Source organism: Pristiophorus japonicus, chromosome 9 (assembly GCF_044704955.1).
Source record: "Pristiophorus japonicus isolate sPriJap1 chromosome 9, sPriJap1.hap1, whole genome shotgun sequence".
Classification (NCBI taxonomy): Eukaryota; Metazoa; Chordata; class Chondrichthyes; family Pristiophoridae; genus Pristiophorus; species Pristiophorus japonicus.
The window spans coordinates 196,954,143-197,026,231 of NC_091985.1; the positions used below are offsets into that span (position 1 = coordinate 196,954,143).

At 49.6% G+C, this 72,089-nt stretch overlaps 1 protein-coding gene and 1 non-coding gene across 2 annotated transcripts; one reads left to right on the forward strand and one right to left on the reverse strand.

Annotated features, from left to right (window-relative positions):
• Positions 1–14,418: 14,418 nt before the first annotated feature.
• Positions 14,419–40,196, reverse strand: LOC139274038 (NACHT, LRR and PYD domains-containing protein 6-like). Its single transcript, XM_070891092.1, has 11 exons — positions 38,714–40,196; positions 36,597–36,763; positions 33,055–33,226; positions 32,902–32,967; positions 31,172–31,222; positions 27,004–28,759; positions 20,847–20,933; positions 19,975–20,145; positions 19,720–19,890; positions 18,682–18,849; positions 14,419–14,491 (listed from the first exon to the last, which is right to left on the reverse strand). The coding sequence occupies exons 1-11, from the start codon at positions 40,194–40,196 to the stop codon at positions 14,437–14,439; spliced, it is 4,347 nt and encodes a 1,448-aa protein (XP_070747193.1). The 3' UTR covers positions 14,419–14,436.
• On the forward strand, positions 37,754–37,950 carry LOC139274374 (U2 spliceosomal RNA). The gene has a single exon (XR_011595454.1). It is a non-coding gene; the product is annotated as a U2 spliceosomal RNA (small nuclear RNA).
• Positions 40,197–72,089: the final 31,893 nt, after the last annotated feature.

Consider the following 72,089-nt stretch of genomic DNA (forward strand, 5'->3'; position numbering starts at 1 on the left):
CAGGATTTGGCCGACAAACGCAGGGCTCATCTCCTGACGGTTTGTGGATCCAGGACGTACTCCTTGATGAAGGACCTTCTAGTGCCAGAGAAGCCAATGGACAAGACTTTTGAAGAGCTTAGTAAGTTGATCGGGAACACTTTAAACCAGCGAGCAGCATGCACATAGCGAGACACCGGTTTTACATGCAGCGGCGTCGAGAAGGGCAAAGCGTTCCAGACTTCGTGGCAGATCTCCGGGGCCTGGTGAGCCTATGTAAGTTCCCAGATGCATGCAGAGCGGAGATGCTGCGAGACTTTTTTATTGAGGGCATCGGGCATGCTGGGGTTTTCAGGAAACTGATTGAGACCAAAAACTTGACCCTGGAAATGGCGGCTTTGATGGCCCAGACATTTATCTCAGGGGAGGAAGAGACCAGAATGATATTTGACAAAAATTTTGGTTTAACTGCAGCAAATGAACTGGGAGTCAACATTGTTAACGCGGCACACAGTTCTCCAGGTAGACAGGGGCAATCGGACATGCCCGAGCATGTAGTCGAACCCAAAGGGGGAATTCAACAGAGAGAATGGCTAGCTGAATGGCGATTCATGTCATCGCAAGGGACAATGCGGCCGGTAATGGGGCCATCAACACCTGTCAATGGTGCGCTTAAGGACAGTTACAGAGACAGTCAGAGACGATTGACTGGAAATTGACCTTTTGTTTCCAACAACGGCTCATGTTGGAGGTGTGGAGGCAAACACACAGCCAGAGCTTGCAGGTATCAGCAATATACCTGCAGAAACTGCAACGTCAGTGGTCACTTGGCGCGTATGTTCAGGAAGCCTGCAGCCAGGTTGATGTACGAGGAGGACGGGGACGATGTAAGCCCTACGAGGCCAAATGGACACTGGGGGAAATCGCTGGAAGCTGAAGTTCAGCGAGTTCATGTGGAGCACATATACAGTTCTACACCAGGACGCCACCGATAATGATGAAAGTGCTCCTCAATGGCATCCCAGTATCAATGGAGCTAGACATGAAGGTCAGCCAGTCCCTGACGAGTATCAAACAGTTCGACAAGTTGTGGGCATCCAAGGCCAAGAGGCCAAAATTATTGCCAATTGACGCACAGCTACGGACGTATACAAAGGAGATCATTCCGGTGCTAGGCAGCGCCATGGTAGTCGTGACACACAAAGATTCAGAGAACAGGTTGCCACTCTGGATTGTCCCGGGGGACGGTCCCGCACTGCTGGGGAGGAGTTGGCTGGCTGTCATGAACTGGAAATGGGGCGATGTCAATGCAATTTCTTCTGTGGAGCGAATATCATGCTCACAGGTCCTGGACAAATTTGACTCACTATTTCAACCCGGCATTGGCACTTTCATGGGGACCAACGTAGTGATTCACATAAACCTGGACGCGAGGCCAGTACACCACAAGGCCAGAGCGGTGCCATACGTGATGCGGGAAAAGATAGAAAGCGAATTGGACCGCCTGCTGAGGGAAGGCATCATCTCGCCAGTCGAATTCAGTGACTGGGCGAGCCCGATTGTGCTGGTGCTCAAGGCGGATGGGTCGGTCAGGATATGTGGTGATTACAAAGCCACCATCAATCGGGTGTCACTCCAAGACCAGCAACCACTCCCGAGAGCGGAGGACCTCTTTGCGACGCTATCCGGTGGCAAACTTTTTTCAAATTTGGACCTGACCTCAGCTTAGATGACCCAGGAGCTGGCGAGTGAGTCAAAGAAGCTGACCACCATCACGACACACAGATGTCCATTTGGGATTCGCTCGGCCGCCACGATCTTTCAACGAAATATGGAAAGCCTCCTCAAGTTGTTTCCAAGGACAGTGGTTTTTCAAGACGACATCCTCATCACGGGTTGTGATACTGAAGAACACCTCCACAACCTGGAGGAGGTGCTACGCAGACTGGACTGGGTAGGTCTGCAACTGAAAAAGGCGAAGTGTGTCTTCCTAGCTCCAGAGGTAGAATTCCTGGAGATGAGGGTAGCAGCAGACGGGATCAGCCCTACTGCGTCCAAGACGGAAACGATCCAGAGAGCACCCAGACCCCGTAACACGACGGAACTGTGTTCGTTCCTGGGGCTCCTGAACTATTTTGGTAACTTTCTTCCCAAATTGAGCACGCTGTTAGAGCTGCTACACGTGTTCCTACGCAAAGGTCACGAATGGGTCTATGGGAACAGCCAGGAAAGGGCTTTTGATAGAGGACAAAATTTGTTATGTTCCAACAATCTGTTAACGCTATATGACCCAGTAAGAAACTTGTGTTAACATGCGACGCGTCATCCTATGGGGTCGGGTGTGTGTTGCAGCATGTCAATGCCAAGGGTCAGTTACAGCCTGTAGCTTATGCCTCCAGAAGTCTGTCCCAGGCAGAACGGGGCTACGGGATGGTAGAAAAGGAAGCGCTTGCATGTGTATATGCTGTAAAAAAAATGCACCAATACCTATTTGGCAGGAAATTTGAGCTGGAGACAGATCACAAACCCCTAACGTCCCTTTTGGCCGACAACAAGGCCATAAATGCAAATGCATCGGCCAGCATACAGAGGTGGGCACTCACGTTAGCCGCCTATGACTATACAATTCAGCACAAACCGGGTACTGATAACTGCGCCGATGCACTCAGCAGGCTCCCACTAGCCACCACCGAGGGGGCAACCGAGCATGCTGCTGAGATGGTCATTGCTGTTGAAGCTTTCGAAAGCGAAGGCTCACCCGTGACAGCCTGTCAGATTAAAGTCTGGACAAATAGAGACCCGCTATTGTCTTTCGTCAAGAAATGTGTCCTGAATGGGGACTGGGCAGCCTCGTACGGGGCATGCCCTGAGGAATTCAAACCATTTCACAGGCGCAAGAGTGAACTCTCGATTCAGGCCGATTGCCTACTATGGGGAAACCGATCAGTCATGCCCCAGATGGGCAGAGAGATGTTCATCAGAGAACTCCACAATGAGCACCCGGGCATTGTCATGATGAAGGCAATTGCCAGGTCACATGTTTGGTGGCCAGGGATGGATGCAGACCTGGAACTTTGTGTTCGCAGGTGCAACATGTGTGCCCAGCTGGGCAATGCGCCCAGGGAAGCCCCCCTTAGCCCCTGGTCCTGGCCCGCCAAGCCATGGTCACGCATCCATGTGGACTACGCAGATCCTTTCATGGGAAAAATGTTTTTGGTTGTAGTAAACGCTTACTCCAAATGGATCGAGTGTGACATTCTCAATTCAAGCACATCCTCTGCCAAGGTAGAAAGTCTACGGGCAATGTTCGCTGGCCATGATCTACCGGACGTCTTGGTCAGCGACAATGGCCCGTGCTTTACAAGCATTGAATTCCATGACTTCATGGCAGGAAATGGTATCAACCATGTCAGAACGGCACCGTTCAAGCCGGCCTCAAACGGCCAGGCGGAACGAACAGTGCAGATAACCAAACAGGGGATGCTCAGAATCCAAGTGTGTTCCCTACAAAACCACTTATCACGCCTCCTGTTGGCCAATAGATCCCGACCACACTCGCTCACAGGGGTCCCACCCGCAGAGCTGCTAATGAAAAGGACGCTCAAAACCAGGTTATCCCTTATACACCCCACCATGAAAGAAACTGTTGAGAGCAGGCGTCAGTCACAATGTGACTACCATGATGGGAATGCGAGGGCGCGATGTATTGATGTCAATGACCCTGTCTTTGTCCTCAACTACGCTGCAGGGCCCAAATGGCTTGCAGGCACTGTGATTGCCAAAGAGGGGAATAGGATTCTGGTAGTTAAACTTACCAATGGACAAATCTGCCGCAATTGCCTTCATCATGACAATGCCCGGGTGCTCATTGTGGATTTCTCTGATGAACACCTCTCTGCCCATCTGGGGCATGACTTCGCGGTTTCCACACAGTAGGCAATCGGCCTGAATCGAGAGTTCATCCTTGCGCCTGTGAAATGGTTTAAATTCCTCAGGGCATGCCCTGTACGTGGCTGCCCAGTCCCCATTCAGGACACATTTCTTGACTAGAGACAATAGCGGGTCTCTATTTGTCCAGACTTTAATCTGACGGGCTGTCACGGGTGAGCCTTCACTTTCAAAAGCTTCAACAGCAATGACCATATCAGCAGCATGCTCAGTTGCCCCCTTGGTGGTGGCTGCTGAGTGCATCGGCGCAGTTTTCAGTACCCGGCTTGTGCCGAATTGTATAGTCATAGGTGGATCAAACAAAAAGGAGGTTCAGCCATCCCATAGAAGAAGCAGAGGAACACAATGTAGAGTTCACTCCTCCATAGGTGACCGAACACCGGAACCAAGCGGAGGAGAGCCCAGTCACTGTGGGCAGTCTGGACAGGCCTGAGGCACCGCAAACAGCAGACACTCAGGCCAGCGCCCAACAACCGGAGCCCTAACTCAGGCGCTCTACAAGGGAGCGTAAACCATCAGAGAGACTTAACCTGTGATCCCAATAAGACTTTAGCGGGGGAGATGATGTCATGTATTCAATTGTCATTGTAACCCATGTCTTAACTGACCTAAGTTGTACACCGTGAGAACATTGACCACTGGGTGATGAACTTGTGGGGGACACTCCTAACCTGGAATTTCAGGTAGAAAAGGGAAAGCTCTACCCACCTTCATCACTTCAGTGCTGGAATAAAGGTTACTGGTCACAGAGTGACCTTCTCTCAAGTATGGGCCTCCTGTGCATTTATACTGTATAGTAATGACGTATTACATTGCTAAACAGAACTTGCATTATACATGGCACTACATAGGTGTTTGCAGATTATGGTGCTCTATGTAGACAAAGGTTTACAAGTACAGCCCGAGGGGAGTTTTATACTGATTCCAGCCCCTGGGTTTACGGTGGCAGAAGGGCTTTAAACTGTGGCCCTTCCCCACCGTGCCTTTGCGGCGACTGCACCAATTTTAAGTGCGTCCCTCCCTCAGCACGTAATCCTGGATCTTGGATTGCGCCAGTCTGCAACACGCAGACGTGGACATCTCCTTGCTCTGGAAGACCAGCAAGTTTCGGCAAGACCAAAGTGCGTCTTTGACCGAGTTGCTGGCCCTCCAGCAGCAGGTAATGTCTGTCTCGGTGTGTGTCCCTGGGAACAGCCCGTAGAGCACAGAGTCCTGTGTTACGGAGCTGCTCGGGATGAACCTCGACAGCAACCACTGCATCTCCTTCCAGACCTGCCTTGCAAAGGGGCAATCTTGAAGAAGATGGATGACAGTCTCATCCGTATTGTGTTCCTAACACAGATGAGACTGCACACAGGGAGGTTAAAGTAACAGTGACCTCAGTCTTTAATAAGACACTCCAGAATGTGGAACAGGCCTTAGGCTAATATACAGTGCTCCCAAGGGATGCAGCGATTCCTTGGGACTTCAGGGGATGCGCTCCCTGGTGGCGGAACATGGGAATGCATGCTTTACAGATATACAACATCACTCCCCACCCAAAGTCAAAGTGAAAACTATTTACAAGGTGAGGCAGTCAGGAGCCGTTCTTTCCCTGGTGGACCGCCTCGGTACAAATGTCTGTTCTGGTGTGTTGGCTGTGCCCTTGCTGGGCTGGCATGTTGTTGGCCCTGCAGGGCTGCTGGGTGAGCCTGGCCTTGCTGGGCTGTTGGGCGTGATGGGTTCGATTTCCTGGTCCGGCGTAATGTCATTGATCCTTTGTGAATTGTGGGCTTGAAAAAGGTGGTGTCTTGTTCAGTGCAGTCTGTGAATCGCAGCCTCGTTTGGTCCGGGTGCTTACTGCAAATTTGTCCATTGTCGAATTTGACGGCAAACACCCTACTCCCTTCTTTAGCTATCACTGTGCCCGCGATCCACTTGGGACCATGTCCATAGTTTAGCACATACACAGGGTCATTCAGATCAATTTCCCGTGACACAGTGGCGCGACCATCGTTTACATTTTGTTGCTGCTGCCTGCTCTCTACCTGATCATGCAGGTTGGGGTGAACCAGCGAGAGTCTGGTTTTAAGTGTCCTTTTCACGAGTAGCTCAGCCGGGGGCACCCCTATGAGTGAGTGGGGTCTCGTGCGGTAGCTGAGCAGTACTCGGGACAGGCGGGTTTGGAGTGAGCCTTCTGGGACTCGTTTAAGGCTCTGTTTGATGGTTTGTACTGCCCGCTCTGCCTGCCCATTGGAGGCTGGTTTAATCGGGGCCAAGGTGACATGTTTCATCCCATTGCGGGTCATGAATTCTTTAAATTCGGCACTGGTGAAACATGGCCCGTTGTCACTGACCAGTATGCCAGGCAGGCCATGGGTGGCAAACACGGCCCTCAGGCTTTCAATGGTGATGGTGGCAGTGCTTCCCGACATTATTTCACATTCAATCCATTTTGAAAAAGCATCCACCACCACCACCAGGAACATTTTACCGAGAAACGGGCCCGCATAGTCGACATGGATCCTCAACCATGGCCTGGAGGGCCAGGACCACAAACTTACCGCTGGAATGGCTTGATTGGCTCTTGCGTTTCAACGGGGATGCTGGCCCAGCTCCCACGCAGTACACAGTTTTTTACTCGGGACAGCAGAGGATTTTGGCTGGTCCAAGTCCTAATCTGGTGGGCTGTGACAGGTGATGTATCATTTTCAAATGCTTCCATGACCATCAACAAATCTGCGGGCTGCGCCACCATCAACAAGTTTGCAGGCTGCACCATTTCCACCCCCGTGGTGGGCAATGATAGCCGACTGAGAGCATCCGCACAGTTCTCGGTGCCTGGCCTGTGGCGGATGGTATAGTTTTTAGCTGATAGCGCGAGTGCCCACCTTTGTATGCAGGCTGAGGCATTAGTATTTATCCCCTTGTTTTCAGCGAACAGAGATGTGAGGGGCTTGTGATCGATTTCCAGCCCAAATTTGAGGCCAAACATGACATGTATGTAATCTTTATGTAACAACACTGCATACTGTATACACCTAAGAAATGCACACCTTGACCACAGGTGGTGAACTTGTGGGAGACACTCCTCACCTGGTCACCCAGGTATATAAAGGGAGGTCCCACACAGGGTCATCACTTCTTGGTCCTGTGAATAAAGGTTCAGGTCATGGAGTGACCTTGTCCATAGAATGTGCCTCGTGTGGATTTGTGGTATTGTGTAAGGACTTTACATTGGTGACGAGAAATGGGAATTAACGACCCACGAGAATGGCCACCGGCAGCACAGATGAATGGTACTGTGTTGGTGAGGACTGGGACGATTTCATTGAGAGGCTCCAGCAGAGTTTTGTCATGAAGGACTGGCTGGGAGACGCAGCGGCTGACAAGCGAAGGGCCCATCTGCTGACCAGCTGTGGACCTAAGACTTACGCGTTCATGAAAGACTTGCTAGCACCCGAGAAGCCGGCAGACAAAACCTTCAAAGAGCTCAGCAAACTAATCGGTGAGCACCTCAAACCGGCCAGCAGCGTACACATGGCCCGACACCGATTCTATACCCACCGACGTCAGGAAGGACAGAGCATACCGGATTTTGTTGCGGACCTCCGATGCTTGGTCAGCCTCTGTAAGTTCACAGACGCCTGCAGGGGGGAGATGCTAAGGGATTTCTTTATTGAGGGCATCGGTCATGCTGGAATTTTCAGAAAGCTAATTGAGACCAAGGACTTGACCTTGGAAGCGGCGGCGTTGATGGCTCAGACTTTTATGGCGGGGGAGGAGGAAACCAAGATAATATACACGCGCAATTCTGCCTCCCTGGATCAGGGAGTCAATATCATAAACGTGACACAGAGCCCCGCAGGCAGGCAAGGGCAGTTCGAGACACCCCAGGCAGCAATAGACCCAAGGGTAAGTCTCCAACAGAGACAATGGCAGGCTGAATGGACATTTACACCCCCCAGTGGACAATGCGGCCTGGGATAAGGCCACTGACACCCACTAACAGGGTGCTCAAGAGCAGTCAAAGGGACAATCAGCGAGGAATGCCTTGCAACAGCTCTTTTGTTCACAACAATGGGAATCTCAGTTCATGCTGGAGGTGTGGGGGCAGACATGCTGCCAGGACTTGCAGGTTTCAACAGTTCGTCTGTAGAAATTGCAACCTCAGTGGCCATTTAGCCAGAATGTGCAGAAAGCCTGTAACCAGGCTAATACACGAGGTGGATGAACCAGATGAGGGGTCTGCAAGGCAGGATGACGCTTGGGGCAAATCAATGGACGCTGAAGTTCAGTGGGTTCATGTGGCAAACATTCACAGCTCATATACCAAAACGCCACCTATGATGATGAAAGTCCTGTTAAACAGCATCCCTGTACACATGAGCTGGACACGGGGGCCAGCCAGTCACTCATGAGTGTTCAACAATTCGAAAAGCTGTGGCCACTCAAAGCCAGCAGACCCAAACTAGAATGCATTGAGATGCAATTACGGACGTACACCAAAGAAATCATTCCGGTGCTAGGCAGTGCAATGTTGGCGGTCACACACAATGGATCGGTGAACCGGCTGCCGCTCTGGATTGTCCCGGGCAATGGTCCCACACTGTTGGGAAGGAGCTGATTAGCTGAGATGAACTGGAAATGGGGGGATGTGCACGCCGTGTCATCTGTGGAGCGAAGTTCATGCTCACAGGTCCTACAGCAATTTGAGTCAATATTTCAACATTCAAAGGTACCAAAGTAGTGATATGCATCACCCCGGACGCCAGACCAGTGCACCACAAAGCCAGAGCTGTGCCGTATGTGATGCGGGAGAAAATTGAGAGCGAGTTGGACCGGTTGCTGAGAGAGGGCATCATCTCGCCCGTTGAATTCAGCGACTGGGCAAGCCCCACCGGTCCCATCCTAAAAGCGGATGGCTCGGTCAGGATCTGTGGCGACTACAAGGCCACTATCAACCGGGTGTCCCTACAAGACCAATAACCACTCCCGAGAGCGGAGGACCTTTTTGCCACACTGGCAGGCGGCAAGCTGTTCACCAAGTTGGACCTCACTTCAGCCTATATGACCCAAGAACTGGCCGACAAATCTAAACTACTGACCACCAACATCACACGCACAAGGGACTGTTTGTTTACAACAGGTGTCCGTTTGGCATTCGATCAGCGGCCGCGATTTTTTAAAGAAACATGGAAAGCCTGCTCAAATCCATTCCCGGAACAATCGTATTTCAGGAAGACATCCTCATCACCGATCGTGACACCGAGGAACACCTCCACAACCTGGAGGAGGTGCTATGCCGACTGGATCGTGTAGGCCTGTGACTCAAGAAGTCTAAGTGTGTGTTTTTTGACTCCCGAGGTCGAGTTCCTGGGCAGGAGGGTTGCTGCAGATGGGATTCGGCCCACCGAATCCAAAACGGAGGCGATTCGACGAGCACCCAGGCCCTGCAACACATCGGAGTTGCGTTCATTTCTGGGATTCTTGAACTATTGCGGGAATTTCTGCCAAACTTAAGCACGTTGTTGGAGCCGCTACACATGCTCCTGTGTAAGGGTTGTGATTGGTTTTGGGGGGACTGTCAGGAACGGGCTTTCAATCGGGCGCGAAACCTACTTTGTTCAAATAAATTGTTGACCCTGTACAACCTCTGTAAGAAATTGGTTCTGACATGTGATGCATCATCCTATGGGGTTGGGTGCGTGTTGCAGCAGGGTAACGCTGAGGGCCAACTACAACCTGTGGCTTATGCCTCCAGGTCTCGCTCTCAATCTGAACAGGAATATGGGATGGTTGAGAAGGAAGCACTCGCATATGTCTATGGGGTGAAAAAGATGCATCGGTACATTTTTGGCAGGAGGTTCGAATTAGAAACGGACCACAAGCCGTTAACATCCCTGTTGTCAGACAGCCAGGCTGTCAATGCCAATGCGTCAGCTCGCATTCAGCGATGGGCTCTCACGCTGGCTGCGTATGACTATACCATCCGGCACCGGCCAGGCACCGAAAATTGCGCTGACGCGCTCAGCAGGTTTTCACTGGCCACCACTGAGGGGGCAGCAGAGTAAAGCGCTGAGATGGTCATGGCTGTCGATGCCTTTGACAGCGCAGGCTCCCCCATCACAGCCCGCCAGATCAAAATCTGGACCAACAGAGATCCCCTCCTATCCCCGATTAAGAAATGTGTCCTGACTGGAGATTGGGCGCCTGCACACGGAGCATGCCCAGAGGAGGTCAGACCTTTTCACAGACGGATGGATGAGCTCTCCATCCAAGCCGACTGCCTACTATGGGGCAGCCGGGTAGTCATGCCCCAGAGGGGCAGGGAAGCATTCATCAGGGAACTCCACAGCGAGCACCCAGGCATCGTGCTGATGAAGGCCATTGCCCGGTCACATGTGTGGTGGCCGGGAATTGATTCAGACCTGGAACACTGTGTTCGCAGGTGCATGATGTGTGCCCAGCTGGGTAATGTCCCCAGGGAGGCCCCGCTCAGCCCGTGGCCCTGGCCCACAAGGCCATGGTCACATATTCACATAGACTACGCTGGTCCGTTCATGGGAAAAATGTTCCTCATTGTGGTTGATGCGTACTCGAAATGGATCGAGTGCATCATTTTGAATTCGTGCATGACATCCACCACTGTGGAGAGTCTGCGCGCGGTCTTTGCGACCCACGGCTTGCCAGACATCCTTGTTGGCGATAATGGCCCATGTTTCACAAGCTACGAATTCCGGGAGTTCATGTCGGGTAATGGCATTAACCATGGCCGGACAGCACCGTTCAAGCCGGCCTCCAATGGCCAGGCGGAACATGCGGTCCAAATCATAAAGCAAGGCATGCTCCGGATTCAAGGACGCTCCCTTCAATGCCGTCTATTGCGCCTCCTGCTGGCCTATAGGTGCCGATCGCACTCGCTCACGGGGGTCCCGCCCACGGAGCTACTCATGAAATGAACACTTAAAACTCGGCTGTCCCTCATTCATCCAGTCCTGTCCGACATTGTTGAGGACAAACGCCAGTCCCAAAACGAGTACCATGACCGAAATTCAAGGGGGAGATGTATAGAAATTGATGACCCCGTATTTGTTCTCAATCACGCTTTGGGACCCAAATGGCTTGAGGGTACTGTAATAGACAAAGAGGGGAATAGTGTCATAGTGGTTAAACTTAACAATGGGCAGATATGCCGCAAGCATCCGGACCAAGTTAAAAAAAGGTTCAGCATGGGCACTGAGGAACCTGAGGAAGATCATGAGATGGTATTCACACCACGGCCAGTGAACGAGCAACAAGAACATTCAGCAGCATGCACAGTCCCTGCGGCCAGCCCGGACAGGCCGGAATCACCACAGGGGACAGACACACATACCAAGGCTCAACAACCAGAGCCCCAACTGCGGCGCTCCACGAGAAAGTGCAGACCACCCGAGAGACTTAACCTATGACCCCAATAAATTGATGAGGGGGAGATGATGTCATGTATGTAACCTCTATGTAACAACACTGCAATACTGTATATACGTAAGAAATGTACACCTTGACCACAGGGGCTGAACTTGTGAGAGACACTCCTCACCTGGTCATCCAGGTATATAAAGGGAGGTCCCACGCAGGGTCACCACTTCTTGGTCCTGTGAATAAAGGTTCAGGTCATGGAGTGACCTTATCCATAGAATGTGCCTTGTGTGGATTTGTGGTATTGTGTAAGGACTTTACAAAACAGGTACTAATGCATTTTCTTTACCTCGAACACACACGCTAATGCCTCTTTTCAATCATGCTGTAGGTCCCCTCGGCCTTAGACAAGCTCCTGGAAGCATAGGCGACAGGTTGCAACTTCCCCGCAATGTTAGCTTGTTGTAATACACACCCGACTCTGTACGACGATGCGTCACATGCTAGCACAAGTCTTTTACACGGGTTATACAATACAAGCAGCTTGTTGGAGCATAAAATATTTCTGGCTTTCTCAAAAGCAATGACTTGTTTTTTTTCCCCATACCCAGTTCTCACCTTTGCGCAATAACACATGAATGGGCTCTAAAAGGGTGCTTAACCCCGGTAAGAAGTTACCAAAATAGTTGAGGAGTCCCAGGAACGACCGCAGCTCCGTGATATTCTGTGGCCAGGGCGCATTCCTGATAGCCTCTGTCTTGGCGTCTGTGGGCTGAATGCCGTCCGCCGCGATCTTTCTCCCTAAAAACGCCACTTCTGTTGCCATGAAAACGCATTTCGACCTCTTCAGCCGCAGCCCTATGCGATCCAGTCGCTGGAGGACCTCCTCCAGGTTTTGTAGGTGCTCGGCGGTGTCCCGACCCATGACCAATATGTCGTCCTGAAAGACCAGCGTGTGTGGTACCGACTTGAGTAGGCTCTCCATGTTTCTCTGGAAGATCGCTGCAGCCGACCGAATTCCAAATGGGCATTTGTTGTAGATGAACAGTTCCTTGTGCGTGTTGATGCAGGTGAGGCCCTTTGAAGACTGCACCAGCTCCTGCGGCATGTAGGCCGAAGTCAGTTCGAGCTTGGTGAACGTCTTGCCTCCTGCCAGCATCGCAAATAGGTCGTCTTCCTTAGTAGCGGGTATTGATCCTGTAGCGAGAAACGATTAATAGTTACTTTATAATTGCCGCAAATCCTGACCGTGCCATCACTTTTGATTATTGGAACAATCGGGCTGGCCCACTCGCTGAATTCCACTGGGGAGATGATGCCCTCGCATTGCAGCCTGTCCAGCTCGATTTCCACTCTCCCCCTCATCATGTAAGGTACCGCTCGCGCCTTGTGGTGAATGGGTCATGGCTCTGGGACCAAGTGGATCCGTACCTTCGCCCTGGAAAAGTTTCCAATGGCTGGCTCAAAAAGAGAAGGAAATTTGTTAAGAACCCAGGTACATGAGGACTCATCGACATGTGATAACGCTCGGATGTCATCCCAGTTCCAGTGGATTTTGTCCAGCCAGCTCCTTCAAAGCAGTTTGGGGCCATCGCCCGGGACAATCCAGAATGGCAGTTCATGCACCGTGCCCTCGTAGGTGACCTTGACCATGGCGCTGCCCAGGACAGTGATAAGCTCTTTGGTGTACGTTCTCAGTTTCGTGTGGATGGGGCTCAGGGCTGGTCTGAATGCCTTGTTGCACCACAGTCTCTCCAACATCTTTTTACTCATGATGGTTTGGCTAGCGCCAGTGTCCAGTTCCATGGCTATGGGTAAGCCATTCAATTTTACGTTCTACATTATAGGTGGACATTTTGTCGAAAATGTATGCACCCCGTGTACTTCAGCATCTGCCTCCTCTCTCTGAGGCTCGAAATTGCTTTGATCCAACCTGGACCGATGTTCCTCTGCCACGTGGTGGTTAGCAGGTTTTGTAGAGCTTGCAGCTCGTTTGCAAGCTCATTGGAGGTGTCCCTTTGTTCCACACCTCTTGCAAACATAGCATTTGAAGCGGCATGAATTGGCTGAATGGAAGCCTCCACAACGCCAACAAGGTGTGAATTGCCTTGCATTCATCCTTTGTTGGGGACTCTGAGTCATCTGGGTCACCTGATGCCTGCTGGCAGTTGCAGACTCGTGGGTTCTGCCCTGTACTTCAAACACAGTTCCAGTTAATTTATGAACATTGCTAGCAGCTTGTGTGCTGAGAGATTTGTTTGGTGTCATCACTGGTGGACATAAACGCTTGTGCTATCACAATGGCCTTACTGAGGGTTGGTGTCTCGACAGTTGATAGAGAATTCAAACAGGCTGCATTCAGGTCGGCTGTGAAAATTCACCGACCCCAAGTCAAAGCTGCTATGTGCATGTTGCATTAAGTCATCAATCAACTTGACATTTTAGGACCTTGGGTAGCGAGCCAATTAAAAGGTTAACAGACTATCAATTGAGACAATAAGGTCAAAGAAGGCAAGTTCTTTTCTGTAAATTGAACCAGGTATCAGTACAGCCATTTTGGCCATGTGGTCTCAGAAGGACAAAGGCCTGGCTTAAAGCCAGAAGCTTGTTGCTGCTGCCAGAATAAAATTACATTAAAACTACAACCGGAGTTCGTATTTCATTGGAAATTAAGAGATCTAACAACAGTCAAAAGTTTTCGTAGGCCAATACCCAGTCCAAAAAAGTCTCTGAGCATTTGCTCCAGGTAGCCTTCAAACTCATATTGTCTTGCAAGTCACCTTAGCTTGGCGACGTAGCTCGCCACTTCCTGACCTTCAGATCACTGGCACGTGTAGAACCGATACCGCGCCATCAGTATGCTCTCCCTTGGGTTAAGATGCTCCTGAACCAGTGTACACAGCTCCTCATACGACTTATTTGTGGGTTTCACCGGAGACAGAAGATTCTTCATGAGGCTGTAGGTCGGTGCCCTGCAGACTATGAGGAGGACCGCTCTCCTTTTTGCTGCACTTCCTTCTCCGTCCAGTTTGTTGGCTGCAAAGTACTGGTCTAGCCGTTCGACATAGGCTTCCCAGTCCTCACCCTCTGAGAACTTCTCCAGGATTCCCACAGTTTGCTGCATCTTTACGTTGGATTCGTATTCTCGTCGTCAGTTATTGTGTTCCGAACACAGATGAGGCTGCACACAGGAAAGTTAAAGTAACAGTGACCTCAGTCTTTAATAATACACTCCAGAGTGAGGAACAGGCCTTAGGGGCCAGCTTATATACAGTGCTCCCAAGGGATGCTGGGATCCCTTGGGACGTCAGGGGATGAGCTCCCTGGTGGCGGAACATGGGAGTGCATGCTTTACAGATACACAACAGTCCGCACCATAGCCAACTCGGGGGCAGAGTGCCGTGTCTCTGAGACCCCGGCTGCGCATGAAGGATCTAACGGGTAGGGCCCTCCTCACCGCCAACCAAGCTACGTCTTGGTGCTTGTCTGAAAGCTCTGGCGATGAGACGTTCTGCCAGACGAGTTTGACAGTCCGCTCGGGGAACCACCCGGCAGGGTCCACCCTCTCCTTCTTTCGTAGGGCACCCAGGACCTTACGTGCCGACTACTGCTTTATGGCCTTGTGGTCAAAGGGGTTTTTTCTGAAAAACTTTTCCACGAAGGGCAGGCATGGTGCAACTGGTGGGGATGTTTCGTGGCAGCGTGGCCAGACCCATCCTTCGCAACACCGGGGACAGGTAGAACCTCAGCACGTAGTGACACTTGGTGTTTGCGTACCGGGGGTCTGTGCACAGCTTGATGTAGCCGCAGACAAAGGTGGCCATCAGGATGAGGGCCATGTTCGGAACATCCTTTCCTCCACTGTCCAGAGATTTGTACATCGTGTCTCTGTGGACACGGTCCATTTTGGACCTCCAGACAAAGTGGAAGACGGCCCGGGTGACTGCCGCGGCACAGGAGCGAGAGATGGGCCAGACCTGTGCCACATACAACAACACCGAGAGCACCTCACTCCTGATGACCAGGTTCTTTCCTGCCATGGAGAGGGAGCGCAGCTTCCACCATCCCAGTTTATGTTTCACTTTGGCGATACGCTCTTCCCAGTTTTTGGCGCACGCCCCGTCCGCTCCGAACCATATTCCCAACACCTTCAGGTAATCTGGTTTAATGGTGAAGGGAATAAAGGATCGGTCGGCCCAGTTGCCAAAGAACATGGCTTCGCTTTTGCTGCGATTGACCTTCGCTCCCGAGGCCAGTTCAAACTGGTCGCAGATTGTGAGCAATCTGCGGACCGACTGCGGATCCGAGTAAAAGACAGTGACGTCGTCCATGTACAGGGAGGTCTTGACCTGAGCGCCTCCGCTGCCTGGGATCGTCACCCCTCTAATGCTTGCATCCTTCCTGATGGACTCGGTAAAGGGCTCGATACAGCACACAAACAAGACAGAGGAGAGGGGACAGCCTTGCCTGACTCCAGACCTGATCGGAAAGCTTTCAGTTTCCTACCCGTTGATTAGAACTGTGCTACTGATGTCTCTGTAGAGCAGTTGGATCCAATTGCGGATACCCGCCCCAAACCCCATCTTGGAGAGCACGTCCATCAGGTACGTGTGCGATATCCTGTCAAAGGCCTTCTCCTGGTCCAAGCTGATTAAACAGGTGTCCACCCTCCTGTCCCGCACGTAGCCGATCGTATCCCTAAGTAGCGCCAGGCTATCAGAGATCTTCCTGCCGGGGACAGCGCAGGTCTGGTCCGGGTCGATCACCAGCTCCAGAACAGACTTGACCCTGTTTGCGATGACCTTTGACAGGATCTTGTAGTCGACTTTTTCCCCTTTATCCAACCTGTTCGTTACATCCTCAAAGAATTCTAGTAAATTTGTCAAACGTGACTTCCCCTTCATAAACCCATGCTGACTCTGCCTGACCGAATTTTGCTTTTCCAAATGTCCTGCTACTGCTTCTTTAATAATGGACTCCAACATCTTCCCAACCACAGATGTTAGGCTAACTGGTCTATAGTTTCCTGCTTTTTGTCTGCCTCCTTTTTTAAAGAGGGGCGCCACATTTGCAGTTTTCCAATCTGCTGGGACCTCCCCAGAATCCAGGGAATTTTGGAAAATTACAACCAATGCATCCACAATCCCTGCCGCTACTTCTCTTAAGACCCTAGGATGTAAGGCATCAGGTCCAGGGGATTTATCTGCCTTTAATTCCATTATCTTACAGAGTACCACCTCCTTAGTGATTGTGATTGTGTTAAGTTCTTCCCCCCCCCTATAGCCCCTTGACTATCCACTGTTGGAATATTGTTAGTGTCCTTCACCATAAAGACTGATACAAAATATTTGTTCAGAGTTACTGAAAATCTCCATGTTCCCCATTACTAATTCCCCGGTCTCGTCCTCGAAGGGACCAACATTTACTCGAGCCACTCTTTTCCTTTTCCTATACCTATAGAAACTCTTGCTATCTGTTTTTCTATTTCATGCTAGTTTACTTTCATAGTCCATCTTCCCTTTCTTAATCATTTTTTTTGTCATTCTTTGTTGGCTTTTAAACGCTTCCCAATCTTCTGTCCTCCCACTAGATTTGGCCACTTTGTATGCCCTTGTTTTTAATCGGATACCATCCTTTATTTCTTTAGTTAGCCATGGTTGGCTATCTTTTCTCTTCTGCCCTTTCCTCCTCACTGGAATACATTTTTCTTGAGAGTTGTGAAATATCTCCTTAAATGTACACCACTGTTCATCAACCGTCCTACACTTTAATCTATTTTCCCAGTCCACTTTAGCCAACTGTGACCTCATACCTTCACAGTCTCCTTTATTTAAGCTTAGTACGCTGGTTAGAGATCCAACTTTCTCACCCTCCATCTGAATTTGAAATTCAATCATGTTATGGTCACTCATTCCAAGGCGACTCATGTCCCAGTTTCTTTAGCTCTCTGAGAGAAGACATTTCTCCTCATCTCAGTTTTAAACGGGCGGCCCCTTATTCTAAGATTATGCCCCCTAGTTCTAGTCTCCCCTATCAGTGGAAACATCCTCTCCTCATCCACCTTGTCAAGCACCCTCATAATCTTATACGTTTCGATAAGATCACCTCTCATTCTTCTGAATTCCAATGAGTAGAGGCCCAACCTACTCAACCTTTCCTCATAACTCAACCCCCTCATCTCCGGAATCAACCTAGTGAACCTTCTCTGAACTGCCTCCAAAGCAAGTATATCCTTTCGTAAATATGGAAACCAAAACTGCACGCAGTATTCCAGGTGTGGCCTCACCAATACCCTGTATAACTGTAGCAAGACTTCCCTGCTTTTATACTCCATCCCCTTTGCAATAAAGGCCAAGATTCCATTGGCCTTCCTGATCACTTGCTGTACCTGCATACTATCCGTTTGTGTTTCATGAATAAGCACACCCAGGTCCTGCTGTACTGCAGCACTTTGCAATCTTTCTCCATTTAAATAATAACTTGCTCTTTGATTTTTTTTTCTGCCCAAGTGCGTGACCTCACACTTTCCAACATTATACTCCATCTGACAAATTTTTTCCCACTCACTTAGCCTGTCTGTGTCCTTTTGCAATTTTTTGTGTCCTCCTCACACATTGCTTTTCCGCCCATCTTTGTTTCGTCAGCAAACTTGGCTACGTTACACTCGGTCCCTTCTTCCAAGTCGTTAATATGGATTGTAAATAGTTGGGGTCCCAGCACTGATCCCTGCAGCACCCCACTAGTTACTGGTTGCCAACCAGAGAATGAACCGTTTATCCCGACTCTCTGTTTTCTGTCAGTTAGCCAATCCCCTATCCATTCTAATATGTTACCCCCCAATCATGTGACTGTGGAGCTCCTAATCAGACCCTGGATCACATCGATGAGCACTGTCCTCGGGGGAAACTAACAGGCAGCCGACAAGATCTCCACGCTGTTACACCAGAAGCTTTAGCCTGGATATCTGACGTAGACATTGACATTTGATTTGCTTTGTTACAACCACATGAAAGACGAGGTGAAGGACTGAAGGAGTGCTGCACTGTCAGGTGCCAACCTTTGGCTGGAGTATTAGGGCAATGACTGATCTGCCTGTTCAGGCGGATGCTGAAGATCCTATGGCACTAGCGGAAAAAGAGCAGGGAGTTCTCCCAGTGTCCTGCACCGAACTCAAGATAAACAGGTGGATTGATCCCACTGCTGTGTGTGGGATCTTGCTGTGCGCTTTGTGGCGTTTCTCAGTGATCTAATGAACTGCTGTAAAGCTGCGGGTTTTGTACATCAGTGGGTCAGTGGGGAGGGAGAGGAAGCAATACATTAATCACAGCTGCCAGCAAAGTCAGCCCCCCCCGTGAACACAGATACACTCACCTGATCTCCCCGAGGCAAGTGTGGCTAGCGACCAGGTAGTGAAGAGCACGGATGGACCGGTCTGTGAGCATGTTGTTGGACAGGTTGAGCTTCGCCAGTGAGGTGTTTGCAATGGGAGTCACAGTGAGTTCCTCTGTGCCGGTGTCTGTGATCCCGTTACCCTCCAGTCTGTATGGATCAGAAATAATCAACAACAACAACTACTTCTATTTATATAGCGCCTTTAACGTAGTGAAATGTCCCAAGGTGCTTCACAGGAGTATTATGCGATAAAAATTTGACACCGAGCCGCATAAGTAGAAATTAGCGCAGGTGACCAAAGCTTGGGCAAAGAGGTATATTTTATGGAGCAACTTGAAGGAGGAAAGAGAGGCGGAGAAGTTTAGGCAGGGAGTTCCAGAGCTTGGGGCCCAGGCTACAGAAGGAACGGCCACCGATGGTTGAGTGATTAAAATCAGGGATGCTCAGGAGGACAGAATTATCGGAGCGCAGACATCTCGGAGGGGTTGTGGGGCTGGAGTAGATTACAGAGATAGGGAGGGTCAAGACCACGGAGGGATTTATAAACAAGGATGAGAATTTTGAAATCGAGGCATTGCTTAACCGGGAGCCAGTGTAGGTCAGCGAGCACAGGGGGTGATGGGTGAGCGGGACTCGGTGCGAGTTAGGACACGGGCTGCCGAGTTTTGGCTCACCTCTAGTTTACGTCGGGTAGAATGTGGGAGGCCGGCCAGGAGTGCGTTGGAGCAATCCAGTCTCGAGGTAACAAGGGCATGGATGAGGGTTTCAGCAGCGGATGAGCCGAGGCAGAGGCAGAGACGGGCGATGTTACAGCGGTGGGAATCGGCGGTTTTAGTTATAGCGCGGTTATGTGGTCAGGTAAAGTAATCAGGTAAATAACAGACGAGCGAGCTGTATAAACAGGCAACATAGACAGATGGTGGCAGAGAGAGAGAATGTCAGTGAGATGGAATCAGAATGAAACACACTTGCAGTATGAAATCTCCCACTCACACTCACACACACAATGTTACTCACTCCAGTGTATGGATAGGGCAGTCCTGCTGACTCAGTGTTGCAGTCAACAGTTTGAATCCCAGCTCTCCGAGCTTGTTATTATTCAGCTTTAAGCACGTCAGTGACCGGTTGTGACTGAGAATGGAAGTGAGTTGGTCAACGACTCTACCTCGAATCAGATTATCACAGAGCCTGGTGAGGAGAAAGGCCAGTGTTAACCATCACTGTACAAGAACATTTTTCGACACAGCGGAATACAAAGGCACTTTAACTTACTCCAGGGTCTGTATTTTACAGTGTGGGCTGTTCAGTGCCACACACAGGTCTTTCACTCCAGTGTCTCCCAGAGTATTCTTACTCAGGTAGAGCTGTGTCAGTGACGAGTTGCCCTCGAGACCCTTCGCAAGATGCTGGCCATCTGTGTGGGAGATCCCATTGGAACACAGGCTGGGGAAAACAGAGTGAAGTGGGGAGCACGTTAAAATTGGAACCGTAACTTCATCTGTACCCAGCATGCAGCAACACCTCTGGACACACACACACACACACACACACACACACACAGACACACACACACACACAGACACAGACACACACACACACAGACACAGACACACACACACACAGACACAGACACAGACACACACACAGACACAGACACAGACACACACACACAGAGACACAGATACAGACATAGACACAAACACACAGAGACACAGATACAGACATAGACAAAAACACACACACACAGACACACACACACACACAGACACAGACACACACACACAGAGACACAGATACAGACATAGACACAAACACACACACACACACAGACACAGACACAGACACACACACACAGAGACACAGATACAGACATAGACAAAAACACACACACACACACACACACAGACACAGATACAGGCATAGACAAAGACACACACAGACACACACACACGCACGCACACACAGACACACACACACACACACACACACACACACACACAGACACACACACACACACAGACACACACGCACACACAGACACACACCCAGTCATAGACACACACAGACACTGACACAGATATACACACACACAGACACACACACACACACACACACACAGACAATATACACATTATATCACTTACTCCAGGGTCTGTATTTTACAGTCTGCCCTCCTCAGTATAGCTGACAGCAGTTTCACTCCTTTGTCGGTGAGATTGTTACCCCTCAGTCTAAATACAAACATACAGAGACTCAGAGAGCAGCACTGGGTGGTGCCATTATAGTTGGGGTTTAGCTCCATAGATCTACAATTAATTTCTATTGTATTTAAACAACAAATATTAAGATACAAAAGATAGGATGGCGTAAGATCTATTCATGACACAGTTGTAACTGTAAACGTACATTAGTGCAGGCGCAGAGAGAGCAACAGACAGGTGTAAAAGGAAGGAACTGTTCTGGTGATTAATGATCAAAGAGCAAAGTCCTGGGGACAATTTGCTGCAGATTTCCCAGCCAGAAGCATCTTTACTGTTTGACATTATGATTTATCCCGCTGCCCTTTTTGTGAACAGGGTGTAACATTTGCGATCCTCCCGTCCTCCAGCACCACTCCCACATCTAAAGAGGGTTGGAAGCTTGTGGCCAAAGTCTCTACAATTGGTACCTTTACTTCCCTTAGCAACCGAAGATGCATCCCATTTGGACTGGGAAACTTTTCTGCTTTCTCTTTATCTGTTTTTACCCTTGCCAATTCCTCTACTGTCTCCTCCTTTACTGTGACATTAGCAGCATCCTCTGCTTCAGAGAAGTTGGGTGCAAAGTACTCATTTAGTACCTCAGCCATGTCCTGTGTCTCCAATAGAAGATTCCTTTTTGATCCCTAATCAGCCCCACCCTTCCTTTGACAAACTTTTTACTGTTTATATCTTCATAAAATACTTTTGAGTTCCCTTCTATGGTACCCGCTAATCTATCAGGGCTGGGACAGTTAGGTGAGGAGACATTCCTTCATAAGAACATAAGGAATAGGAGCAGGAGTAGGCCATACGGCCCCTCGAGAATGCTCCGCCATTTAACACGATCACGGCTGATCTGATCATGGACTCAGTTCCACTTCACCGCCCACTCCCCATAACCCCTTACTCCCTTAGCGGTTAAGAAACTGTCTATCTCTGTCTTAAATATATTCAATGTCCCAGCTTCCTCAGCTCTCTGTGGCAGTGAATTCCACAGATTTACAACCCTGTGAGAGAAGAAATTCCTCCCCATTTCAGTTTTAAATGGGTGGCCCCTTATTCTAAGATCATGTCCCCCAGTTCTAGTCTCCCCCATCAGTGGAAACATCCTCTCTGCATCCACCTTGTCAAGACCCCTCATAATCTTATACGTTTCGATAAGATCACCTCTCATTCTTCTGAATTCCAATGAGTAGGGGCCCAACCTACTCAACCTTTCCTCATAAGTCACCCGCCTTGTCATGTATTCAACCAGCATTGTAACCCATGTATAAACTGACCTAAGTTGTACACCGTGAGAACAATGACCACGAGGTGGGAGACACTCCTAACCTGGACCTTCAGGTATAAAAGGGGAAGCTCCACCCACCTTCATCACTTGAGTGCTAAGGAATAAAGGACAGGTCACAGACTGACCTTCTCTCAAGCATGGGACTCATATGCATTTATACTGTGTAGTAAGGACGTATCAATGGCGATAAGAAACTGGGATTTAAACCAGGCGAGCCTGGCCACTAGCAGAACAGACGAGAGGTACTGTGTTAAGGAATGGTTGGGATAGAGATTCAACATTGTTAAAGCAGCACACAGTTCTCCAGGCAGACAAGGGCAGTCGGGCATGCCTCAACATGCAGTCGAACCCAGAGGGGGAGTTCGACAGAGACAATGGCAAGCTGAACAGCGATTCACGCCATTGCAAGGGACAAAGCGGCCAGTAATGGGGCCATCAACACCTGTTAATGGTGCACTCAAGGACAATAACAGGGGCAGTCAGGGACGATCGACTGGCAAGGGATCTTTTGTTTCAAACCACAACTCATGCTGGAGGCGTTGAGGCACACACTCAGCCGGAGTTTGCAGAGATGAGCAAAATACCTGCAGAAATTGCAGAAATGGACACTGGGGGAAATCGCTGGAAGCTGAAGTTCAGCGAGTTCATGTGGAGCTCACATAAACCCGGACGCCAGACCAGTACACCACAAGGCCAGAGCGGTGCCGTACGTGATGCGGGAAAAGATAGAAGGCGAATTGGACCGCCTGTTGAGGGAAGGCATCATCTCGCCAGTCGAATTCAGTGACTGGGCGAGCCCGATTATGCCGGTGCTCAAGGCGGATGGGTCGGTCAGGATATGTGGTGATTACAAGGCCACCATCAATTGGGTGTCACTCCAAGACCAGTACCCGCTACCGAGAGCGGAGGACCTCTTTGCGACGCTATCCGGTGGCAAACTTTTTTCAAAATTGGACCTGACAGCTTACATGACCCAGGAGCTGGCGAGTGAGTCGAAGAAGTTGACCACCATCACGACACACAAGGGGTTGTTTGAGTACAACAGATGACCATTCTGGATTTGCTCAGCCGCCACGATCTTCCAACGAAATATGGAAAGCCTCCTCAATTCGATTTCAGGGACGGTGGTTTTTCAGGACGACATCCTCATTACGGGTTACGATACTGAAGAACACCTCCACAACCTGGAGGAGGTGCTACGCAGACTGGACCGGGTAGGTCTGCGACTGAAAAAGGCAAAGTGCGTCTTCCTAGCCCCAGAGGTAGAATTCCTGGGGATGAGGGTTGCAGCAGACGGGATCAGCCCTACTGCATCTAAGACGGAAGCGATCCAGAGAGCACCCAGACCCCGTAACACGACGGAGCTGCGTTCGTTCCTGGGGCTCCTGAACTATTTTGGTAACTTCCTTCCCAAATTGAGCACGCTGTTAGAGCTGCTACACGTGCTCCTATGCAAAGGTCGCGAATGGGTCTGGGGGGACAGCCAGGAAAGGGCTTTTAATAGAGCACGCAATTTGTTATGTTCCAACAATCTGTTAACGTTATATGACCCATGTCAGAAACTTGTGTTAACGTGCAATGCGTCGTCCTATGGTGTCGGGTGTGTGTTGCAGCATGTCAATGCCAAGGGTCAGTTACAGCCGGTAGCTTATGCCTCCAGGAGTCTGTCCCAGGCAGAAAGGGGCTACGGGATGGTAGAAAAGGAGGCGCTCGCATGTGTATATGCGGTAAAGAAAATGCACCAGTACCTGTTTGGCAGGAAATTTGAGCTGGAGACAGATCACAAACCCCTAACGTCCCTTTTGGCCGACAACAAGGCCATGAATGCAAACACATCGGCCCGCATACAGAGGTGGGCACTCACGTTAGTTGCCTATGACTACACAATTCGGCACAGACCGGGCACCGAAAACTGCGCCGATGCACTCAGCAGGCTCCCACTAGCCACCACTGATGGGGCTACCGAGCATGGTGCTGAGATGGTCATGGCTGTTGAAGCTTTCGGAAGCGAAGGCTCACCCGTGACAGCCCGTCAGATTAAAGTCTGGACAAATCGAGACCCGCTATTTTCTCTAGTCAAGAAATGTGTCCTGAATGGGGACTGGGCAGCCACATACAGGGCATGGCCTGAGAAATTTAAACCATTTCACAGGCGCAAGGATGAACTCTCGATTCAGGCCGATTGCGTACTGTGGGGAAACTGCGTAGTCATGCCCCAGATGGGCAGAGAGGTGTTCATCAGAGAACTCCACAATGGGCACCTGGGCATTGTCACGATGAAGGCAATTGCCAGGTCACACGTTTGGTGGCCAGGGATAGACGCAGATCTGGAACTTTGTGTTCGCAGGTGCAACACGTGTGCCCAGCTGGGCCATGCGCCCAGGGAAGCCCCCCTTAGCCCCTGGCCATGGCCCGCCAAGCCTTGGCCACGCATCCATGTGGACTACGCAGGTCCTTTCATGGGGAAAATGTTTTTGGTTGTAGTAGACGCCTACTCCAAATGGATCGAGTGTGACATTTTAAATTCAAGCACATCCTCTGCCACGGTAGAAAGTTTACGGGCAATGTTCGCCGCCCACGGTCTACCGGATATTTTGGTCAGCGACAATGGCCCGTGCTTCACAGCACTGAATTCCAGGACTTCATGGCAGGCAATGGAATTAACCATGTTAGAACGGCACCGTTCAAGCCGGCCTCAAACGGCCAGGCAGAACGAGCAGTGCAGATACTCAAACAGGGGATGCTCAGATTCCAAGGGAGTTCCCTACAAACCCGCTTATCACGCCTCCTGTTGGCCTATAGATCCAGACCACACTCGCTCACAGGGCCACCCGCAGAGCTACTAATGAAAAGGACGCTCAAAACCCGATTATCCCTTATACACCCCATCATGAAAGAATTGTCGAGAGCAGGCGCCAGTCACAATTTCACTACCATGACAGGAATGCGAGGGCGCGATGTATTGATGTAAATGATCCTGTTTTTGTCCTCAACTACGCTGCAGGGCCCAAATGGCTCGCAGGCACTGTGGTTGCCAAAGAGGGAAATAGGATTCTGGTAGTTAAACTTACCAATGGACAAATCTGCCGCAAACATGTGGATCAAACAAAAAGGAGGTTCAACAACCCCATAGAAGAAGCAGAGGAAGAACACGATATAGAATTCACTCCACCACAGGTGACTGAACAACGGAACCAAAGGGAGGAGAGCCCAGTCACTGTGGGCAGTCCGGACAGGCCTGAGGCACTGCAAACAGCAGACACTCAGGCCAGCGCCCAACAACCGGAGCCCCAACTCAGGCGCTCTACAAGAGAACGTAAACCACCAGAGAGACTCAACCTGTGATCCCAATAAGACTTTGGGGGGGGGGAGGTGATGTCATGTATTCAACCAGCATTGTAACCCATGTATAAACTGACCTAAGTTGTACACCGTGAGAACACTGACCACTAGGTGGGAGACACTCCTAACCTGGACCTTCAGGTATAAAAGGGGAAGCTCCACCCACCTTCATCACTCGAGTGCTAAGGAATAAAGGACAGGTCACAAACTGACCTTCTCTCAAGCATGGGCCTCGTGTGCAAATATACTGTATAGTAAGGACGTACCACCCCTCATCTCCGGAATCAATCTCGTGAACCTTCTCTGAACTGTCTCCAAAGCAAGTATATCCTTTCGTAAATATGGAAACCACAACTGTACGCAGTATTCCACTTGGAGCGTCGTGAATCTTTGGAATCTTTGGAAGAGTTGGGACTCTTTATATTAGAACAGCGTGGACTCAGGGGGCGACACAATTGATGTTTAGAAGATAATGAAGGGAATAGACAGTGTCCCAGCTGACCGTTTATTTCAATTAAACAGGTTAGGCAGGGCCAGTGGCACAAATGTAAGTTGTATAAGACCAGATCTAGGTTAGATGTCAGGAGCTGGTTCTTTCCCCAGAGAATAGTAAACCTCTGGAACAAGCCACCGTTTCATGTGGTGGATGTAGACTTACTGAATTCCTTCAGGCGAAAGCTGGATTTGTTTCTGTCTGCGGCGGAGATTAACACTTACAGAAGGGTAGGTACTGCAGGGAATTTAATGGCCAGAGTGATCTCCTGGACTAAGTTCGATCGCCTAGATGGGTCGGAGAGGAATTTCCCAGATTTGTTTTCCCAAATTGATCTGGGTTTTTTTTTGTCTCTCCCATGAGATCAGATGGGTTTGGGGTGGGGGCTGGAGTGGACATGCTGTGATACACGGTGGGGTATCGGGATTGTGTGGGGCAGGCTCGGTGGACCAGGTGGTCTTTACCTGTCTGTCATTGTTCGTATGTTCATAATTCTCTACCCCAGAGGGCTATGTACGCCCCGTCATTGAGTCTGTTCAAGAAGGAGATTGCTGGATTTTTGAGCACTGAGGGAATCGAGGGATTTGGGGATCGGGTGGGAAAGTGGAGTTGAGGTAGAAGATCAGCCATGATCTTAGTGAATGGCGGATCAGGCTGGAGGAGTCTGTCATGTATGTATGCTTGGAGTTACCAGCCACCAGGTGGCGCCACTGTCGGAGGTCATTGGGCTGTACGCACGGGTGTGCGGCCCAGGTATAAAAGGCAAGCCATCATGTAATGTAATCATTTTGGGCCCTAATAAAACAGAGCCAGGTTTGTACCTGTGTTAGTCTGCACTATTCAGTCTATCGAGTTATTACATGCATAACAGGGTCGTAGGGCCGACTGGTTCTATTTCTTATGTTCTAAGGGGAAGAAATCAACCCGAGAAATACCTGAGCACTTTGCATTTGTGTAGAACAGGGGTCAATCTCTGGATCCCTTCAGGTCCCAGGCCGCAGTGATTGAGGTTAAGCTCCAGGAGCCCATCACATGGATCAATGACAGTGGCCAGCACAGTGCAGTCCACCGGCGTCAGTCGGATCGCACTGTAGGGAAAGTCATCGCCCAGTGTAAGTGTCTCTCCCAATCCCACGGTGAGACGCATTAACCCTTTGTGCTGTGACTCAGACAGATAATACAGCGATTCCAACAGCTTCCTTTTGCCGAGCACAGTGTGGGAGTTTTTGAGGTCGTTCTCAGTCCGCCCCTTCACCCAGTCGATCACTCTGCGGGTGGTTTGACCAGGAAGGGGTCCCAGGATCTCTCCCAGTATCCAAGCTGAAGCCGACGAGGAGAGACCGACAATGAATCGGAGCCATGTCCTGAATCGGTCATCGCTCCCAGCAGAATCCAGCAGCTGTGTCAGGCCCTGTGGGTCTACAGTCAGGTATTTAGCCAAAGCGGCCACAAACTCCTGGAGAGTGATGTGAATGAAGGAGAAGAAGGATTCGGAAGTGTCTGGGTCCAGTTGTTCTGTCACAAACCCCGGCAGGGCCTGTGATCGCTCCAGCCTGCAGTCAGTTAAATGGTTCTCATTGAACACAGTGATGTTGTGACAGATTCCCAGATAAGCCATTTCACCAGTCCGGAGTAACAGCTCACGTGCTTGTTCAGCACTGACATCATGATGTTTATAAATGTTGAACACGTGGTTTTTAAAAATGTTCATGATGTAACTTGCAAACAATTGTGTGATGGTTGTCGGGAGTGTTTCCTGTCTCCCCTGCATTCGTCTTAAGCGTGGGGCCAGTGAGTAAGCGATGACCCTGCAGTAGGAGGGGTTGTCACACATGGAGTACAAGATGTCATGCTGTTCCACATAGGTCAAAGCTTCTTCCGCCAGGCGCTGATCTGTGAAGTATTTCTTAAAGTACTCCCTGCGCTGTTCCGTTAGGAAGCCCACGATCTCTGCCCACAGGTTGATCTCAGCTTCCCTCAGTGAGCCCAGTTCAGTCGGACGGGTTGTGACCAGCACGGAACAGCCTCCCAGTACTTTCTGTTGTATCAGGCAGCGTACAATGTCAGACACTTCACACTGGCATTCGGGGTGGAAACACTGGTGTTCATTCAGATTGTTTCTCTTCCAGTCTGTGAAATCAATCTTCTCCTTAAACTCCTCCAAACTGTCCCATATAAACAGTAGCCCCTGCGGTTCCTCCCAGAGTCGTTCGATCTCATTCCCAAAGTAAGGATAAGAATCCAGGATCAGTTTCTTGATACTTGTCCTGCCTTTTATGGAGTTGAGGTCTCGAAATTTGAACTGAAAGACGAACTGAAACTGTGGATATATTTTCCCGGCGGCCCAGTCATGGACAAGCTTCTGGACCATGGTGGATTTCCCGATCCCTGCCGGCCCACTGACCACTGCAGTCCCAGACTGGCTGTTTTTCCCAAAACTGCTCCTGAACAACTGGCTGATCCTCACGGTTTCACGTTCTACCTTGATCACCTTTCTTTGGCCTTCCTCACGCTTTCTCCCTCTGACAGTCCGGAGCTGTCCTGCCAGACTCTGATCAGGGTGGGTATGGATGATTACCGGCTCGGTGTATCGCTCCTCCAGGGAGAATTTCAGCGTTTTACCGCCGATCACATTCACCTTTAGACTCCCGTTCTTTTCACGGAGGATCTTTCTGTGTTGGACCTGAATTTCTGCAAGTGAAAATTGACGTAGTTATCAATAACAACTTGTATCTATGTTACGCCTTTAATTCAGAATAAGGCACCACCCATTTAAAATGGAGATGAGGAGGAATTTCTTCTCTCAGAAGGTCGTGAATCTTTGGAATTCTCTACCCCAGAGAGTACTGGAGGCTAGGTCATTGAATATATTTAAGGTGGAGGTAGACAGATTTTTGAAGGATAAGGGAGTCAAGGATTATGGGGAGAGGGCGGGGAAGTGGAGTTGAGGCCGGTATCAAATCAGCCATTATCTGCATTGGTTGTGATCCACCAAAATTCCCTGGATTCTGGGGCGGTCCCAGTTGATTGGAAAACCGCAAATGTAACGCCCCTATGTAAAAAAAAGGAGGCAGACAAAAAGCAGGAAACGATAGACCTGTTAGCCTACCCTCTGTGGTTGGGAAAATGCTGGAGTCCATTATTAAGGAAGCAGTAGCGGGACATTTGGACAAGCATAATTCAATCAAGCAGAATCAGCATGGTTTTAAGAAAGGGAAATCACGTTTGACAAATTTGCTGGAGATCTTTGAGGATGTAATGAGCAGGGTGGATTAAGGGGGAACCAGTGGATGTGGTGCATTTGGATTTCCAGAAGGTACTTGATAAAAGGTTACTGCACAAGATAAAATTCACGGAGTTGGGGGTATTATTTTAGCATAGATAGAGGATTGGCTAACTAACAGAAAACAGAGAGTCGGGATAAATGGGTCATTTTCCCGTTGGCAAAGAGTAACTAGTGGGGTGCCGCAGGGATCAGTGCTGGGGCCTCAACTATTTACAATCTGTATTAATGACTTGGATGAAGGGACCGAGTGTAATGTAGCCAAGTTTGCTGATGATACAAAGATGGGTGGGAAAGCAAATTGTGAGGAGGGCACAAAAAATCAGCAAAGTGATATGGACAGGCTAAGTGAGTGGGCAAAATTTTGTCAGATGGAGTATAATGTGGGAAAATGTGAGGTTATCCACTTTGGCAGAAAAAAATCGAAAAGCAAATTATAATTTAAAATGGAGAAAAATTGCAAAGTACAGCAGTATATAGGGACCTGGGGGTCCTTGTGCATGAAACACAAAAAGTTAGTATGCAGCTACAGCAAGTAATCAGGAAGGCAAATGGAATATTGGCCTTTATTGCAAGGGGGATGGAGTATAAAAGCAGAGAAGTCTTGCTACAACTGTACTGGGTATTGGTAAGGCCACACCTGGAGTACTGCGTGCAGTTTTGGTCTCCATATTTAAGGAAGGATATATTTGGATTGGAGGCTGTTCAAAGAAGGTTCACTAGGTTGATTCTGCAGATGAGGGGGTTGCCTTATGAAGATAGGTTGAGTAGGTTGGGCCTATACACAATGGAGTTCAGAAGAATGAGAGGTAATCTTATTGAAACTGACAAGATAATGAGGGGGCTCGACAAGGTGGATGCAGAGAGGATATTTCCACTCACAGGGAAAACTAAAACTAGGGGACATAGTCTCAGAATAAGGGGCCGCCCATTTAAAATTGAGATGAGGAGTAATTTCTTCTCTCAGAGAGTTGTAAATCTGTGGAATTCTCTGCCCCAGAGAGCTATGGAGGCTGGGTCATTGAATATATTTAAGGCGGAGATAGACAGATTTTTGAGCGATAAGGGAATAAAGGGTTATGGGGAGCGGGCAGGGAAGTGGAGCTGAGTCCCTGATCAGATCAGCCATGATCTTATTAAGTGGTCGAGCAGGCTCGAAGGGCCAAATGGCCTACTCCTGCTCCTATTTCTTATGTTCTTATCTGAAATAGTAAAACGCTCCATCGGTCTTCTCAAGAGTTTTTAAAGACAAAACAATAACTTTGGTGTCCGAACCACATAAGTACAGATTACGGCAGATGTCCAAAAGCTTGGTCAAAGAGGTAGGTTTTAAGGAGCGTCTTGAAGGAGGAAAGAGAGGTGGAGAGGTTTAGGGAATGAGTTCCAGAGCTTGGGGCCCAGGCAGCTGAAGGCAAGGCCACCGATGGTTGGAGTGATTTTAATCAGAGATGCTCAAGAGGGCAGAATTAGAGGAGTGCAGACATTTTGGGTGGGGGTTGTGGGGCTGGAGGAGATTACAGAGATAGGGAGGGGCGAGGCCATGGAGGGATTTGTAAACAAGAATGACCGCCTTCCAAGAATTCCCAGCGGGGACACCGAGATAGGAGGGATTCCAGCCCAGCGGAGACACCAAGATAGGAGGGATTCCAGCCCAGCGGAAACACCAAGATAGGAGGGACTCCAGCCCAGCGGAGACACCAAGATAGGAGGGATTCCAGCCCAGCGGAAACACCAAGATAGGAGGGACTCCAGCCCAGCAGAGCTCCAGGGACACCAGCCTTGCCCAGACCACCGACACCGGCACCTTCAGGCCGGCTCACCTTCTACCTTCAGCGGCATATTGACCCGGAGGCACGGCCCAACCTCAGAAGCTGAGCCGGAGAGTGACAAGTTTTAAAACTTACAATTTAGACTCTCAACCGAAATACTTTTAAACATTTATTATTAACCTACATCTTTGACTTTTAACAACTTTTAGAAACTTTTTAAATTGGGAAAGCTTTTATAATCTATTATTGATTTACATCTTAGATTTTTAACAACTCTTAGAAACTTCTGAAAACGTTTTTAACAACTCTTGGAAACTTTTTAAATAAATTGGGAAACTTTATCAACTTTTAATTTTTTTAAATTACTTTGGAAGTCACCTTTCTTATGCCTGCCCCCCCAACCTAGCCTCGGGCCATCTAGCATCAATGGCGCTACCCAGCGCCGAGCTTGCGTCCAACACTGCGCCGTAGGCAATTAGGCTTATCGAGCTGTGCCTGGTCTCCCGTTATCTTGGACCTCCTTGCCACTGGACCAAGACCTTGTTCAGCTAAGCCCGTGTGGTTGCCGGTGTGCAGTGGCCACCCCACGGTTAAAAGAACTCACGCACAGGCATCTTCCACTCCGTCAGTATGATTTGAATATCAATAATGTATAACAATAAAACCACACCTAGCAGGCATTATGGGGGAGGGGAGGGGGGGACGACACTGTATCTATTAAGAGAAGTGCGTCAGAATATTACTGCAATGCAAGTTATTAATAACAAGGTTTAGTCATGTTCACATATTATCATGGAACCCTGCAGTAACCTTCCAAACACAGATCGCAACATGCTGGGGGACATCTCCCTTGTGTGTTGTGTGGAATGAAATCATCACCCAGATCTTCACAGACCAGTTTTGAATTTTGTCGTACAGCGATAATCGTTCCCTAAGTTTGCAAACTGGGAACCAGTCCCCGTGTTTCCAAACTGGGAATCCATCCTACAACTTGTGAACTGGAATCAGTCTCACAATCTGTGAACTGGAACCAGTCTTTGTTTTGTGGGTTCTTTGCTTAAGAATTCATAGCAACACATTGCTATTAAGAACTAGTTGGTTTATTTACAAAGGTTGAACAATCACACTACATGTTACCAGTTCATCCACGAGGCTCACAACCTCGTCGTGGGTGACCCGCACCCAACTGGCTGGGGTTTTATTGAGTCTTGTGAACGATACCTGACTGGCTAAGCCACTCACAATGCAACAGCTCTACAACTATTTTGTTGTAAAATAGGAATTAAGTGCACCCTGATTTTTGGAGGGTGCACTAAGAACACAAATTGGCTAAAAGGGGAGGGGGGGGACACTAAAACCGACACGATAAACAAATCAAATTTTGGACATTAAAGCAACCCAAAATTTGGTTGCCGGGGGTGATGATGCACTCCAGTCCCTCCTGCGCCCACCTCTCGTGGAAGGCCGCGAGCGTACCGGTGGACACCGCGTGCTCCATCTCCAGGGACACCCTGGCTCTGATGCAACCGCGGAAGAGAGGCAGGCAGTCGGGCTGAACGACCCCCTCGACCGCCCGCTGCCCGGATCGGCTGATGGCCCCCTTGGCCAGGCCCAGGAACAGTCCTACGAGGAGGCTCTCCGGCCTGCCCGCTCCCCTCCACACTGCAACAGCTCTACAAACCCGTGAGCACACTCACAGGTGCATACATTTCAAGTCTCGCAATCTGTGAACTGGGAATCAGTCTCAGGTTGTGTGAACGATTGAATTTCTGTATGTTTACCTTTTAGATAGTTGGACACTCTGGGTTCCATTAGACTGCGGCTCACTTCCAATGGTAGACTGGCACCTGTTGAAATAATTGTCACCAGTTACAAAGCGGACAATGCGTGTTCTTATTGTAAACCCGGGTACATTCAGTCTCCGTCCCCCATACCTTTACTTTCAATCTCTCGCAGTATTTTTCTCAGTTTGGGTTTGGTGATCTCCATCTTTACAAAGGTTTCCCACATCGCTCTCCCGGCCCGCAGTCCGCTCTCCATCACAGTGTCCAGGAGACGTTTAGACGCGAGCTGATTACACCCATCCCTCGCCAGCTGTTGGATTTCCTGAAAAAGGACAGTTCAGTCACATCACAGAGCCTTCTATCCAGCGTATCTCTGTCAATCCACCTTTTATGTTATTTGGGCACGGGATACAAGAACATAAGAACATAAGAATTAGGAACAGGAGTAGGCCATCTAGCCCCTCGAGCCTGCTCCGCCATTCAAAAAGATCATGATTGATCTGGCCGTGGACTCAGCTCCACTTACCCGCCCGCTCCCCATAACCCTTAATTCCCTTATTGGTTAAAAATCTATCTATCTGTGATTTGAATACATTCAATGAGCTAGCCTCAACTGCTTCCTTGGGCAGAGAATTCCACAGATTCACAACCCTCTGGGAGAAGAAATTCCTTTTCAACTCGATTTTAAATTGCCTCCCCTGTATTTTGAGGCTGTGCCCCCTAGTTCTAGTCTCCCCGACCAGTGGAAACAACCTCTCTGCCTCTATCTTGTCTATCCCTTTCATTATTTTAAATGTTTCTATAAGATCACCCCTCATCCTTCTGAACTCCAACAAGTAAAGACCCAGTCTACTCCATCTATCATCATAAGGTAACCCCCTCATCTCCGGAATCAGCTGAGTGAATCGTCTCTGTACCCCCTCCAAGGCTAGTATATCCTTCCTTAAGTAAGGTGACCAAAACTGCATGCAGTACTCCAGGTGCGGCCTCACCAACACCCTGTACAGTTGCAGCAGGACCTCCCTGCTTTTGTACTCCATCCCTCTCGCAATGAAGGCCAACATTCCATTCGCCTTCCTGATTACCTGCTGCACCTGCAAACTAACTTTTTGGGATTCATGCACAAGGACCCCCAGGTCCCTCTGCACCGCAGCATGTTGTAATTTCTCCCCATTCAAATAATATTCCCTTTTACTGTTTTTTTTCCCAAGGTGGATGACCTCACATTTTCCGACATTGTATTCCATCTGCCAAACCTTAGCCCATTTGCTTAACCTATCTGGGCATCACCGGCACGGCCAGCATCTATTGCCCATCAATATCGCCCTCGAGAAGATGGTGTTGAGTCGCCTGGGCTATTCCAGAGGGCAGATACTAATCAACCATATTGCTGTGGCTTGGTTAAGAATGCTATTGGACTTGGGTCTGCTGTGTGATCCCTGTCTGACACCGGCACAAGGCTTCAGCTGCTGAGAGATGTAAGTAAGTAGAGTTAAAGATCCCGTCTCTCTCTCTCTCCCTCTGGCCCTCCTCAGCTATCCTCTGAGTCTCCAGGGTATCAGTTTAACACGTCATTCCATAGCACCAAATCCTGACCAATTGTATCATCATCATCATAGGCAGGCCCTCGGAATCGAGGAAGACTTGCTTCCACTTTTGACATGAGTTTTTAGGTGGCTGAACAGTTCAATATGAGAGCCACAGTCCCTGTCACAGGTGGGACAGATAGTCGTTGAGGGTAAGGGAGGCTGGGACTGGTTTGCCGCACACTTCTTCCGCTGCCTGCGCTTGATTTCTGCATGCTCTCGGCGACGATACTCGAGGAGCTCAGCACCCTCCCGGATGCACTTCCTCCACTTAGGGCAGTCTATGGCCAGGGACTCCCAGGTGTCGGTGGGGATGTCGCATTTTATCAGGGAGGCTTTGAAGGTGTCCTTGTAACGTTTCCTCTGCCTGCCTTTGGCTTGCTTGCCGTGGATGAATTCCGAGCAGAGCGCTTGCTTTGGGAGTCTTGTGTCTGGCATGCGAACTATGTGGCCTGCCCAGCGGAGCTGATCAAGTAAGTATGGTCAGTGCTTCAGTGCTGAGGATGTTGGCCTGGACGAGGATGCTAATGTTTGTGCGTCTGTCCTCCCAGAGGATTTGCAGGATCTTGCGGAGACATCGCTGGTAACTTGGTGTCTACAGTACATGGTCCATGTCTCTGAGCCATACAGGAGGGCGGGTATTACTACGGCCCTGTGGACCATGAGCTTGGTGACAGTTTTGAAGGACTGGTCTTCGAACACTCTTTTCCTCAGGCGGCCGAAGGCTGCACTGGCACACTGGAGGCGGTGTTGGATCTCGTCGTCAATGCCTGCTCTTGTTGATAAGAGGCTCCCGAGATAAGGGAAGTGGTCCAAGTTGTCCAGGACCACGCCGTGGATCTTTATGTCTTGGAGGCAGTGCTGTGCGGCGGGGACAGACTGGTGAAGGAACTTTGTCTTACTAATGACCAATTGCATTGCACGGATGACATTCCGAAGATCCCAGCAGCATTGTAGCGTAGAGTACATCTCTTAAGCATTGCATTATTTAAAGCGTTTTCTACTTAATTATTTCATTAAACAGATTTAGCCTTCAGTAACAACATCGATAATATATCCTCCATTCATTCTCATTTTCTGTTTACAGAAACCTTACTGATCATTATCGCATTGATGTTACACCCTTTCTGCTGTAAACCCTGATTATAATCACTTAACCATCGGTGGCCGTGCCTTCTGTTGCTGGGGCCCAAGCTCTGGAACTCCTTGCCTCAACCTCTCCGCCTCTCTACTCCGGCAAGATGCTCCTAAAAGCCTACCTCTTCGACCAAAGCTTTTGGTCAACTGCACTAATCGGACGTCACAAAGCGCTTTACAGCCAATGAAGTATGATTAAAATGTGGTCACTGTTGTAATGTGGGAAACGCAGCAGGCAATTTGCGCACAGCAAGCTCCGACAATGCAGCTCTCCATCTGTACCGCCCCTCCGACAGTGCAGCGCTCCCTCAGTACTGCCCCTCCGACAGTGCAGCGCTCCCTCAGTACTGTCCCTCCGACAGTGCAGCGCTCCCTCAGTACTGACCCTCCGACAGTTCAGTGCTCCCTCAGTACTGCCCCTCCGACAGTTCAGCGCTCCCTCAGTACTGTCCCGCCAACAGTGCAGCGCTCCCTCAGTGCTGCCCCTCCAACAGTGCAGCGCTCTCTCAGTACTGCCCCTCCAACAGTGCAGCGCTCCCTCAGTACTGTCCCTCCGACAATGCGGCACTCCCTCAGTACTGCCCCTCCGACAGTTCAGTGCTCCCTCAGTACAGTCCCTCCAACAGTGCAGCGCTCCCTCAGTGCTGCCCCTCCAGCAGTGCAGCACTCCCTCAGTACTGCCCCTCCAACAGTGCAGCGCTCCCTGAGTACTGCCCCTCCAACAGATCTATGCTGACACTACAGTCTCGCTGTCAAAGCTCACGTGTGAGTAACGGCCTCCAACAAGGGAAGCTGTCACCTATTTACTTGCAACATGGAGACGTCACACCTTCAGGAGAGAAGAGGAGACAATTGCACGAGAAAGTGACCAGCACTAGTAAATAAATTCCTTCTATTTAAACATCGGTGCTGTTTATATGCGCTATGGACAGAACATTGCACTGACAATCTGTTTTCTATCCAACGCACCGTGTACACCTGGCCGTTCAGCTGCAATTCATGAAATATCGCCAGACTGACGCCTTCTACACATTCCTCAATGGCTTGTTCTATTCTGGGCCGGTAGAACTCGGTGACTCTGCGGAGTTGGATGTCACTGTAATCTTTCAGAGTCAGTCTGATAGAAGCTCTAGGATCTGGTAAACAGGGAACGAATAAACTCTGGTTAAAACTGATGGTTGACAGTGTAATTGGGTGTCGGGTGAAATCAGCAAATGCACTTGGTGTAAGTTTCTGACACACTCAGGGGGTGGTAGAAAAGTGACTTCTCTAAACACGCTCCCAGGATGTGTCCAACATTTATTGCCCTTCCCTACTTGCCCTTGAGCCACCTTCCAATGGTGAACTGGGCGGACACGAGACAGATGAAGTTTGCACGTCGCGACCAGGGGCATTGCACACCCGGGACGCAGCACCTCCGGACAGTGCTGCTCCGCGTCGCCATTAAACCGGACCCGAGGATCACTGCGGGGCGCTGGAGGCTGACTGCCCGCCCAGAACACCCACCGCTGCCATTGCCGCCACTTTGGGGCGAAGAACGGAGCAGAGAGGACCCGGAAATCCAGCCTCCTCGGGTCTTGTCAGCTTCAAATGCTGTCGGATGCAGCATTTGAAATACATTCTCAGTGTGTAAAGATCGAACATGCAGGAAGCAAAGGGTAACGGTCGATGGGTGTTTTTGTGTCTGGAAGGCTGCATCCAGTGGGGTTCCGCAAGGCTCAGTGCTGGGTCCCTTGCTTTTTGTGGTATATATCAATGACTTGGACTTGAATGTTGGGGGTTTGATGAAGAAGTTTTCAGATGATACTAAAATAGGCCGTGTGGTTGATAACAAAGAAGAAAGCTGTGGACTGCAGGAAGATATCAATGTACTGGTCAGGTGGGCAGAACAGTGGCAAATGGAATTCAATCCGGAGAAGTGTGAGGTAATGTGTTTGGGGAGAGCTAACAAAGCAAGGGAATACACATTAAATGGTAGGACACTGAGAAGTGTAGAAGAACAAAGGGACCTTGGAGTGCAGGTCCACAGATCCCTGAAGGTAGCAGGCCAGGTAGATAATGTGGTTTCGAAGGCATGTGGAATATTTGCCTATATGTTGAGGCATAGAATACAAGAGCAAGGAGGTGTTGCTTCTCGGCCTTTTGGCTAAGATCATGCGTAACTGACCTGACAGGGGAGTAACCATGACCCCAACGTGGTTCTCCCTGGATCAGGAAGGTGGTTCTCCTATGCTTTTTGGAAATAGGAGGTGAGTGGGGTGACTTGACCCGTCCACCTCCACGGAGGTGTGTGGGGTTGCTGACCCATCCACCTCCATGGCACGAACCTGGTATTGCAGTACTTCCAGGAACGGTGCTTGGGCTCTCGGCCTTTTGGCTAACAGCATTAGCGCAGGGTGATCCTTGATGTGTGCAAGGTGACCTCTGGCGTTTGTGATCTGACAAAGAATTGGAAAGATTGGCTACGAAAAATAAAAAAAAAAGGAGGTTATGCTTGAACTGTATAAAACACTAGTTAGGCCACAGCTGGAGTACTGTGTACAGTTCTGGTCACCACATTACAGGAAAGATGTGATTGCACTGGAGAGGGTGCAGAGGAGATTTACAAAAATGTTGCCTGGACTGGAGAATTTTGGCGATGAGGAAAGATTGGATAGGCTGGGTCGGTTTTCTTTGGAACAGAGGAGGCTGAGGGGAGACCCGATTGAGGTGTATAAAATTATGAGGGACCCGGATAGAGTGGATAGGAAGGACCTGTTTCCCTCGGCAGAGTGGTCAACAACCAGGGGGCATAGATTTAAAGTAATTGGGGGGAGGTTTAGAGGGGGTTTGAGGGGAAATGTCTTCACCCAGAGGGTGGTGGGGGTCTGGAACTCACTGACTGGAAGGGTGGTAGAGGCAGAAACCCTCACCACATTTAAACAGTACTTGGATGTGCACTTTGAGTGCCGTACTCTACAGATCTACGGACCAAGAGCTGGAAAGTGGGATTAGGCTGGGTAGCTCTTGGTCGGCCGGTGCGGACACGATGGGCCGAAATGGCTTCCTTCCATGCTGTAAATGTCTATGATTCTATGTACAGTTACCTGTGCTGCTGTCTATATGGCTGAATACATCATGGAGGACATCGAGAGAGATGTGGGTCTGTTTGGCTTTTTTCGCGGACGATACTCCGTCTCCCAGCGTTGTATCCATATCCTCGTCTGATTGGCCACTGGCGCCTGTCTTCCTCCGTGTTGGTGTTCGGCAGCCCCTGTGTCCCTGTACAGGGAGGACTGAACCCCTTTCTGTACCGACAGACCTCTGTTCCATATTCTCCAGCGCCTCTGCACCGACGCCCATCCCACTCACAACCCCCTCAGCAATCGCAGCAGAGCCCGAGTCACGACCAGCGAACGGATCTGTTATCCTTGGCGTCCGAGGCGTGCCGCTGGAAGCGAAGGGGTTGGCAGCAGCTTGTCTGAAGGACTTCGCGCCCTCACCGCCCAGTGCTGTGTGACCAAACGCAGCCTGTCCAAGTGCCCCTGCCCCACCGCCGCGCTGGTTTGTTTCCGCACTGGGACTCTGTGGTTCGCGGGTGAGCCCTCTCTTCTCACTCGTACAATCGTCGTCCATCTCGGTCACACCCCATGCCCCGAAAGTGCCACCTTCAGTCGCTGTGTTTAGGGGCTGCACCCTATCACCAGGACCTGTACTGTGCCGTCCACCAACATGACCAAAGGACCTCGCGTCCTCTCCGCCCAGCTGTTTCAGCTCCTCCAGCGGCGGTGTGGGAGGGGTCCGCTCCTGACCCGCGATCCCCGGCATTTCACAGCCCCTTCCTTTCTCCCTGCCCCACCGTGATGTAAAGAGCGCGCCCCTCACTTTCCCCCGAGCCCTGGGTTTCTCCTCCTTGCTCTGGGTGGCGCCCCGGTTACTGCCGAATAGCCATTTGAATCCCCCAGGTGCTGCAGGACCCCCGAAAGTGAAGCTGGGACCCTTTGGCCCGATGCTGGCTCTCACGCCCACTTTGCCCGGTGCGGCAGGGTGGGGGCTGAGGCGAGCAGGCGGGCCTGGGTTGCTGCCCGCCTGGTGCGCGTTGGCCGGAGGGAAAGGGCCCCGACCCTCACTCTCCGGGGTCACACGGACGCAGACCCCGTTACTTGGTGATGGCGTGTCGCTGCTTGTCCAGAACGCAGTGGCAACACGTGAGGGGGCGCAGCAGCCAACTGGCTCAGGGGTCTGCTCCACATCTCCAAGGGCCATGGTGATGTCCATTTGGTTACCGGCCTCAGCGAGGCTGGCTCGGCCTGTCGGTTTTCCCAAAGCTCCTTTGTGACTGGAGCCAGGTTTAGCGAATATGTTTTGTCTGCAATGCCCAAGGATGGAGCGTTTTGGTTTTGTGACGGGACAGTGCTCCACACCCTGCCGTTCTCCGTTGCTGATATAACTTGATGCAGAAGAACAGTTCCCAATGGAGACTACTTGTCCCTGGGAGATCCCCATGCTGCACTGACTGCAAGTGTCGATCCCACTGTCCCAGCTTTGTTTCTGCCCTTTCTTGCGCAGGGACATGACTTTTGCAAACATTGTTCCCGAATGGACTCCTTCACACGCAAAAACTGTGTGAGATGCGTACAATGTCGGAGCACAAACACACGCGTGTTGATCAAACGCGGGGTCAATTCATCTGCTTCCTTTCTCCTGCTTTTCATTCGTTTGTCGAATCCACGACCAGGACAAAATGGGAATATATCCCGTGGGCCTCCGCAATGATTGGAGTGGCGGTTCTCAGATATTTGTGGATTGGAATCGAATCTGCGACAATCGGTCTGCTGTAACCTGCAATGAAAAAAAGAAAGACTTGCGTTTATATAGCGCCTTTCATGACCACTGGACGTTTCAAAGCGCTGTACAGCCAATGAAGTACTACTGGAGTGTAGTCACTGTTGTAATGTGGGAAACGTGGCAGCCAATTTGCGCACAGCAAGCTCCCACAAACAGCAATATGATAATGACCAGGAGAGGCGAGAGTTCGGGGCCCAGGAGAGGCGAGGGCTCAGGGGCAGCACGGGCCCAGCCCACACTGCGATATGTGGGCGCACTAGGCCCGTGCAGCAGAGCAGGTCTCCAGTCGTCTTGGTTAACCCTTGCCACTGGACCAAGACCGAGCTCTGTCAAGACCCGTGGTGTGGCTGGTGTGCAACGGCCACCCCACGTTAAAAAAATCCACCCACAGGCATCTTCCACCCTTCAAGTTTTAGTTCGGGATCTGGAATATTAGGTCCTTCATTGAAACACCTGTGAACTTTTTGACGTAGAAGCAAGTCATCCTCGACTCGAGGGACTGCCTGTGATGATGATGATTGATCAGATAATCTGTTACGTTATGTCGATTGAGGGATAAATATTGGCCACCTGAGAGAGCAGACGGCACCTCGGTTTAACGTCTCATCCCGAAAGACGGCACCTCCGACAGTGCAGCACTCCCTCAGTACTGGAGAGTCAGCCCTCGAACGTTTTGTGAATAAGTCCCTGCAGTGGGCCCTGAACCCACAACCTGGTGATTCAGAGACAAGGTTGTTACCCACTGAGCCACAGCTGAGCCAGAATATCCTTTCAACATGACCATCACAGTCAGACAGTCCGTTCATTCCTTAAGACGCTGACGGACAGGAAGCAAAACCCAAACCTTCTGGAAATAGTCAGCGGGTCATTCACCTTCTGAAAGAGAGACGGGTGGGTGAGCATATCAGGCATTACACGTTGGGAAGGGTTCCCCTCTGCAGAATAAGAGTTTGGCAGAGTGGAAATGCTTATTGCCAAGCTGGGCACAAACAGCACACGATTGTCCTCCCATTCTTTGGGCCAGTCATAGAATGATACAGCACAGAAGGAGGCCATTCGGCCCATCATGGCTGTGCCAGCTCTTTGGTAGCACTATCTAATTAGTCCCACTTGCCTGCTCTGTCCCCAAAAGCACTCAGGGGGAGAAATTCATTGGCGCTTTATTTGGGCAATTTCGAAACCTTGATAAAGTTTGTGCCCAGCTGCCCAGAAATTTGTTCGAATCGGTCAAAGAGTTGACAGGGGAGCTAAATCACCCGTTGCACGCGACAAATCCCCTGGGAGGACAGACGCACCGACGTTAGTGTCCTCGACCAACATCCCCAGCATTGAAGCACTGACCACACTCGATCAGCTCCGCTGAGCGGGCCACATAGTTCGCATGCCGGACACGAGACTCCCAAAGCAAGCGCTCTACTCGGAACTCTTGCACGGCAAGCGAGCCCCAGGTGGGCAGAGGAAATGTTACAAGGACACTCTCAAAGCCTCCCTGATAAAGTGCGACATCCCCACCAACACTTGTGAGACCCTGGCCGAAGACTGTCCTAACTGGGGGAAGTGCATCCGGGAGGGCGCGAAGCACCTCGAGTCTCGTCGCCGAGAGCGTGCAGAAATCAAGCGCAGGCAGCGGAAAGAGCGTGTGGAAAACCTGTCCCACCCTCCCTTACCCTCAACGACTGTCTGTCCCACCTGTGACAGACACTGTGGTTCCCGTATTGGACTGTTCAGCCACCAAAGACCTCATGTTAAAAGTGGAAGCAAGTCTTCCTCGATACCGAGGGACTGCCTATGATGATGATTGTGATGATGCACACTACACCTGGAGGTGGGGGGGGGTCATAATGAAAGCTTGGTCGGTGAATTTGGCGGACCCATTGTGCCTGCACGGAAGTCCCGATGAGATCGCGGGAAAAGCCGAGGCTTAAAGGCCCGGCCTCGTAACGCACCCGTGAAAGTTTTCAGAATCACTTTTTCCTCAAGCAGTACTCCGATTTCGGACTGCCGCTCCAAACCCGGAGGCTCACGCACCGTGCTGTATGTAAACATTGCACTGACTGTTACCCCCGAGGGAAGCGCTTCCTTATCCCTTTAAGTATCCAGCAGCTCACGACTCGGCAAACCTGCACCGACTATTTTTACAGACGTTGTTATTGGTGGGCGTTCAATGAGGCGGCCTCACCAAAGTTACCAACCGGGCCGCAAGTGTGGACGTTGCCCCAGGAGTACATCATGACCCCCACCCCCCACCTCACCGCCCCACCTCACCCCCACCACACCCCCCCACCACACCCACTCACCCCCCACCCCACCACACCCACCCCCCCCACCCCACCACACCCCACCACACCCCTCCACCCCCCCACCCCACCACACCCACCCCCCCACCCCACTCCACCACACCCACACCCCCCCACCCCACCACACCCCCACCACACCCCCCCACCCCACTCCACCACACCCACCCCCCCCACCCCACCACACCCCACCACCCCCCCACCACACCCACCCCACCCCACCCCCCCACCTCCCCACCACACCCACTCCCCCCCACCCACCCCCCACCCCACTCCACCACACCCACCCCCCCACCACACCCACCCCACCCCACCCCCCCACCACACCCACTCCCCCCCCACCACACCCACCCCCCCCACCAAACCCCCCCACCACACCCCCCCACCCCACCACACCCACCCCCCCCACTCCACCCCACCCCACCCCACCACACCCACCCCCCCCCACTCCACCCCACCCCACTTCACCACACCCACCCACCCCACCCCACCCCCCCACCCCCCCACCACACCCACTCCCCCCCCACCCACCCCCCACCCCACTCCACCACACCCACCCCCCCACCACACCCACCCCACCCCACCCCCCCACCACACCCACTCCCCCCCCACCACACCCACCCCCCCCACCAAACCCCCCCACCCCACCACACCCACCCCCCCCACTCCACCCCACCCCACCCCACCACACCCACCCTCCCCACCCCACCCCACAACACCCACCCCCCCCACCCCACCACACCCCCACACCCACCACCACACCCACCCTCCCCACCCCACCCCACAACACCCACCCCCCCACCCCACCACAACCCCCCCCACCCCCCCACCCCACCACACCCACCCCCCACCCCACTCCACCACACCCACCCCCCCCACCCCACCACACCCACTCACCCCACCCCACCACACCCACCCCCCCCACCACACCCACCCCCCCCACCCCACCCCATCACACCCACCCCACCCCACCACACCCCCCGACCCCCCCACCCCACCCCACCACAACAACCCCCCCACCCCACCACACCCCCCCACCCCACCACACCCACCCCCCCACCCCACCACACCCAACCCCCCCCACCACACCCCCCCACCCTCCCACCCCACCCCACCACACCCACCCCCCCCACCCCACCCCACCCACCCGCCCCCCCCCCGGTGAGCCTCGAATAAATTTTGGGTCAGGGTGCTAAAACATGCGCTCCCGGTTGGTAACCCGTTACACTCCCATTAACGCCCCCTCTGGCTGCTAACTGAGGCATCAGACAAAACGAAATCCAGCCCTTCATTATTTCCCTTAGGGGTACAGATACACTGATCCCAGCGTACAATTTTCCAAATGACGAGATCTTTCCTTGGTCAATTTTCTGTGCGATTTCACCCAACAACAACAGGTCGGGAGCAGCGAGGCCCATAAAAGGGCCCCAGTAGGCGGGAGAAGCCAGCTGGTGCAGGGGCAGCGGGTTAAACAAAGAAACAAAAAGAAATCGAAGTGTGACGTCACAGCCAAGCGGGTAAATGATTGGCTGGTGGATTGGTGAGAATTTAATCTTTTTCTTTTTCTTTTCTTATCAGTGAGAAACCTTTGGCGTTGTTACCAGTTAGGTTAATTTAAGGGTCAAGTCATGGCAGCAGAGCCCAGACCTGTGTCATGCTCCTCCTGTGCTATGTGGGAAGTCAGGGACGCTTCCAGTGTCCCTGACAACTACACGTGCAGGAAGTGTATCCAGCTGCAGCTCCTGACAGACCACATTGCGGCACTGGAGCTGCGGATGGATTCACTGAGGAGCATCCGCGATGCTGAGGATGTCGTGCATAGCACGTTTAGTGAGTTGGCCACACCACAGGTAAAGGTTACACAGCCAGATAGTGAATGGGTGACCATCAGGCAGAGCAGTGGAAGGAAGGTAGTCCAGGAGTTCCCTGCGGTCATCTCCCTCTAAAACAGATACACCACCTTGGGTACTGTTGGGGGAGATGGCTCATCAGGGGAGGGTAGCAGCAGCCAAGTCCATGGCAGCAGGGGTGTCTCTGTTGCACAGGAGGGCAGGAAAAAGAGTGGGAGAGCTATAGTGATAGGGGATTCTATTGTAAGGGAATAGATAGGCATTTCTGTGGCCACAAACGAGGCTTCAGGATGGTATGTTGCCTCCCTGGTGCAAGGGTCAAGGATGTCTCGGAGCGGCTGCAGAGCATTCTGGAGGGGGTGGGTGAACAGCCAGTTGTCGTGGTGCATATAGGTACCAACGATATAGGTAAAAAATGGGATGAGGTTCTACAAGCTGAATTTAGGGAGCTAGGAGTTAAATTAAAAAGTAGGATCTCAAAGGTAGTGTTGTAGAGAGTAGAAATATATATAGACTTAGGCATTAGGCACCTGCTGGATATTTAAAACTCACATAAGCTTAAATGGACACACACATAAAATGGCTGCCCAGGCATTATGGGAAATCAGGTAGTCAAACTGTGAACTGTTGAACGTTCACTGACCGAGCAATAACCCTGTGAGGCCCACTGTAGGAATGCCTGGGAAGACAGAGATAAGAAGGAAACCATCTCCTGTGAACAAGGCCATGAAACCAATTATTTCAGGAAGAAAGATAAGAGGGAAACCATTTGCTGTAAACAAGGCTATATACCAATTATTTCTCCAAGAAGAAAGAACTAGTGAGAGAACCTATATCAATCAGCCCAAGCTGACAAAAGACGAACACATGGTTCCTGAGACATAAGGGGAATTCTATTGGGTTAGAATAACCTATATGTAATCTATAATCATTGTGATTGGCTTGTGTCCAGCCGTGATGGGCTGTGTAGCTGCAGTAAACTGTTTTGTAACTGTTGTGAAACATATAAAGGTACATGTAACTCTTTGTTCTGTGAAGAGAAACCTGGATACGGTCCTGAGTTTTTCCTTCCCGCTGAGCGTAATAAAAGCTGCTTCAGCATTGGAACTGACCCTGAGTGTTGAGTGATTCTTCTAAGAAAACACTAACGCTAACAATGGCGTAGTCGGCAGGATTTCCCGGAGTCGCTGGACGCCCTTGGAAAAAACCCGGGTGAGTATAAAAAAACAATTTTTAAGTATAAAGGGTGCGGAAGGTGGAAGCTGGTTGATCGACATGAGGAGACGGTCTAATATCTCAAACGCCTAGCCTGAGCCTGAATTAAGAGGACTTTTGTCCCACGTGACGGCCAGGAACCAAGTAGGCGTAGGGAACACACTTAGACCGTGGGATCGTGATACCGAGAGACATCTTCCGGACCCAGTAGTGAAATTTGAAATACCCCGGGGTAGAACCAAGCGGTGTACAGCGGCTAACGGAATCCAAACCTGTGAACAGGGTCGGACCAACAGGCTGAGCGGTGGTAGGTAGTCGTTAAGGATACGTAGAGCACTGCGGGAATTGCTTAAACGCGTTTTTAAGAATTGTATAAGTTTGTGCAACAGCAGAACTTGTGACCTGACAGTAGCCAAGAGACAGTTTACTACAAGTCGCGCTAGAAAGAAAGCGGACCTCTGAGAGTAGATTCCTAACGGTAGTAGTCCTACCCAGGAATGGCCATGAAAACAAGTAAACTCGAGTGGGGACCAGAAGGGTCGCTTACCCGCCACCTGGCGGAAAAACAAAAGAAGCTAATTGAAAAAATGATTAAAGCAGGGTGGAATCCTCAGGAATTAGTTATGTGAGGAATTATTTAGATAAAACTACGAATTCCCTGAAAGGTCATGGATCCAAAAATAGAGCCGGCCAAAACAAGAAGAGAGACTGTTGTAAATGTCTGATCGTTGAGTGAGAAGTGTCTGTGTGATTTTTGACTGCAGAATGAATTTTTTATGTTTTCATGTTCCGAAAGCCTGGTTGGAAGAGGAATGCAAGTGTCTGTTTATTTTAGAAACAGAGTGAAAGTCTTTTTTAAACCCTTTGTAATGTTGTCCTGTATGTGGGAAGTTTTAAGACATTTAAGTTAGAAACGCAGGTGTGGATTTATTCGGATGATAAGTTACGGAGCTAGGAAAATAAACAAATAAAGAATAGGTTTGTTGAGCAAAATATTTATTTGACATGCTCACTTACTTGCCGAAAGAAAACATGCAATGATTGATTGGGTTGAAAGACATAAATTTAGTCTCGGAATGAGATAAAGAATGCTTTAAAAAAAAAGAGCTTCTAAAAAAAAGTTTTAAATAAAGATTGAAATTACAACGTTTGAATTGGGATTTTGAGATATTCAGAGAAGGCACAGGAAATACTGAGGTGGATTTAAAAAAAAAGAGAAAGATTAAATTAAATCTGATCAGGTCAAACTCCTGGGCAAGTGGCGAGCTATCTGCGAAGGTGTAAAAGGAACTTTTGGAAAATGTTAAAAAAAAACAGCAAGCTTTAGTAACGACTTTGAAACTGGAGCATTTTGAGATAACGAAAAAGCACTCAAACTCTCAAAGATGGACTTCATTCCAGTTATGGAGAAAAAGAAAAAGATAAAGACGCCACTTTGAAAGTAAACAAATGATTTTAAATTAACAACTTTATGGAGTTATGAACCCTCCGTGTAAAATACAAAACCTAATTTGAAGAAAGAAAAAAAAAAGATGTAACAGACTAAATGGAAAAAGACATAACTTACTAAATACTAGTTGATGTTTGCTGTGAAAAAGATATTGGTTTAATTAGAAGAGGAAAAAAAAAAATTGGAATAAGTAAAAAAAAAACACTCTACATGGATTCGAATTTTCAATTATGAAAAAGTTTCAATGCAGTTTGAAAAGATTTCCAAAATGTCCCGAACAGTCTAAACAAGCAGGAGGGTTTTGAAGATAACGAGGAGAAAGAGAGAAATAAAAAAAAACAGAATTGAATTTCAGTAAACAAAATTGCTATTGTATGTGTGGTCTTGTTTTAAAACAATTAAAAAAAAAAAAAAATTCTTTGGCAAGTACTTGAATTAGAAGTTAAGAAAACATTGGAGTTTACTCTAATGATTAATGCTGTTTTTAACGGATTCCTAATTTCGAAGCCAGTTTTGAAGGCACAAAGACTTTTTTTTCAGATGATTACGTGAAGTCACGTAATGACATCAGGTCTTCTTACAAACCTGGAAAGGAGTTAACCCTTTCCATTGACAGCCGTTTTATACTGAACATTATTAATTTGGATTTCTTAATAGAAAAAAAAAGACTCACCTAACAGAGGAAACAAAAATAAAAACAGAACTAGCTTATGTAATAATACTTGCCTGATACAATAAAGAAATAGATACTCAATGAAACAAATTGAAGAGTTAAAAGCTAAGATAAACAGGCTGGAAGAGATAACGGGTCTAGACGGATAGTGCAGTGCGCAGCCATAGCACCATCACCTCTGGCAATAGAGCCAATGTACCCCACGATGGGTAGGTGTAGTCCACAAACCCAACCTAACGGTAAAGCAGACAGCGATGTTTGGAGGAATAGCTTTGGCCTTGGTCATAATAGGAGTTTGGGTAATATTTAAGTGGGTAAAGACACAGGCGCACGCCCTACAGATTCAGCTCGAAATGGTTCGATTATAACCTTGTGCTTCTGATTTTGCAGGGTGACAGGGACACTCGTAGAGCAAAAAAACTTAACCCCTGGTGACGACCAGGCCGTCTGTTTAAAATTACAGATAATACTTACCGGAATGGGAATACGAACGGCGCTACTCGTAATATGGATAGCCCTGCGACAGGCACGTACCCTGGGCAACACCGACGGACAGCAGAGCACGCTGGAAATAAACAACTATATGAACTATGGAGTCTTGTTTAATTTAACGGACGGAATGTGCATCCCAGCAGCCAAGGACTGGAGCAAGGACAGGACTTATTTTAATAAGAATCCTAATAAGAATAAGAGTATGTGTACAGTGCTCCACGGGTATAAGGAGCAGATGCATTAAACGGAAGGATGTCAAAGGGCCTGATGAATGTACTTTCGGTATAATTTGCGCGCCTCCGGGACAATCCCAGCAATCAGTCATCCGCAAGAAGGGAATGGGGCTGTGTGGGTATTACGAGGAGGCGGGGGCGGCTGCAATATAATTGTATGTATGTTTCTCACCCCCTCCGACACCGCGCCCCATAAGAATCACTACATTGCCCGAAGAACTGCCTTGTCCCATAACTACTAAGGGACCAGAAAATGGGATTGCAATGTACAACGAAGGGGAATTATTGTATGATAATGTTAAACATGAAATTGTGCCTGTTCTGATCAATATTTCAGGCATCCAGATGCCGGAATATTGTACCGAACAGTCAAGGAAGATGTACAATGTATTAAGTAAAGTCGTAATGCAGCAGGCTGCCGATGCAATGGGTGCCAGTAAGTTCCGGGGACAGGGGTTAGCACCCAGGGTGAAGAGGGAAATAGTAAATGATGTTGCTACCGTTTTCAATACAGGAACCTCCGTAGTGAACTCGATAGACATACAAGGGCTAAATGAGAGGGTAGAACAGCTTAAAGGGGTGATGAAGGGGTTATTGGAGAGGGTGGAGCAAAACCAGGAAGACCAGGCCAACCTAGGAAAGGAGGGTGCCGAAATCCAGTTGGATGGCATCTCAGTCCTGGAAGCTCACGCTAAAACCATTAATCACCTCATTGATAGAGAACAAGAAGATACAATAAAGCAAAGACAGGGGCAACTCTGTCATGCTTATGGTCTGTGGATGGTGGGACAGATCCGCCACAACCTCGACCAGATCCAACGCGGGGAAGTACCCAATTGGATAGACAGTTCACATTTGGCTCAGTTGGCGAACCAAAGGGGGACACTGGATAATTGGACTCTGAAGGGACTGACCCGAGTATACCCCGCAATTCCAGATTGCCAGATGGGTAGGACTACCGGGATAGGGATAGTCCTGTTGATCCCCATAGCAACGCCGGACTCAGGGCCGTTCCCCTTATACCAACTAGAGAATATCGGAGTAATACGGGAAAATGTCTCCATACGCTACTACCTAACCACCACCTCTGCCGTTCGTCGAAACAACATACTTACTGGGATTTCCCTAGCAGATTGCAAGCAAAGGGGGGAAATCACAGTATGCCCTCACCCGGTGGGCCGAGGGGAACTAGACGAGTGCGGGTTTAACCGAACCAACGGGTGTGTACTAGAAATAGTGCCCGCACACATGCACTTCGCGAGGGCAGGCTACGGAGGGAGGGGAAGATACTGCGTCTCTACTACTGAGCGTTCATACCAGTATAATGACCTGCAGTGCCCTATACCGCAGCCAAACTTTTGCTTTACACCACTACGACCTGTCGCGATCGGGCAAGCGCATATCACCCAGGTTAGGCGCCGGAAGTCCGAAGTTATTGAAGTAACTGATCAGCTCCATGATCATTTGCAGGATTATGACGAGCCAGAGCAGGTCCCTATCCCACATCTAACCGAAGTATTACGGGAGTTGAGGCTCAGAGTGGGTCAATCTGTAAAACTCTATCACCAGCTACAAACTAAAATCAAAGAAGATACCGAGGTAGACTTACACAGTCAGAGTTGGTGGAGAAAGGTCTGGGACTGGGGAATAAATGTGAACATCCACCCATGGATTCGAATTATTTCACACACACTGGTCGGAATACAATTAATCTTAGCAATAACATGGGGCGTGATGGCCTGCCAGGTATGCAGGCGCCACAAACGGCGGAAACGGACCAATCACCGTTCCCTGGATATTAAACAAGCCTGTTTGATAAGGGGACGGGAGGAGCTAGCCTTTGTTAATTTGATCTAAGCAACCGGGACTCCTGAAACCGCGTGACTGGCCAGCACGTTGAGGCAAGGAGTACCGGGCAGTGCACAAATATCAGATAAAGGCAGTACGGTCGGTTAAAAGGGGACTAGGACTAGTCCCTTTACCGAAAGGGGGGAATTGTTGTAGAGAGTAGAAATATATATAGACTTAGGCATTAGGCACCTGCTGGATATTTAAAACTCACATAAGCTTAAATGGACACACACATAAAATGGCTGCCCAGGCATTATGGGAAATCAGGTAGTCAAACTGTGAACTGTTGAACGTTCACTGACCGAGCAATAACCCTGTGAGGCCCACTGTAGGAATGCCTGGGAAGACAGAGATAAGAAGGAAACCATCTCCTGTGAACAAGGCCATGAAACCAATTATTTCAGGAAGAAAGATAAGAGGGAAACCATTTGCTGTAAACAAGGCTATATACCAATTATTTCTCCAAGAAGAAAGAACTAGTGAGAGAACCTATATCAATCAGCCCAAGCTGACAAAAGACGAACACATGGTTCCTGAGACATAAGGGGAATTCTATTGGGTTAGAATAACCTATATGTAATCTATAATCATTGTGATTGGCTTGTGTCCAGCCGTGATGGGCTGTGTAGCTGCAGTAAACTGTTTTGTAACTGTTGTGAAACATATAAAGGTACATGTAACTCTTTGTTCTGTGAAGAGAAACCTGGATACGGTCCTGAGTTTTTCCTTCCCGCTGAGCGTAATAAAAGCTGCTTCAGCATTGGAACTGACCCTGAGTGTTGAGTGATTCTTCTAAGAAAACACTAACGCTAACAGTAGTAATCTCAGAATTGCTACCAGTGCCATGTGCTAGTCAGAGCAGGAATCGCAGGATAGCTCAGATAAATACGTGGCTTGAGGAATGGAGCAAGGGGGAGGGTTTCAAATTCCTGGGACATTGGAACCGGTTCTGGGGGAGGTGGAACCAGTACAAACCGGACGGTCTGCACCTGGGCAGGACCGGACCCGATGTCCGAGGCGGAGTGTTTGCTAGTGCTGTTGGGGAGGGTTTAAACTAAAATGGCAGGGGGATGGGAATCTCGGCAGGGAGGCAGAGGGAAGTAAAAAGGAGGTAGAAGCAAAAGGTAGGAAGGAGAAAAGCAAGAGTGGAGGGCAGAGAAATCAAGGGCAAAACTCAAAACGGGCCACATTACAACATAATTCTAAAAGAACAAGAGTGTTAAAAAAAACAAGCCTGAAGGCTCTGAGTCTCAATGCAAGGAGCATTTGTAATAAAGTGGGTGAATTGACTGCGCAGATAACTGTTAATGGATACGATGTAATTGGGATCACGGAGACATGGCTCCATGGTGAACAAGGCTGGGAACTCAACATCCAGGGTTATTCAATATTCAGGAAGGACAGACAGGAAGGAAAAGGAGGTGGGGTAGCATTACTGGTTGAAGAGGAGATTAACATAATAGTAAGGAAGGACATTATCGTGGATGATGTGGAATCTATATGGGTAGAGCTGCGAAACACCAAGGGCAGAAAACGTTCATGGGAGTTGTGTACAGACCACAAACAGTAGTTGGGGATGGCATCAAACAGGAAATTAGGGACGCATGCAATAATCATGCAGTTATCATGAATGACTTTAATCTACATAGTAATTGGGCTAACCAAACTAGTAGCAGTACTGTGGGGGAGGATTTCCTGGAGTGTATAAGGGATGGTTTTCTAGACCAATATGTCGAGGAACCAACTGGAGAGCAGGCCATCCTAGACTGGGTCTTGTGTAATGAGAGAGGAATAATTAGCAATCTGGTCGTGGGGCCCCTTGGGGAAGAGTGACCATAATATGGTAGAATTCTTCATTAAGATGGAGAGTGACACAGTAAATTCAGAGACTAGGTTCCTGAACTTAAAGAAAGGAAACTTTGACAGTATGAGACGTGAATTGGCGAGGATAGACTGGAGAATGATACTTAAAAGGTTGACGGTGGATCGGCCATGGCAGACATTTAAATATCACATGGATGAACTACAACAATTGTACATCCCTGTGTGGCGGAAGAATAAAAAAGGGAAGGTGGCTCAACCGTGGCTAACAAGAGAAATTAGGGAAAGTGTTAAATCCAAGGAAGAGGCAAATAAATTGGCCAGACAAAGCAGCAAACCTGAGGACTGGGAGAAATTTAGAATTCAGCAGAGGAGGACTAAGGGTTTAATTAGGAGGGGGAAAATAGAGTATGAGAGTAAGCTTGCAGGGAACATAAAAACTGACTGCAAAAGCTTCTATAGATATGCGAAGAGAAAAAGATTAGTGAAGACTAATGTAGGTCCCTTGCAGTCAGAATCAGGTGAATTCATAATGGGGAACAAGGAAATGGCAGACCAATTGAACAAATACTTTGGTTCTGTCTTCACTGAGGAATACACGAATAACCTCCCGAAAATACCAGGGGACGGAGGGTCTAGCGAGAAGGTTGAACTGAGGGAAATCCTTATTAGTCAGGAAATGGTGTTAGGGAAATTGAAGGGACTGAAGGCCGATACATCCCAGGGCCTGATAGTCTGCATCCCAGAGTACTTAAGGAAGTGGCCCTAGAAATAGTAGATGCATTGGTGATCATTTTCCAACATTCCATGGACTCTGGATCAGTTCCTATGGATTGGAGGGTAGCTAATGTAACCCCACTTTTTAAAAAAGGAGGGAGAGAGAAAACATGGAATTATAGACCGGTTAGCCTGACATCGGTGGTGGGGAAAATGCTGGAATCAATTATTAAAGATGTAATAGCAGCGCATTTGGAAAGCAGTGACAGGATCGGTCCAAGTCAGCATGGATTTATGAAAAGGAAATCATGCTTGACAAATCTTCTAGAGTTTTTTGAGGATGTAACTAGTAGAGTGGACAACGGAGAACGAGTGGATGTGATGTATTTGGACATTCAAAAGGCTTTTGATAAGGTACTACACAGGAGATTAGTGTGCAAAATTAAAGCACATGGTATTGGGGATAATGTATTGACGTGGATAGTGAACTGGCTGGCAGACAGGAAGCAAAGATTATGAATAAACGGGTCCTTTTCAGAATGGCAGGCAGTGACTTCTGGGGTGCCGCAGGTTTCAGTGCTGGGACCCCAGCTATTTACAATATACATTAATGATTTACACGAAGGAATTGAATGTAATATCTCCAAGTTTGCAGATGATGCTAAGCTGGGTGGCAGTGCGAGCTGCGAGGAGGATGCTATGATGCTGCAATGGGACTTGGACAGGTTAGGTGAGTGGGAAAATGCATGGCAGATGCAGTATAATATAGATAAGTGTGAGGTTATCCACTTTGGTGGCAAAAACAGGGAGGCAGATTATTATTTGAATGGTGACAGATAAGTAAAAGGGGAGGTGCAACAAGACCTGGGTGTCATGGTACATCAGTCATTGAAGGTAGGCATGCAGGTACAGCAGGCAGTAATGAAAGCAAATGACATGCTGGCCTTCATAGCGAGAGGATTTGAGTATAGGAACAGGGTGGTCTTACTGCAGTTGTACAGGGCCTTGGTGAGACCACACCTTGAGTATTGTGTGCAGTTTTGGTTTCTCAATCAGAGGAAGGACATTCTTGCTATTGAGGGAGTGCAGCGAAGGTTCACCAGACTGATTCCCGGGATGGCAGGACTGACATATGAAAAAAGACTGGATCGACTAGGCTTATGTAACTGGAATTTAGAAGAATGAGAGGGGATCTCATCGAAACATATAAAACTCTGACGGGATTGGACAGGTTAGTTGCAGGAAGAATGTTCCCAATATTGCGGAAGTCCAGAACCAGGGGTCACAGTCTAAGGATTAGGGCTAAGCGATTTAAGACCGAGATAAGGAGAAACTTCTTCACTCAGAGAATTGTGAACTTGTGGAATTCTCTACCAGAGAATGTTGTTGAGGCCAGTTCATTAGATATATTCAAAAGGGAGTTCGATGCAGCCCTTACAGCTAAAGGGATCAAGGGGTATAGAGAGAAAGCAGGAATGGGGTTCTGAAATTGCATGATTAGCCATGATCATATTGAATGGCGGTGCAGGCTCGAAGGGCCAAATGGCCTAATCCTGCACCTATTTTCTATGTTTCTATGTTTCTATCTTGCCCAGCCCCCTCAGAATCTTATACATTTCAGGAAGTTGCTGGTTGATTTCTGCGGTCTGTTGGGAGGGGTCTACAAGAGTTTGGTGCTTTCCATGGTTCTTTCGGGTTGCAGAAGTCTAGCGCGAGTTGTGTGGCAGGTCCTGGAGGCCGTTGTCCATTGTCTTCAAGGCTTCTGCACAAACCATTTGTTGCCAGAGACGGGCGCGCTAGCGGACATTCCCCTTGGAAAACAACATGACTTGGAGACTGAGCAGAGGTCACGTGGAGCAGGACAAGCCGCTGGAAGAGGGAGGAGGGTGAGAAGGGCTCGGATCAGCGGGCCATATCTGCCCAGGGCTTTCAGGGAGCAATTCTCCGAGCTGACCCTCATAATTTTATACACCTCAATTCGCTATCCAGCTCAATCCCACTTTCCAGCTCTTGGTCCGTAATCCTGCAGGTTAAGTGCACATCCAAGTACTTTTTAAATGTGGTGAGGGTTTCTGCCTCTACCACCCTTTCAGGCAGTGAGTTCCAGACCCCTACCGCCCTCTGGGTGAAACAAATGCTCCTCAAATCTCCTCTAAACCTCCTAAATTGATGCCCCCTGGTTGTTGACCCCTCTGCCAAGGGAAACAGGTCCTTCCTATCCACTGTCCAGACCCCTCATAATTTTGGACACGTCAGTAAGCCTCCTCTGTTCCAAAGAAAACAGACCCAGATCACCGCAATCTCAGGTAAGTACCTCCCCCGCACAGGCAGCTTAAAAACAACGGCAGTGGCTAGACACTACAGGGAGCAGGGTGAGTAGGTTGGTGACTGCGACGAAGTGGAACTGGGCGACTACAACTAGACGTCACAGGAAAGCAGGGAAGTGATTGGTTGGTGAGTTCTCACTCTTTCTTGCTTACTTATTGAGTCACCAGTTTACTAAATAGCAGTAGTGTGCGTTTTACTAAGGGTTAGAATTCTGTGACGTTGGTGGGACCACAAATAAAACAGAATTCATTAGTTAAATACATTAAGACGGCAGGACGGGTGATGTGTCAGTGCTGCAACATGTGGGAGCTGGTGGACCCCGTTGAGGCCCACGGCGCCCATGCCTGCGGTAAGTATCTGCAGCTCGAGGGACTCCAGCTCCGCATTGATGAGCTGGAGTCCAAGCTGCAGACACTGCGACACATCAGGGAGGGGGGAGAGTTACCTGGACACTCTGTTCCAGGAGGCGGTCCCACCCCTTAGATTAATGCATTCCAATTTGGTCGGTAGTCAAGGACAGGAGGGTGTGACTACGAGTGAGGAAGGTATGGGGATCCAGGAGGTAGTGATGGAGGAGCCTCTGGCCTTGCTCTTGTCCAACAGGTTCGAGGCTCTTGCTCCCTGTGTGGACGGAGAGGCAGGGACTGCAGGCAGGATGAGCAAACTGACCACAGCGCCGTGGTACAGGGGGCCATTCAAGTGCAGGGGGCAGTAAAAAGAAACATTGCAGTCGTAGGGGACAGTATCATTAGGGGGATAGATACAGTTCTCTGCAGCCATGATCCTGAGCCCCGATGGCTGTGTTGCCTGCCCAGTGCCAGGGTTAAGGACATCTCCTCAGGGCTGGAGAGGAAGTTTTGGTGGGAGGGGGGGTAGATCCAGTTGTCGTGGCCCACATGGGTATCAACGACATAGACAGGATAGACAAGCAGGTTCTGCTGAGGGATTGTGAGCAGCTGCTAGCAGCTTGGAGCCAAATTAAAAAGCAGAACCACAAAGGTAATAATATCTGGATTACGACCCGAGCCACGAGCAAATTTGCATAGTGTAAGAACATAAGAACATAAGAATTAGGAACAGGAGTAGGCCATCTAGCCCCTCGAGCCTGCTCCGCCATTCAATAAGATCATGGCTGATCTGGCCGTGGACTCAGCTCCACTTACCCGCCCGCTCCCCGTAACCCTTAATTCCATTATTGGTTAAAAATCTATCTATCTGTGACTTGAATACATTCAATGAGCTAGCCTCAACTGCTTCCTTGGGCAGAGAATTCCACAGATTCACAACCCTCTGGGAGAAGAAATTCCTTTTCAACTCGGTTTTAAATTGGCTCCCCGGTATTTTGAGGCTGTGCCCCCTAGTTCTAGTCTCCCCGACCAGTGGAAACAACCTCTCCGCCTCTATCTTGTCTATCCCTTTCATTATTTTAAATGTTTCTATAAGATCACCCCTCATCCTTCTGAACTCCAACGAGTAAAGACCCAGTCTACTCAATCTATCATCATAAGGTAACCCCCTCATCTCTGGAATCAGCCTAGTGATTCGTCTCAGTACCCCCTCCAAAGCCAGTATATCCTTCCTTAAGTAAGGTGACCAAAACTGCACGCAGTACTCCAGGTGCGGCCTCACCAATACCCTATACAGTTGCAGCAGGACCTCCTGCTTTTGTACTCCATCCCTTTCGCAATGAAGGCCAACATTCCATTCGCCTTCCTGATTACCTGCTGCACCTGCAAACTAACTTTTTGGGATTCATGCACAAGGACCCCCAGGTCCCTCTGCACCGCAGCATGTTGTAATTTCTCCCCATTCAAATAATATTCCCTTTTACTGTTTTTTTTCCCCAAGGTGGATGACCTCACACTTTCCAACATTGTATTCCATCTGCCAAACCTTAGCCCATTTGCTTAACCTATCCAAATCTCTTTGCAGCCTCTCTGTGTCCTCTACACAACCCGCTTTCCCACTAATCGTTGTGTCATCTACACTCTGTCCCCTCTTCCAGGTATCCTATGTATATTGTAAACAGTTGTGGTCCCAGCACCGATCCCTGTGGCACACCACTAACCACCGATTTCCAACCTGAAAAGGACCCATTTATCCCGACTCTCTGCTTTCTGTTCGGCAGCCAATTCTCTATCCATGCTAATACATTTCCTCTGACTCTGCGTACCTCTATCTTCTGCAGTAACCTTTTGTGTGGCACCTTATCGAATGCCTTTTTGAAATCTAAATACACATCATCCCATCGGTACACCTCTATCCACCATGCTCGTTATATCCTCAAAGAATTCCAGTAAATTAGTTTAACATGATTTCCCCTTCATGAATCCATGCTGCGTCTGCTTGATTGCATTATTCCTATCTTGATGTCCCGCTATTTCTTCCTTAATGATAGTTTCAAGCATTTTCCCCACTACAGATGTTAAACTAATCGGTAAGTAAGATCAGAGAGATGAACACGTGGCTCAAAGACTGGTGTGGGAGAAAAGGGTTTTGGTTCGTGGGGCACTGGCTCCAGTACTGGGATGAGAGGGTGCTATTCCGTTGGGGCGGACTCCACTTGGACTAAGGTCCTGCCAAATCAAAAAACTAGGGCTGCAGAGAGGGCTTTCAACTAAGTAGTGGGGGTAGGATTCAGATGAGCAGAAACCTAAAAACTCAAAGGTCAAGATGAAGGCAAGAGAGCAGGGTAGCATTGGGGGAAACAAAAACCAGAGCGTGACAGGAAGCGACAGAATCTGTAAACAGAATGTCAGAAACTGGGGCCATAGTAGGAGGAAATGGTAAGAAAACACATTTAAAAGCTCTTTATCTGAATGCGTGCAGCATTCGCAACAAATTAGATGAGCTGCCAGTACAAATAGTTACAAATGGGTATAATCTGATAGCCATAACAGAGGCGTGGTTGCAAAGTGACAACTGGGAACTAAACATTCAGGGGTCCTTGACAATTTGGCAGGACAGACAGAAAGGAAAAGGAGGTGGGGTAACACTGTTGGTAATTAAAAATGATATTGGCTCAAATGATCAGGATGTTGAAACAGTTTGGGTGGAGATAAGGAATAAGGGGGAAAAGGCTGTTCCGTCCCATTCTTGGTTCCCGGTTCACTCACACATACAAGAGAGGCTGTCCGGTCCCAGGTCCTATATATGAGCGAGAGAGAGAGAGGAGAGGGAGAGAGGAGAGGAAGAGAGAGAGGGAGAGAGAGAGAGAGCGAGAGTGAGATATGAACCAGAGACCAGGCAAGCCCTTCGGGCGGGGTTTGGAGGTAAGATGCTGCGATGTGTTTTTGAATTCTTTTAATGCGTTGGGAGCTGGCTGTATCTTTCACTTTGCAGCCTCAGCTCACATTGTCTCCCTGGTTACAATGGCAGCCCCATCTTTTTGGCGCAGATCAAGGCTCCACTCCCAAAACTAAAGATCGGGTTACGCCAGGCCAAAATGAAGCAATCCAACAGGATTTTGGCCTACTTAGGTGCCGAAAAATCGGAGGTCACTATTCAAGTACGCCAAAAAAGTGCTGTGGGGAAAATTGAGCCCCTATGAAAATAAACTAGCACGAAATATAAAAACAGATAGCAAGAGTTTCTACAGGTATATAAAAAAGAAAAGAGTGGCTAAAGTAAATGTTGGTCCCTTAGAGGAAGAGACTGGGGAACTAATAATGAGGAACATGGAGATGGCAGAAACTCTGAACAAGTATTTTGTATCAGTCTTTATGGTAGAGAACACTACAAATATCCCAACAATAGATAGTCAAGGGGCTATAGAGGGGGAGGAACTTAACACAATCACAATCACGAAGGAGGCGATACTCAGTAAGATAATGGGACTAAAGGCTGATAAATCCCCTGGACCTGATGCCTTACATCCTCGGGTCTTCAGAGAAGTAGCAGCAGGGATAGTGGATGCATTGGTTGTAATTTACCAAAATTCCCTGGATTCTGGGGAGGTCCCAGCAGATTGGAAAACTGCAAATTTAACGGCCCTATTTAAAAAAGGAGGCAGACAAAAAGCAGGAAACTATAAGCTAGTTAGCCTAACATCTGTAGTTGGGAAAATGTTGGAGTCCATTATTAAAGAAGCAGTAGCAGGACATTTGGAAAAGCAAAATTCGGTCAGGCAGAGTCAGCATGGACTTATGAAGGGGAAGTCATGTTTGACAAATTTGCTGAAATTCTTTGAGGATGTAACGAACAGGGTGGATAAAGGGGAACCAGTGAATGTGGTGTATTTGTACTTCCAAAAGGCATTTGACAAGGTGCCACATAAAAGGTTACTGCACAAGATAAAAGTTCACGGGGTTGGGGGTAATATATTAGCATGGATAGAGGATTGGCTAACTAAACAGAGAACAGAGAGTCGGGATAAATGGTTCATGCTCGGGTTGGCAACCAGTAACTAGTGGGGTGCCACAGGGATCAGTGCTGGGACCACAACTATTTACAATCTATATTAATGATTTGGAAGAAGGGACCGAGTATAACGTAGCCAAGTTTGCTGATGATACAAAGATGGGAGGAAAAGCAATATGTGAGGAGGTCATAAAAAAACATTGACAGGCTAAGTGAGTGGGCAAGATTTGGCAGATGGAGTATAATGTTGATAAGTGTGAGGTCATGCGCTTTGGCAGAAAAAAATCCACATCTTTGTATACCTGTAGAAACACTTGCTATCTGTTTTTATATTTTGTGCTGGTTTACTTTCATAGTCTATCTTCGCTTTCTTAATCATTTTTTTAGTCATTTTTGTTGGCTTTTAAAAGCTTCCCAATCTCCTGTCCTCCCATTAGTTTTAGCCACTTTGTATGCCCTTGTTTTGAATTGGATACCGTTCTTTATTTCTCTCTCTATCCTGTCTGCCTGACTCTCTCTCTCTTTCTCTCTGTCTCCTCGCTCTCTGTCTGTTTCCCTCTCTCTTTATCCTGTCTGCCTGACTCTCTCTTTCTCTCTGTCTCCTCGCTCTCTGTCTGTTTCCCTCTCTCTTTATCCTGTCTGCCTGACTCTCTCTCTCTCTCTCTGTCTGTCTCCTCGCTCTCTTTATCCTGTCTGCCTGACTCTCTCCCGTTTCTGCCTTTTTCTCTCCCCTCTCTGTCTCTCTAATCCTTTCTATCTCTTTTCCCAATCCATCTCTTTCCCTCTCCTCAGTCTATATCTGTCTTCTCTCCATCTCCCTTCCTTCCTCTCACACTGTCTCTCTCTCTCTCACCTCCTCTTTCTCTCTCTCTCCCCGTAATCTCTTTCTCTGTCCCCTCTTGCTCTCTCTCTCTTCCCCTCTCTTTCGCTCTCTCTCTCTCTCTTCCCCTCTCTCTTTCCCTCTCTCACTCTGTCTCTCTCCCCCTCTCTCACTCTCTCTCTTTCCCTCTCTCACTCCCCCTCTCTCACTCTGTCTCTCTCTCTTCCCCTCTCTCTTTCCCTCTCTCACTCTGTCTCGCTCTCTCTCCCCCTCTCTCACTCGGTCTCTACCTTGCCCCTCTCTCACTCTGTCTCTCTCTCCCTCACAATCGCTCTCTCTCTCATGTCGTTCACTGTGGCGCTCTTTCGCCGCTATCTCCCTCTCCCTCTCTCTCTCTGTCTCCCCCCTCAATCCCTGTGTCTCAGCCATGACCCCCTCTGTCTACCAGACTCTCTCATTTCAGCAGTGCCGTTAACCTGTGTATTTCACAGGGGTCAGCAGCTCCGAGGAACTAGCCAGAGAAGGGAACATCACACAAAGCCATTAATCTTCTGTCCATAAATCACACACAGCCACAGCAACTCTATCGCCGCTCCCCTCACCTGCAATCCAAGTATTTGGCTTTCTCCTTCCCGCGGCCTCCTCAGAAATTGCGACACACGGTCTCGGTTGACTTTTCGTTACTAACCCTGTGCGGCTGCCCCCAGTATTGGGTCTGTGTGTGGGGGGGATGAACTTCAAGGCTGGAACAGTGTAAACAGCCGCTCTGCCTCTCCGAGACTGAAAACGCTTCAGCGAAAACCATACAGGAACTTCAGCGAAACTCACAAGCCTGTGACCGATTCTGGTCTCATTATTCGATACACCTCAATCAGGTCTCCCCTCAGCCTCCTCTGTTCCCAAGAAAACAGACCCAGCCTCTCCAATCTTTCCTCACACAGCCAAAATTCCCCAGTCCAAGAAACATCCCTGTAAGTTTCCTCTGCACCCTCTCCAGTGCAATCACATCTTTCTTGTCATGCAGTGACGGAACTTTTGATGATATTTCTGTTTGGGAAAAGTTGAAGTTTTTTTTAAATTTCAAAATATACTTTATTCATATAAAAATTTGTACAGTACATTCAAAAGCAGTTCAGTACGTTTAGCTGCGGTCAGCAATCCCATACACTACATTTGGGTGTTGACGGCAGTTCCGTTCGATACATTCCCTTGCTTTTCATTTCAAGTACAATTCGGTACAATACGGGATACATTGTAGTACATTCGACAAATTACATTGCATGTGTCACTATACAGGACACGGAATGGGTGGCGGTACATTTACATTTTTCCTTTCCAACGTGCATTACGAAACAGACCTTGCATTGTACATGGCACGACATAGGTGTTGACAGATCATGGTGCTCCATGTACACACAAAAATGAAGTTACAAGTACGGCCCCAGGGGAGTTTTGTACTGATTCCTGCCCCCGGGTTTATGGTGGCAGAAGGGCTTTAAACTGTGGCCCTTCCCCACCGTGCCTTTGCGGCGACTGCACCAATTTTAAGTGCGTCCCTCAGCACGTACTCCTGGATCTTGGATTGCGCCAGTCTGCAGCACATGGGATTGGGGGTAGTGTGCTGACGTGGATTGAGAACTGGTTGTCAGACAGGAAGCAAAGAGTAGGAGTAAATGGGTACTTTTCAGAATGACAGGCAGTGACCAGTGGAGTACCGCAAGGTTCTGTGCTGGAGCCCCAGCTGTTTACATTGTACATTAATGATTTAGACGAGGGGATTAAATGTAGTATGTCCAAATTTGCGGATGACACTAAGTTGGGTGGCAGTGTGAGCTGCGAGGAGGATGCTATGAAGCTGCAGAGTGACTTGGATAGGTTAGGTGAGTGGGCAAATGCATGGCAGATGAAGTATAATGTGGATAAATGTGAGGTTATCCACTTTGGTGGTAAAAACAGAGAGACAGACTGTTATCTGAATGGTGACAGATTAGGAAAAGGGAGAAAAGGGAGGTGTAACGAGACCTGGGTGTCATGGTACATCAGTCATTGAAGGTTGGCATGCAGGTACAGCAGGCGGTTAAGAAAGCAAATGGCATGTTGGCCTTCATAGTGAGGGGATTTGAGTACAGGGGCAGGGAGGTGTTGCTACAGTTGTACAGGGCCTTGGTGAGGCCACACCTGGAGTATTGTGTACAGTTTTGGTCTCCTAACTTGAGAAAGGACATTCTTGCTATTGAGGGAGTGCAGCGAAGGTTCACCAGACTGATTCCCGGGATGGTGGGACTGACCTATCAAGAAAGACTGGATCAACTGGGCTTGTATTCACTGGAGTTCAGAAGAATGAGAGGGGACCTCATAGAAATGTTTAAAATTCTAACGGGCTTAGACAGGTTAGATGCAGGAAGAATGTTCCCAATGTTGGGGAAGTCCAGAACCAGGGGTCACAGTCTAAGGATAAGGGGTAAGCCATTTAGGACCGAGATGAGGAGAAACTTCTTCACCCAGAGAGTGGTGAACCTGTGGAATTCTCTACCACAGAAAGTTGTTGAGGCCAATTCACTAAATATATTCAAAAGGGAGTTAGATGAAGTCCTTACTACTCGGGGGATCAAGGGGTATGGCGAGAAAGTGGGAAGGGGGTACTGAGGTTGCATGTTCAGCCATGAACTCATTGAATGATGGTGCAGGCTAGAAGGGCCGAATGGCCTACTCCTGCACCTAGTTTCTATGTTTCTATGTTTCTATTTCCTTGCTCTGGAAGACTAGCAAGTTTCGGCAAGACCAAAGAGCGTCTTTGACCGAGTTGCTGGCCCTCCAGCAGCAGGTGATGTCTGTCTCGGTGTGTGTCCCTGGGAACAGCCCGTAGAGCACAGAGTCCTGTGTTACGGAGCTGCACGGGATGAACCTCGACAGCAACCACTGCATCTCTTTCCAAACCTGCCTTGCGAAGGCACAATCCTGAAGGAGATGGGAAAAGTTGAAGTATCAAAGGGGGACCTGAAGCAGCATGTGCAGACCCCATGGATTTTTAGATATACCCTTCTTAATAACTGGACAGGCTGTTTGGAGGAAGCAATGGTAAAACTAGGTTGCATTCATATGGTAACGGCCTGTCTTTGGGAACAATGTTCCGGGAGGCTCACTTCTAAGGAATGGATAACGAGCCTAGCGACTCACGGTTTCTGAGACGATGAACTGGCTAAGTTAAATCGGCTGGGAGATCGAAACGAGATCGAAGCCATCACCAACCATTCAGGACATTAAAACATATCAAGAAGACATCAAACCTGGAGCACATTTTGTTACCACGGAGGTCAGGCCCCAGAAGGCAGGAAGAGACCACAAGGGGCTCGAATGGATGACCCATCCCAACCTGGGAGGAAGCTTGGAAACCATGCCCTGTGATCCTGCATCCATTAAAACACTGACAGCGGTCTGTGTATTGGAGGGATACATCAGAGAGCCGTTTTGGGCAACTCTCTCTCTCTCTCTCTTCTGCCCTCACCACAACAGAACATCAAGACAGACATCATCTACTGCTGGAGAGCCATCAACTCGGTGAAAGACGCACTTTGGTCTTCCTGAAACTTGCTGGTCTTCCAGAGCAAGGAGATGTCCACGGCCGAGTGTTGCAGACTGACACAAGCCAAGGTCCAGGAGTACGTGCTGAGGGACACACCAAAGGTTGGTGCAGTCGCCGCAAAGGCACGATGGGGAACAGCCAGAGTTTAAGGCCCTTCCGCCACGGTAAACCCAGGGGATGGAATCAGACCTTCCCCTCGGGCTGTACTTGTTAATCTGCTTGTATACATAGAGCACCATGTACTGAAACACACCTGTGTTGTGCCATGTATAACGAAAGTCTCTGCACTGTTCAGTAACTTGTAAAGTCATCTAAATGTATTCTCATCCGATCCGTATACTGCTTTCATCTGCACAGTGCTACATGTAACGTGATTGGTGATCGGTATTGAAATGTATCCTGGAATGTAATGTAAACCTGTTCCCATCTGCTCCATGTAATACCCTTATTTGCACAGTGCTACATGTAACGTGATTTAAAGATTGTACAAAACTGTACCTTGAAATGAAATGCACGCTAGTGCATTGTATGGAACTGCTGCCAGCATCTAAATGAATTGTATGGAATTGCTGACTGCAAGGAACTAAACTATTTTCCAATGTATCGTGAAAATTTTAGATGAACATAGTATATTTTTGTAAAAAAAAAGTCAAGAGGAGCTGAGCCTTGCTCTTCCAATCGAGACAGACTTCGATTCAGACTGGGACTCACGTACCGCAAGGCCGGTATGGAACCAGGGAGCCGAGATGTACGGGAAGAAGCTGCAAGCAAGATCAAGGGCAAGCTAGGTGAGCATTGCCGAGTCTACATCCCCACAAAACCATTTCACTGGGAAAGGGGTGCCTGTATGTTCTTACCAAACCAGAGGGCGTTTAGCGTTGGAAGGGTCCGGTGAGAGTTTAGGTCACGGGAGGGTGTCTTTAGGTCGTGGTAAGTCAGCATGACAGGGGCTTGTTGGACAAGCCAGGGTTGTAACTGTTGTAAACTGTACTGTTGTGTTGCCCGGGGGAGGCGTGAGTTCGGGGCCAGGGGCCCAGGGGCAGCACGGGCCCAGCCCACACTGCGATATGTGTGCGCACTAGGTCCATGCAGCAGAGCAGGTCTCCAGTCGTCTTGGTTAACCCTTGCCACTGGACCCAAGACCTAGCTCTGTCAAGCCCGTGTGGTGGCTGGTGTGCAACGACCACCGCACGTTAAAAAAAATCCACGCACAGGCATCTTCCACCCTTCAACATGTAGTTCAGGACCTGAAATATTTGGTCCTTCATTGAAACACCTGTGAACTTCTTGACGTTGAAGCAAGTCATCCTCGATTCGAGGGACTGCCTATAATGATGATGTAATGCGGTGGCCAGAACTGCACACGGTACTCTAGCACTGGCCTAACTAGTGTTTTATACAGTTCAAGCATAACTTCCCTGCTCTTATATTCTATGTCTCGACTAATAAAGGCAAATATTCCATATGCCTTCTTAACCACCTTATCTAACTGGCCTGCTACCTTCAGGGATCTGTGGACCTGCACTCCAAGGTCCCTCTGTTCCTCTACACTTCTCAGTGTCCTACCATTTAATGTGTATTCCCTGGCCTTGTTAGCTCTTCCCAAATGCATTACCTCACACTTCTCCAGATTGAATTCCATTTGCCACTGTTCTGCCCACCTGACCAGTACATTGGCATCTTCCTGCAGTCGACAACTTTCTCATTCATTTCCATAGCAACACATTGCTATTAAGAACTAATTGGTTTATTAGCAAAGGTTTAACAATCACACTACACATTATGGATCATCCATACTCACAGGTGCATACATTACAACCACCACCGTCTCAGGGGCAATTAGGGATGGCCAATAAATGCTGGCCTTGTGGGCAAGGCCCACATCCCAGGAACCCATTTTAAACAATAACTCTGGGCATCATTTGATGTGGCTCATGTTAAAGGGGAGGGTGCTTTAAAGACGCCTGGAAGGGTTGTTGAAGATGTGACAGAGAACAAAAGAGGGATAAACAGAATGGGATTTGTAGTGAGAGCTGAGAGGAGACGCAGAGGTCCAACACCTACACCTGCAGGAGACCAGGTTGTATGAGTCTATTGTATCACGCTATTGGTTATTATACTATCGGTGTCTGAGCCAATAAACGGGCATTTTGGACAATGCGCTCGAGCCTGAATCACGAGCAGTCATTTCATTGAATTGAAAGATATTTCCTTACACAGTTGTTTGACATTTGAGCAGTGAGGGGCAATCGGTTTGCTGGTAACAGCGTTTTATAGATGTGTTATTAGCTAAAGTCTGGAAATGACAGTTGGTGTTATCAGCGGGCAACGTGCTGATGTAACTGTCCTCTGACCGTTTCAATGTGGCATCAACATCTTTACCGCAAATGAGTCAATCCTTCCATTGCAATAGGAGACAGAGAAACAGCAAATGAATGTGTTACAGCTTGCTACAGCTGGGATAGTCATTTCCACTCTAGTCTCACTATTTATATTTCTCTCTCTCCCCTTCTCTCTCCCTCTTTCTGTTTCTTTCCCTCCTCCCTCTCTCTCTATCTCTATTTCTTTCCCCCTCTCTCTCTCTCTGTTCCTTTCCACCTCCCTCTCTCTATCTCTGTTTCTTTCCCCCTCTCTCTCTCTATCTCTGTTTCTTTCCCCCTCTCTCTCTCTCTGTTCCTTTTCCCCTCCCTCTCTCTTTCTGTTTCTTTCCCCCTCTTTCTCTCTATCTGTTTCTTTCCCCCCCTCTCTCTCTCTGTTCCTTTCCCCTTCCCTCTCTCTCTCTCTCTGTTTCTTTCCCCCTCCCTCTCTCTCTCTCTCTGTCTGTCTGTCTCCTCGCTCTCTGTCTGTTTCTCTCACTCTCTCTCTTTATCCTGTTTGCCTGACTCCCTCTCTCCTCGCTCTGCCTTTTCCTCTCCCCTCTCTGTCTCTCCACTCTTTGTCTCTCCGCTCTCTGTCCCTCTTCCCAATCCATCTCTCTCGCATCCCTCTATCTCTGTCTCCTCTCCGCCTCCCTTCCTCCCTCTCACACTGTCTCTCTCTCCTCTCTGAGTCTCTCACCTTCTCTTTCTCATTCTCGCTCTCCCCCACAATCTCTTTGCCCCCTCTCTTACTCTGTCTCACTCTCCTCATAATCGCTTTCTCTCTGTCCCTCTCTCTCTCTCCCTCTCTCACTCGGTCTCTCTCTCTCCTCTCATTCACTGTCGCTCGCTTTCCCCACTATCTCTCTCTCCTCTCTGTCTCTGTCTCTCCCCCTCTCTCACTCTATCTCTCTCTCCCTCACAATCTCTCTCTCCTCTCATACATTTGGCACTGTTTCCCCGCTATCTCTCTCCTCTCTGTCTCTCTCTCTCCCCCCACTCAATCGCTCTCTCTTCCACACAATCTCTCTCTTTCTCCTCTCGTTCACTGTCGTCCTCTTTCCCTGCTATCTCTCTCTTCTCTCTGTCTCTCTCTCTCACTCTATCTCTCTCTCTCTCTCACAATCTCTCTGTCGTCTCATTCATTTGGCGCTCTTTCCCCGCTTTCTCTCTCTCCTCTCTGTCTCTCTCTTCCCCCTCTCTCACTCTCTCCCTCTCTTCCACACAATCTCTCCCCCTCTCCTCTCATTCACTGTCGCTCTTTCCCCGCTCTCTCTCTTTCCTTCTGTCTCTCTCTCTCTCTCTCTCCCCTCTCTCACCCTTCTCCCTCTCTCACTCTGTCTCCCTCTCTCTCCCCCACAATCTCTCACTCTCTCTCCTCTCATTCACTGTGGCTCTCTTTCCCCACTAGCTCCCTCTCACTCTGTCTCGCCCCCTCAATCCCTGTGTCTCAGCCATGCGCCCCTCTGTCTATCAGACTCTCTCATTTCAGCAATGCCGTTAACCTGTGTATTCCAAGGAACTAGCCAGAGAAGGGTTCAGCACACAAACCCATTAATCTTCTGTCCATCGATCACACCCAGCCACACCAACTCTATCGCTGCTCCCCTCACCAGCAATCCAAGTATTTGGCTTTCCCCTACCCACGGCCTCCTCGCATATTGCGACACACGGTCTCAGTTGATTTTCATTGCCGGCTCTGTGCTGCTTCCCCCCGGATATTGGGTCTATGTGGGGCACGGGACCTTCAAGGCTAGAACGGTGCAAACTGTCGTTCTGTCTCTACAGTGCTATGTGACTCAAAACACTACAGCGAAAACTGCACCCAACTTTAAGTTTTATTGTGGTCTCACTTCCTGTGAAACTGTTTCAGGGCTTTCTGAATACACAGCGTCGGTTTCCACATGTACACTGACAACAACCAGCTGTACCTCATCACCATTTCTTTGCACCCCACCACAGTCTCCAAATTGTCAGACTGCTTGTCCGACATCCAGCACTTGAAAGAGCCGAAATTTTCTCCAGTTAAATATGGTGAAGACCGAAGCCATTGTTTTCGGTCCCCGCAACAAACTCCATTCCCTCGTCACTGACTCCATCCCTCGCCCCAACTTCATTCTGAGGCTGAACCAAACTGTTTGCAACCCGTGGTGTCGCATTTGACTCTGAAATGAGCTTCTGACAACATGTCTGCAGCATAACTAAAACCGCCTATTTCCACCACTGTAACATCGCCCGCCTCCGCCCCTGCCTCAGCTCATTTGCTGCTGAAACCCCCATCCATGCCTTTGTTACCTCTAGACTTGACTATTCCAACGCAATCCTGGCTGGCCTCCCACATTCTACCCAACGTAAACTAGAGGTGATCCAAAACTCGACTGCCCTGTGTCCTAACTCGCACCGAGTCCCGCTCACCCATCACCCACTGTGCTCGCTGACCTACATTGGTTTCCTGTTGAGCAACGCCTCGATTTCAAAATTCTCATTCTTGTTTACAAATCCCTCCATGGCCTCGCTCCCTCCCTATCTCTGTAACCTCCTCCAACTTGGCGCCGAGACTATGCAGAAATCGGAAACGCAACCAGCGGAAAGAGCGTACGGCAAACCAGTCCCACCCACCCTTTCCTTCAACCACTGTCTGTCCCACCTGTGACAGAGACTGTAATTCCCGTATTGGATTGTTCAGTCACCTGAGAACTCATTTTTGGAGTGGAAGCAAGTCTTCCTCGATTTTGAGGAACTGTCTATGATGATGATGAATCATCTCCAACCCCACAACCTACTGACATATCTGCGCTCCTCCAATTCTGCTCTCTTGAGCATCCCTGATTATAATCGCTCAACCATCAGTGGCCATGCCTTCAGCTGCCTGGGCTACAAGCTCTGGAACTCCCTCCCTAAACCTCTCTACCTCTCTTTCCTCCTTCAACACACTCCTTAAAACCAAGCTCTTTAATCAAGTTTTTTGTCATCTGCCGTAATTTCTTCTGACATGGCTCGATGTTGAAAATGTGAAGCGCCCTGGGACATTTTACTATGTTAAAGGTGCGATATAAATACAAGTTTCTGTTATTTCTGACAAACATGAAGAAAAATTCCATTGATAAACTGATATAAATATTGGGGAAAGAACGAGGAAATCTGCATTTATACAGTAACTTTCACAACGTATATAGGTCAGTGAGCACAGGGGGTGATGGGTGAGCGGGACTCGGTGCGAGTTAGGACACGGGTCAGTGAGCACAGGGGGTGATGGGTGAGTGGGACTCGGTGCGAGTTAGGACACGGGGCAGTGAGCACAGGGGGGTGATGGGTGAGCGGGACTCGGTGCGAGTTAGGACACGGGTCAGTGAGCATAGGGGGTGATGGGTGAGCGGGACTCAGTGCGAGTTAGGACACGGGTCAGTGAGCACAGTGGGTGATGGTGAGCGGGACTCAGTGCAAGATAGGACACGGGTCAGTGAGCACAGGGGGTGATGGGTGAGCGGGACTCAGTGCGAGTTAGGATACGGGGCAGTGAGCACAGGGGGTGATGGGTGAGTGGGACTTGATGCGAGTTAGGACACAGGGCAGTGAGCACAGGGGGTGATGGGTGAGAGGGACTTGATGCGAATTAGGACACGGGTCAGCGAGCACAGGGGGTGATGGGTAGGCAAGACTGGGTGCGAGTTAGGAAACAGGGCAGTAAGCACAGCGGGTGATGGGTGAGCGGGACTCGGTGCGAGTTAGGACACGGGCCAGTGAGCACAGGGGGTGATGGCTGAGTGGGACTCGGTGCGAGTTAGGACACAGGGGAGCGAGCACAGGTGGTGATGGGTGAGTGGGATTCGGTGCGAGTTAGGACACAGGGCAGTAAGCACAGGGGGGTGATGGGTGAGTGGGACTCGGTGTGAGTTAGGACACGGGTCAGTTTGCACAGCGGGTGATGGGTGAGCGGGACTAGATGTGAGTTAAGATACGGGGCAGTGAGCACAGGGGGTGATGTGTGAGTGGGACTTGATGCGAGTTAGAACACAGGGCAGTGAGCACAGGGGGTGATGGGTGAGTGGGACTCGGTGCGAGTTAGGACATGGGTCAGCGGGCACGGGGGGTGATGGGTGAGCAGGACTCGGTGCAAGTTAGGACACGGATCAGTGAGCACAGGGGGTGATGGATGAGCGGGACTCGGTGCGAGTTAGGACACGGGGCAGCGAGCACAGTGGGTGATGGGTGAGCGGGACTCGGTACGAGTTAGGACACGGGTCAGCGAACACAGGGGGTGATGGGTGATCGGGACTCGGTGCGAGTTGGGACACAGGGCAGTGAGCACAGTGGGTGATGGGTGAGTGGGATTTGCTGTGATTTAGGACACGGGGCAGTGAGCACAGTGGGTGATGGGTGAGCTGGACTCGGTGCGAGTTGGGACACAGGGCTGTGAGCAGAGGGGGTGATGGGTGAGCGGGACTCGGTGTGAGCTAGGACACGGGTCAGTGAGCACAGGGAGTGATGGGTGAGCGGGACTCGGTGCGAGTTGGGACACAGGGCTGTGAGCACAGGGGGGTGATGGGTGAGTGGGACTCGGTGTGAGTTAGGACACGGGTCAGTTTGCACAGGGGGTGATGGGTGAGCGGGACTGGATGTGAGTTAGGACACGGGGCAGTGAGCACAGGGGGTGATGTGTGAGTGGGACTTGATGCAAGTTAGAACACAGGGCAGTGAGCACAGGGGGTGATGGGCGAGCGGGACTCGGTGCAAGTTAGGACACGGGTCAGTGAGCACAGGGGGTGATGGGTGAGTGGGACTCGGTGCGAGTTAGGACATGGGTCAGCGAGCACAGTGGGTGATGGGTGAGTGGGACTCGGTGCAAGTTAGGACACGGATCAGTGAGCACAGGGGGTGATGGATGAGCGGGACTCGGTGCGAGTTAGGACACGGGGCAGCGAGCACAGCGGGTGATGGGTGAGCGGGACTCGGTACGAGTTAGGACACGGGTCAGCGAACACAGGGGGTGATGGGTGATCGGGACTCGGTGCGAGTTGGGACACAGGGCAGTGAGCACAGGGGGTGATGGGTGAGTGGGATTTGCTGTGATTTAGGACACGGGGCAGTGAGCACAGTGGGTGATGGGTGAGCTGGACTCGGTGCGAGTTGGGACACAGGGCTGTGAGCAGAGGGGGTGATGGGTGAGCGGGACTCGGTGTGAGCTAGGACACGGGTCAGTGAGCACAGAGGGTGATGGGTGAGCTGGAGTTGGTGCGAGTTGGGACACAGGGCTGTGAGCAGAGGGGGTGATGGGTGAGCGGGACTCGGTGTGAGCTAGGACACGGGTCAGTGAGCACAGGGAGTGATGGGTGAGCGGGACTCGGTGCGCGTTGGGACACAGGGCTGTGAGCAGAGGGGGTGATGGGTGAGCGGGACTCGGTGTGAGTTAGGACACGGGTCAGTTTGCACAGGGGGTGATGGGTGAGCGGGACTAGATGTGAGTTAGGACACGGGGCAGTGAGCACAGGGGGTGATGTGTGAGTGGGACTTGATGCGAGTTAGAACACAGGGCAGTGAGCACAGGGGGTGATGGGCGAGCGGGACTCGGTGCAAGTTAGGACACGGGTCAGT

What these genes read in the sequence shown, in the direction of transcription:
- LOC139274038 (XM_070891092.1), bottom strand. Translation starts at nt 40,196, where the DNA reads ATGTTTGCAAAAGTCATGTCCCTGCGCAAGAAAGGGCAGAAACAAAGC. An exon ending in AGTGTCCAACTATCTAAAAG is followed by an intron (nt 31,223 to 32,901) that starts GTAAACATACAG and finishes TCTCCGGCTCAG; the next exon opens with CTTCTGAGGTTGGGCCGTGC. An exon ending in CACAAATGCAAAGTGCTCAG is followed by an intron (nt 20,934 to 27,003) that starts GTATTTCTCGGG and finishes GTTTGTATTTAG; the next exon opens with ACTGAGGGGTAACAATCTCA.